Raw genomic sequence first — 72089 nt, 5'->3', positions numbered from 1 at the left:
TTATTTTGCTCAAAACAAAGACAAAATAATGTTAGTATGGGTTAAATCTGCTTGTTTCCACACAGCCTGACAACATGACATGCTCATAGCCAATGCATCTTATATGTGCCTCTCTTCTTTCTCACTGAGAACTGTTACTTGGCTTGTGCGTACATGCAACTTTTCCTATCTGTTGTGTTCAGAACCTGTTTTTTTGAGTGGAACCAATACCATTCCTTTATACATTTAAAGAGAATCTCCTGCCTCTGGCTAACAGTTTTCCTTGACTGAAAACATTACATTTTATCTAGCAAATACTCATGGGATTCACATTTCCAGATATATTTGATTAATAACCAAGAGCATAAGTCTCATATTTGATCCTTGTTCACAGGAACTTTGCACAGGGGCAGACAGTGTCAGTCTTACATGAAAGAGTTGACAGCTATTGCTAGGGGGCTGGATTTAGTCATGACTGTCTTTGACCCAGTGCCTCACATTGTAGTTCAAACAATGCACTAGGAGTGCAGCAGCCTAACCAACTGTGCATGTAAACTAGCCAATTTCATATCCTTGCCTTAGAAGAGGCATGCTACTTGCTTTTGGATCTGTTATCTGCTAGGCTGGGGTGGGGGGGGGGAGGGGGGGAGCAGTTCAGTCAAAAATAACTGTAGGGATATTAAAATGCTATGTTGCTTTGCCAGCAACTTCTATTATTACATCTAATTATCGTGAGAACCTTTCTCGGTTCTCAACAGTAAATTTTTTTTTTCACTTAAATACATTGTCATAATAGCTGCCATCAACACTCTTCTTTGATTCAACTACAGTTATTTTAAATTTCCCAAATGACACTTGGAACTTTCTTGAGGCAAATTTTACAGTGATATATCCATTGCACTGCTCTGTCAAAGTTAGAGCAAAACCTGACTCCCTTTATCTGACTCTTTTTTTTTTTTTTTTTTTTTTCCTGAAACTGATTGTATGGAAATGCTTTGTGCTTTTGTTAGGGTAGGAAATTCACATTTTTACACTAGACTTAAATATGAAATCAGCATAGGAAATGCATGTCTTAACACATAATTATTTAATTGCTAGTGCTCTATATTAATTATTGCATATTACCCTGTCTATTTGAGTTCCTTGTATAGTAAAATGAAAGTTATGAAATAATGGAGAATTATGTCACAGAAAATGTAGGTATAAATTATGGGTGCTCTGTGCTGTTTTAATAAAATATTTTCTTTTACCTATTGAGTTCTGTTAATTAGGCAGTACCCTTCACAGAAATTATAAATATTTTCCTTAAGTGCCCCAATGAATCATAAGATTAAACTTTTTCTTTTTATATATAAGCATGAATCTCACTTTATGCATAACAAATCACTATGTTGTTTTCTTTTGTTCTATTAATAATTCATTTGATATGTTCATTTCTAAATATAAAGCTACATGAATTGTCACATATATAGTTAAAAGTTATCCTGAAATCCCAGTGCTAAACAATAGGAAACATTAAATGAGGAGAAATGTGTGGATGTTAGCTAGCTAAATCTGAGTCTTGGTAAGCCGTTTCATATGCATGTATATACCTGTTTTACTGTAATATAGAATCTTTTTACTTGGTCACCTGAATAGCAAATGCTTGTAATCAGTCAATAGCAATAGCACAGCTGGAGTAAGTTTTGGTTGAGGCTAAGTAGATGTCAAATGAAGGCTTTAAGAGTTCAAAAGTCAGATAAATACATTAGATTTCATTCCTGAGCTAATCTTAGCTAAAAGAAGAACCTGACTGTATAAACAATATTAATCAACTACTCCTATACTGGTAAAAGAGAAGTATCTCAACACCTCATGTATGAGCAGACTTTTAGAAATACTCAGATGATTTCTAGTTAGTTTTGGATGATCTACATTGTTTTTTACTGTAGCCTCAGTGAACAGGATCTTTGAAAATCTATGTTCCAGAAAGAAGCAGAAGAAAATTTCAGAAAATTTTAATTTGTATTTTGACTCTCCTATGCACCCTGACACTCAAGGAAAAAAGGAAACTGCCTTAGACTTATGGAAGAAAGACATAGTTGAGCCAGGGATGTCAGCCTAGATGAAAAAAAAAATAAAACAAAACAAACAAACAAACAGGGACATTGCCCTCCGAGATACAAAATCTGTGGGCACTATTGCAGACCTCCTCCCTCCTTCACCACTGAAAGTACTGAAATGACACATGAAATACAGTATACCAATTCAAGTCAAACAACATGATAGAAAATGCATTATTTTGATATTTATTATGAAGAAAAAAAAAAAGTCAGAAAAAATCAGTCTTTCTGAAGACATTTTCAATGTTGTGCTCTCTAGGTCCTCTTAAGAATTATTACATAGAACTGCTCAACTTTATTTTAAATGAACAGGAGTTAGATTTTGATTTACATTGTTTATGTACCTGATTGAACAGGAATGTATACATACGTACTTAGCCTGTCAGAGGTGACAATGAAATCACCATTAGCTGACCTAAGCCAAATGAGCCTCTCTTGTCAAAGGTAATTCCCTTTCAATAACCAGTCTGTGGGTGACTCATTTTTATTTCTGAGTCGTGTATTCTTAGAATAGTCAGAAGAAGGGATCAGGAACAGAAACATGGCAAGTTGAGAGTGCTGCTGAATTTTATGTGAATATTTTAAAAATTCCTGTGTTTAAGTAAACTCTTAACAGGTAAATTTTAAAATACTTGGTGAAAATGAAAATCGTTGACTTGATACCAGAAAAGAAGCTAGTTTTCTGGGGTCACTGTGAAGAAGTCATTACAACATTAATAATTGCTGAATGTGGATTTGAGGATTCTTAAGGTCAGCCATATCTGTTAGTATAAGTAAAGATAAAAAAGTAACTGGGCCTGGGGTCTTCTGACACAAGACAGATGTTGACAAAAAAGTTAAGAATAAGCCCCAAGTATTGCCCTTGTATTACAACCCTAAGTTGCCCCCTAACCTGGATAGCAGCAGGTTCTGGATTCCTTTCCCAGCTATACCTGTCCACCTGTATTTTATTGTTGATGGTACGAGCAAATTACATTAATCATAGAAGTCCTATTTCTTAGTGCCAACACAGTGTTCATTAACAATATTCCCAGAAGATCTGCCAATATATCTTTTTTTTTTTTTTCCATTTCTGTCCCTCAAGTCTGCTAAGCAATTAGTCAATGTGATTAAAGACTGCAAATCATAGGAGAAATGTTTGGAAAGTATATCATTAATTAAATTCAAATTATTTGAACACATTGCCACTAATGTGCTACAGTGTTTCTTTCACAGTTTTTTTAGTAATCTACAGCAAATTTTCTATTAATCTATTAAGTAACATAGCTTGTCTCAGATCTGTAGTGTGTGCATTCCACTTAAGCTGGGAGGTACTCCATAGCTGTTCTCAGGCTTTGTCAGGAGTTCCTGTGTGGGCACAGGAACACACCTGGGGACACTAAAATGTTCAAAATATGCATACATTATGCATGGAAATGAGTAAATGCACTCGTTTCTCTACCAGGTCACATTAGTTTTTTTAAAACAATAAAAATAAAAATCATTGTGTGGGTAAATTCTTTCTTGTAATCTCCTAAAATTTAGGGGAATTGTTGAAGTTAAAAAAAAAAAAAAAAAAAAGTCTTAAGCTCACTGGTATTTTTAGATATTTGTCACACTGTATGAAGGATTTCAAAAGTTTGACCCTTCAGAGCCCCTTCCATCTACGCAAACATGCAACCCAGTTTTTCAGTTCACAGAAAACAACATTTTTCTCCTCTGTTTTACTTGGCTTGAATTTTAATTAGAACTTCTCTTTCCCACGGTGTACTTTGAAATGACAGAGAAAAAGATCAAGAGTTTTCTCAATGGATGACGGAGTTAGCAGTAAAGGTCTGTGACTTGCTAATTTTCAGTCAGTAACCTCTTCAATAGTGAATATGCTAATTCCTTATTTTGCTCTTCACTTTTGAAAATGCATTTGTAACATGCCCTCGGGAAGTATGGCCTGGCCTATCTGCTCACCATGCATTTAAGGAGGCGCAAGCACAGCCACCTAAGCTTTAGTGCAGCACATCCAGTCAGCCCCTGCAGAAGAGGACAGAGGCACACACTGTATCACAGCAACTTGCAAAATCTGTTTGTCAACAGCTACATGGATTTCAAAAGAAAACAGTAAAATGTTCTAAACACATAATGAAAAAGCAAACTTTGCACAGTTACTAGAATGTCTTATATGTGAAGCTATGATTAGTTTATAAAATAAACTATTCTGATTAAAAGTAGTGACATAGTTCATGTTTAAAGCTTGCAGTAGGAGTAGTAAGTTAACAAGACAGCATGAAAGACCTCATGTTTAGTTTAACTAGTCTGGGTTTGATGCAAAGTGGAGCATCTCTTAAGGGGAATTAAAAAAAAAAAAAAAAAAAAAGGAAAAAGAACTTTCAAAGAAGAATCTAACTGCATCTTCACTGAACAGTGCTCCCCACTCTTCAACGTCGAGAAAGGCTTCAACCACAATTTCTGTTTTCTAGCACTGCTCTGGATATCATGTACTTCTAGCACTGTAGCTGCAGCACAATTAAAATACTCTATCCTTCTTATCATAACTAAATGGACTTGGATTATCATCTAGCTATTATCCTACAGGAAATGTTCTCTGATTTGATCATTGTTGAATGAATCTACAATGCAGATAATTGATTATGCCTGTACATCAGTATCAATTGTGGTTATTACCATTTTAATTGACTTAGCAAACAGTAATATAAAATCTTGGCAGGTACTATAATTTGTATTTTCCAAGCTGCTGTCAGACAGTCTGATAAGAGTAACACTATGGTTTGGTAGAGTTAGCAGCCAAGTTGATACTTATGCACATAAGATAGAAAGCCAGTCCTGTAGGAATATATGTGCTGTAAGCAGAGAAGCATTTTAGTATGTGTTTATCTTTGAATACAAGAGCAACCTCATTACTTCTATGAGCTGACTCAGATGTTTAATAACAAGTACATGTTGAACAAGCTGGCAGAACTGAAATCATAATGCTTTGCACTCCGCAAGGCTGATCCCAAAGGGCCTTTCATTTCAGAAAAACTGATCACTGATCATACTGCAAGCTCAGCCACTCACTAATGTCACATATTCAATACCAATCAGCTGTACAGAATATATCAAAAAGTCCTTAGCATAAAGCTTTGCATTTAGATTATTGAATAATTTGTTGAAACAGACTAGACAGAACTACTATAAACTTTGAGCCAAATTGTACCATTACAAGTTTACATACAGCTTCCAATGACTTCATATCTGCTGACTGCAGGGTAGCCACATGCTTCTGTCTGAAAACAGAATTTGGCTCTATGACAACTTAGAAACAGAAAGAAGCCTTTCAAACCAGTTGGTAGATAAATACTTTGTACCAAAGGCCTTTGTATTTCAACCAAAATGAATCACCACTCTCTCTTTTTAGACAATACCTTTTCAAATCAAGTCAGAATTAGGAAAAACACAAAATCACACATTTGGTTTTCTTTTTTTTTTTTTTTTTTTTTTTTCCCAAAATGAGACCAATTCTGTGACCTACAAATCTATTTTCAGCTCAATTGGAGTTAATTATATTTATAGGGCACATAGCTAATTCATTCCTACATTCTGGTAGCAGAAGGGCTGTCGATGGAATTGAGACATTATAGCAACTGTTTAAATGTTTCATATCTTACAGATGGGATGAGTTCATTTAGAATATCACATCTGATTATTAACTACACTATTTACACTAATTAGTATGGTTATACACAAACTACTAACTAAAGAAGGGGCCAGTCAGAATTTCCCTTCTTGCAGTTTGTGTCTGTTATCTCACCTCCTTTGGTGATAGATTGAATAGCATGCTGTGAAGATTCTGGTTCCATATTCTCTATAGCCTTCCATAAGATACTAAAACACCAGCAAACCTCCCTTGATCATCTCATTCACCAGCTGCACATCAACATACTTTTAAAATGTCCTGGACAGTTTGCACCCTGCTATGTTTCCCTTCCATCACACATTGCGGTTGCTGAGAAACAGAGCCTGCAGCCATTATGCTTCTTTCAGTAGCTTAAAGAAGGCCTTTGCCACATTTTTGCTTGGGTAGTCTGTAGCAGAAGCCTACCATGGCACGCACAAGTTGGAGACCTCACTGATCCTGACAGGTAAACTCTCAGCTCTCCCCTTGCTCAGTCCATTGCAGAGCTCTTGCATGCACAAATTGCTCCCGTGTGCAGCAGGCGCCCTCTTCCTGCTCCCCCAGCTTGGCTTTCCTAAGGACACTATCATTTCCTGCAGTACTGCTGTGATGTGAGCTATCCCACCACTGTGACTTCAACGGCACACATCAGCAAAAGTGCGTGAATCTCTAACTTGTCATGTTTGCTTCCCATGAAGCATGGGCTTGCATACAGGCACTTGAGATGGGACATTGTCATAAAAGCCAAAGCCCTGCATTTGACACCTGCCATGAAAGTATGTCCAATCTTATTCAACTTTCTTCTTTCTAGTGGCAGGACAAAAAACACCAGTGGGACTCCAAAGCCCCACAGTCACTCCCGATATGTCTGTTATCTTCCTTAGCAGACTGTTGGTGATTACATGGGTGAGCAGCAAAAGGTAATTGTCCCCGTAAGATGGCCTTGGCAATTTCTGTGCAACATCCTCACTCTGGGCCTGTGGCAAGCAACAGACTTCTTGAGATTACTAGCATAGGGGTAAATTGACTCACATAAATGGAGCAGCATGTATTCAAGATAAGGGTCTATGTTAGTTTTATCTACAAATTCTGGTTTAGGATATCCTAGCTCTTTTATACAACGTCACACTGGCACTAGATTAGATACCAGCAGCAATAGTAGCAGCATTTGCACTGAGGCTAACCCAATTGGCTTTTAATGCACAAATCCTATGATGAAAAGCAGTATGTATGAATCCCAGCAGAATTCTTCTCTAATATGGTTTTATTACTCCCAGTATTCAATCTTCTCCATTTATTCATAACTCTGGTAATTCTGCATTGTACTGCAATGTGCAGTATAGACATAACCATAAGCTAAGCCAACTGCATTCCTTGTGACTAGAACCTGAAGAGTTTCCTTCTGCTACCAGATGGCATAGTTTCTGTCTCATGACACAAAAGTGAACTTACAGTGTTTAATGCTAAGGAAAAAAAGCATGCTACTTCCATTTTGAAAGCTGTTTGCTATCTGTTTTCTTAGCACAGATAGTACTTCTGACAGCCCATTTTATAATTAATCCTGACATCTTTGACGGTCTGTCTCCACATGGGGAAATGGTGTTTTCTTGCTATACTGACATTTCACATCCCACTGAGTTCAGAACAAAGGTGGTTCTGCTGCGTTGCTTGAATGCTAAGCTTTGAGTAAGAGATGACAAGGTGAATGTGTCTTTGATTAGGTGGATCCATTTTTAAGACATGATTGATATATAATATTTGCATCAGATTCATAGAGTCCTATCCCATTAAAATGTGCAGTATTTCTCGGAGAGATACATTTAAAGGTAAGTATGCTCTGCCATTGGTAAGGTAACATTATGTTCTAGGTAACAGTGTTAGCTTTCTTATAAACAGTACAAGACAAATAGAATTTTTTCTACTTTACCCATATCCAGAGCATGTTATTTTGCTTCGAACAATCAAAAATCAATCTCAGAACCTTTACCACAGGTGAGGCTGTAAATACCTGAAAACTGAAGGCTTTATTTGTGCCCTCTTCTACTTCTGCATGCTTCCTCTACATGAAGGTATCAGAAGAGTGTAGCGTATGGCTACCTGTACTTGTTTGGGACAGAAGACCAAGTAAGATGCAGAACCACTTCCTTGGCTCTAATCCAGCCAGGAGCAATTCAGCACAAGCTGACATGAAGCTTTAAGGTTTCTGTGCTTTATCATATAATACAAAATGAAAGTTATATTGTCTGTACCACAACATAGATAACTAAATTAATTTATAATCCTTTTTCCATGGTTCTGCTGGAATAGTCAAAGGGTTTTGGTAGATGATAGAGGTTTAATTTTATTCCTTTGAAGCCATGCTTATTTGTTGACGTACAGTAATCAGCTAGAGTAGGTGTTTGGAATTCAGCTTTACTTATATATATATTTTTTCATTTAAATGGTACTGCAGCAGACATTGTATAGCTCGTAGGATCAGCTTAATTACAGAAACTCTGTACCTTTTTTAAAGCTAGAAAATCTAATAAGTTAATACGAAACACAATATGTTCCTCAGTTATATTAAGGGTCATGCTCCATATACATGTATTTTACTTTTCAGGGCAATATTTGCACATGTGCAAAACCTGCACCACAGTAATAACAAACACCAGTGTATCTGCCTTGAAAACTATAATCAGACTTTTTGATATATTTACTTAATGTTATGTCACTGCATAAATACCAAGTGGGATCATCAAGTTGTAAAGGGGCAATCTTAATTTTAAGCCATTGATAATCAAAGAATCCTGCATATGCTGATTCATGTCACTTATGGGTAAAGCATAACAGTGTACGGCACTATTAAGCAGATCTACTGAAAGTATCTGTAAGCAAAAACAGATTGGACATGTCCATTTGCAGTGTTGTATAAATTTAGTTTTGTATATAGTTTTTTTTTAGATTTTCAAGAGATTTTTCTCATATTGCAGCACTATATCAACTAGCCAACTGAAAGAGCTATGTAAAGATAGAGACTCCAGAAAAAGACCTTGATGCAAATATTTTTGTAACTTTTTGAGATGCATGTCTCATACTGGTGGTCCAAAAATATATGGCAAGAGTGCACCACCCACACTGCAGCACTTCTCATGTGCCAGGGAGTGGAAAAGAGAAGCATTACTTTTCTTCATTCTGCCCATTTTGAGTAACTGGCATCTTGTTTGTGCAATTGTAAAGATCCTGCTATGAGATATTGAATTCTTTCATTTGGTAATACAGGGTTTATTTATAACCTGGAATACATCGATTAGATGATTTTCCACACACAAGTGCATATTCACACACATTCATAAATTACTTATTGTATACATAAATAAGAAAAATAGGTAAACTTTATGAGTTAACTGACTGACTGTATTGCTCCTGTAGTACAGTACAAAGCAAGAACAGCAGCTGCTAGACTTCCATGTTTGTTTTGATTTACTTTTGTAAAGTAAAGACAGTAAAGAAAGTTTTGCTTTATGAGTTCTCTCATAAACGAATAGTCTGGTTGCCATACAAAGGTAAGATTCAATTTTGGGAGTAAGGACCTCTGCAAATCACGTGTCAAATAGATCTATGTACATAGTGAGTCACACTATGAATGATCAACACTGAAACTGCATGTTGTCACTGCAAGAGATCCCTTCAGTACTGTTTAGTGAATAACAATTTGAATGCACTACAGCATGAAAAAGAATAGTATAGGTGTCCTCCTGCTGTAACCATGAAGGGATACAAAAACTCACCTTTAATATGGTAAAGACAGGAAGCTACAATCAAGCAGTTTTCCATTCATATTACTCTGATTGTCATTTTCCAACCTGCCATTTTCCAACCTGTCATTTTCCAACCCTGTTAAAAACTTTGCTTGAAAGAGTAGAATTTCCATTTAGAAACAAGATGCCCAGAACCCCACAACCTCTGTTTCTGTGAAAAATACACACCATTCCAAAGAGCCTGGCCTAATGCTTCCCATATTCTCTAAAAGCTGAAGAAAAGTGAAGCAACATGCTTTCTGTTCTCCAGTTTTGCTGGTTTATCTTGCTTTCTATTATTGTCTGAGAGATACAAAACAATCTAGCCTTACTAAACTAGTTGCTTTAAAAATATAGCATATATAAAACCTACACATAAGTCTCTCTCTCTCTCTCTATATATATATAGTAAGTATACCTACTATAATGATACACTTTTGCTGAACACTTAAATTTATTTTTTATTGGAAACAGACTTACATACATGTATGTATTTCTGAAGTGTGAAGGGCTAGAAACCTTAATTATATTTAGCAGCTATCATGTGAAAAAAAAAAAAAAAAAAAAAAAAAAGAAATCCAAACAGTGTATTCATGGAGATTTTGATCATCCTATGCACTGATAGTAGCCCAATCATAGGTTACTTATCTTCCACATGTTTTATGAAAATGAGTAAGTACATTAAAATTCTGAAGTGCTCAAACATGGTAAAAGAAACTGCAGAGAACCAAAGGGAGGAAAGAAAGAAAAGCACAAAAGGATACCAGGAGAAACAGAGAGAGCAAAAGAGAGAGAGAAAATTATCAAATACAGCTAGCAATAGATTAATTCCACCTGTCAATGGTAGGAAATGATCAGAAATAAGAATTTACCTGAGAGGGTCAATAAATGAGAACTGTAGATAAAGGTTTCTTCCAATGTGCTACAACCCAGAAACTTACCCTAATCTTTCCCTTACACAGGGAAGTCTAACCTATTAAATACATTTTTCAGTATATTTTTCACAATAAATCTAGGTACTTGGTCTAAATGGCATAGAGAATCTTTTCTAAGGCAGACAGCTCTTTAGCTGAGATTTAACACACTTCAGTAATTTTGTGAAATTCCACAGACTGTGCTGTCTACTTCTGTGAACCCTGATAAAAATCAAATGCTTACATGTAGAATTTTTCATAAACTCCTGTATTTCAGTTTTTATTATAAGCTTGCTGTTCTGCAGTTTCTACCACCCTTCTTCTCTGTTATCCAGCTTTAATCAGCAAGGCTCTGTTTGTAGATATATCACATTTTGTTACAATGATTGTTTCCTAAATTATGGCAAATGGTTTCTGCAACATCTTCCAAATCTGTACCAAGCTGCTGAAGATTCATGTGTTAATCCATAACAGGAAAGCATGAACATTCATGACAGGTTTTCAGACTGAAGCAAATATTACCAAAATAAACAAAACACAATGTGCTCACAATTAATGAGTTAAACCAGTGCACTTTTGTTTCTCATAAACATAAATTTGAATGAATACAAAGAAAAATAAATTAATTATAAATATACTCGTAGTTGAACATAACGCTGCCATCAATTTTTTAGCAGGCTCCACATTACAGTCCATGGGGGATCTGTTAAAATATTGATAGCAGGATATGGCCCATTATGAGGACACACAATGTGTTCTATTTTAAACAGAAAATTAATGAAGATTTGTTTGAGGAGGATGTAAGAAGTATAACTGTAAGCTTTATTTCAATATATTGCTGGAGCATATAAGGATATCTGAACTATTGTCTTTCTTTTTTTCCTCATACATACACATTATTTATAGGAAAAAAAAAAAAAAAAGGAAGGAAGGAAGGAAGGAAGGAAGGAAGGAAGGAAGGAAGGAAGGAAGGAAGGAAGGAAGGAAGGAAGGAAGGAAGGAAGGAAGGAAGGAAGGAAGGAAGGAAAGAGAAAGAAGGAAAGAAAGAAGGAAAGAAGGAAAGAAGGAAGGAAGGAAGGAAGGAAGGAAGGAAGGAAGGAAGGAAGGAAGGAAGGAAGGAAGGAAGGAAGGAAGGAAGGAAGGAAGGAAGGAAGGAAAGAGAAAGAAGGAAAGAAAGAAGGAAAGAAGGAAAGAAGGAAGGAAGGAAGGAAGGAAGGAAGGAAGGAAGGAAGGAAGGAAGGAAGGAAGGAAGGAAGGAAGGAAGGAAGGAAGGAAGGAAGGAAAGGAAGGAAGGAAGGAAGGAAGGAAGGAAGGAAGGAAGGAAGGAAGGAAGGAAGGAAGGAAGGAAGGAAGGAAGGAAAGAAAGAAAGAAAGAAAGAAAGAAAGAAAGAAAGAAAGAAAGAAAGAAAGAAAGAAAGAAAGAAAGAAAGAAAGAACAGTGTGAGCTAGAATATTTCTATTGTATAACATATATTATCCTTTTCTTATATAATAAAAATGAGACTCCCTAAATTAGTCAGAGTACTCAAAGGTGTGGAATATTTTCTTAATTTTCTGCTGTCATCTCATCCAGGTTTACCACAGGCACAGCCACTAATATAATACTTCATATCATAAGCTATTTCAATATTTCAAATATATTTGTTCTTCTCTTCCTGCTTTCTTAGGAATAATTGTGGTACCTTTTATGAATGTTTTCTAGCTAATGCTTTCCAAATGCTCAAAAGAGGAGGACAATATTACACTGGTGGCATCTCAGTCTTTGGGATTTTTTATGTGATAATCTTCTTTCATTTTACAATTTGTTCCCACACAAAAAAAATAAAATCATTTCTCCCCTATTTTTTTCTTCTGCTGGGGTAAAGAGAAAGAAGCACAAGTGTAAAGAGGAACAGGAGGGTAGTGAAACCTGTTAAGCCAGCACATTCCTCCGGATGTAATAGTGCAGATTGACGATCTCCAACTCTGTTTCCTGTACACCATATTTTGGAAACAAGGGGAATTTATCACCACCTAGACAGGGATCTTGAAAACTGATGATCAAATCCTTTGTCTTCAGGTTTCACAGATTAAATAAAGAGTTAGAGTATGTAACTTATTGTTACTTATTTTAGCTAACACAACAATCTATGAAGATAAGACAGCTAGCTGATAATGACAATATTTTGGCTGAAGTAGGCTTTTGGCTTTCCCAGTTGGTGAGGCTGGAATATCTCTCAGAGAAGCGATTAGGAGTTCATAGCTCTCCTGCCCCCCCGAAGGGATAGAAATCTGGCATGTCTGTCACAGCTGCCAAGCCTGATTTGATGCTGGGAATAATTTACATCTGGTCCACTGTGCATATACAATTAGAATTGATAGACCTTGGAAACACATGTGGCACCTGTACAAATGCCAAACCAGCTCATTAAAATTGGTGAGATAATGCTTAAGTAATCATTAAACTAATCAGATCTGACTGAACTATCAAACAAATAGGAATTACATGTTCCTGAATCCCTAAAATCTAAAGTTATCTCTGCTTCTTGTGTCTCCTTTTTCTCCATCTTTTACCTGTGTTGTCTAAGTCTAGGTAGTATGTAGAAGTTTGATCCTGGTCTGATCCCCAGCAAGGTTGTAACCTTGAATCACACAGGTGGAAAATGAATAAGCTCCAGTTGAATGTAAATTTGTACCAAACTGAAACCAGCAAACTCAAACAGACAGTGTCATCCAGTGGGGCCAACAGTCATGCACACTGATGGCATTATATTAGCATCTGGTGCTGGCAGGATGTCCCTTCCTTTTATAAAACAGGTCAAGAAGTCAAGCATTAGATCCTGAGGGGTTTTGTTTCAGCAGCTCCATCAAAGTTTGCAGTTTTCTAAATCTATACTTCTGTGTCTTTTTTTACTTTTCTTTTTTAAAGCCTTACTACAATTTCTTAGTCCTTGTTTGTATGGAATGTTACACATAGAAGCTTCTTGAAAACTGAAACAAAGACCAAGCTTCTGTGAGGGAAAACGTCATACCTGCTGTGGTGTGGCCACATAAATAAATGGGCAGAGAAAGCATCTTTTTGATTGTCTGAGATCCTATGACTGCATCTAAAATGCGGGTAGAATCACCCCGAAGCGTGCCTTTTTCCCCGTCATGTAGATCAGGGATGTGTTGGAGCACACTACAACCTCCCTTGCCAACAGTGAAAGCATCAGGTGATGAAGGAAATAGTGAATCCTAAGTCTCAGCTTGGAGTGTTTTCATGACATAAGAAGGATGCTTCTTTGATGTGGGAGTTCATAGATGTGCCATTTCTCACCTGTCAGACTGAGAGCAAGTTTGTCAGTACAGATGAGCCTAACCTACAGGACAGAGTGCATAACTAGGGAATGTATGTATAGATGTGCCAAATACTCAAATGAAAATAATAACCATGATATATGAAAGAAACGGATGACAGCATTTTGGCTGCAGAAAACTCTCTCCATTCTTTGACAACAAGGCTAGAGGTTGCTAAGTTTTCTCCAGGTCCAGATAGCTTCACTGATGAAGTGGATTTCCACCAGTGTAACAGCTGTCACACAAATACTAGCCAGACAAGTCATATTTTACTTACTCACTACAGTGAGTCCATTGACATGGAATCTTAGAATCACAGAATGGCTTGGGTTGGGAGGAACCTCAAAGATTATCTAGTTCCAACCCCCCTGCCATAGGCAGGGATGCCACCCACCAGCCCAGGTTGCTCAGGGCCTCATCTAACCTGTCTTGAACACCTCCAGGGATGAGGCATCTGTGGAACCTGTTCCATTGCCTCACTACCCTCTCAGTGAAGAATTTACTCCTAACCAAATCTCTCCTCTTTTAGTTTAAAAACATTCACCATCACAGAATAATAGAATATCTTGAGTTGGAAAGGACCCACAAGGATCATCAAAGCCAACTCCTGGCTCCACACACCACCACCCCAAAATCAAAGCATACTTCTAAGAGCTTTGTCCAAATGCTTCTTGAACTCCATCAGGATTGGTGCCATGACCAGTTCCCTGGGGAGCCCGTTCCAGTTACTGACCACTCTCTGGGTGCAGAACCTTTTCCTAGCACCCAGCCTGACCCTCCCCTGTCCCCACTCCATGCCATTTCCTCTGGTCCTGTCTCTGTCCCCAGAGAGCAGAGCTCAGCACCTGCCCCTCTGCTCCCCTCATGCAGGCTGCCATGAGGGGAGGCCTCAGCCTCCCCTCAGGCATCCACAGGCCTCAGCCTCCTCTTGTTCAGCCTTTGGGCTAAACAAACCAAGTGACCTCAGCCCCTCATACACCTTCCCCTCTAGACTCTCTGCCATCCTTGTAGCCCTGACCAAAGCATTGTTAATCTCTTGAACTCTGAGCATACACACAGCTTTGCTCATGCACTAAGCAAGAAAAGCAATAAAGGTATTGCAACCTGTGGCATGCAGAGAGCCAGAACAAGAATTGCAACTAGCTTAAAGAAGAGCTTATTATTGTAGTGCAGTTTAATGCCAGGATGTTTTCGGTACAAGTGTTTTAACCCTCTGAATCAGAATGTAAATTCACTATCAGTAAATCACTAGTGAATTTGTTATCCAGGTAAATCTCAAAAACCTACAGGATAGAAACTACACAGCTTCCCTGGACAACCCTGATGATCACACTTATGGTGAAACTGTTCCTTTGTCATTGCTCTGCTTACAAAGTTGTCTTCTCATACTTAGGGAGAAAGTACTAACTAGCACATTAGCCATTCCTTGTGAAGGTTCTTTGGCTTCAGAAAATACACATTGCCACATCTTATACTTAAGGAGATGGTATAAAGACTGTATTTCCCCTTAGATTTTCTGTGAGCAATTTTATCCTTAAATTGAATATAATCAAGAAGACGTGAACTAGCTACATTTTAGCTACAATAGAACTATGTGTTTTATATTTGTTTAGAAACGTGTATTTTAGCTACAGTGGAATCAGTTAGTATCTGTAAGTTGTGAATGCTTTAAAGAAGTGCCCATCTTTAGTTGAAGAGGCATACAAACATAATCACACTGTGTGTTAAAAACAGGCCTCTTGCAGCTCTGCATCGGGCAATGTGATGAGGATATTCTGTATATGTCACGTCCTGTTTTGTGTTGAAGCAGCATGAAAGGGTGATTTTATGAATTCTGAGGGAATTCAGGGAGGGAAGAACAAACAAAGACCAGAAGAAGGAGGAAAGGTAAATTTCATAAAGCCTTGTCTTCGACACCTAATCAGATCTACAGGATTTATAGGCTCATGTTTCTGTACTCCTCAACATTCCTACAATCACCAAAATGCAAATTAAATACTTTAACAATAAATCAGAAAAGATAAAATGAATATAATAAAGTTTTGATTGCACAAATATAATTAATTGCACAAGTCAGCGTAACAGAACATATCAAACAGACAAAATCACTCATTTTCAATTGCGCTGTATAAGAAAGCTAATTTCTCTACCATTTGCAGACTTTTATTTTTATTTTCTCTTAAACTACATTAAAGGCAAAAGGCTAGAAAGAGCTATTGCATAAACACATATGCACTGTTTAAAATTAAAATGCCAAGGGTTTGCTATGAAATTAGATACTGGCTGGGTTTTAGAAAGAAAGGCTTTCTTTTTACTAAGGCTTGCCATGTTAGACTGGCAGTTCCTTCCTGTTAGCACACAGTCTAGATGTTTTATTAGAATTGCTGTAACAACTGTGAAAATACTGTTCTGATGAAGTGAAGTTAGAAAAAAAATTGAAAACTGCAATTGTTAAAGAAAGGTACCGGGATCAAAGGGAGATAAAGTATCAAGCTTTTTTTTTTTTTTTTTTTTTTTTTTTTAACAAGTTGTCTTTTTAAGGAAAGCATATGATAGAAAAGCTGTGATGCTAATAGATACACAGAAAAAAATAAATAATTCTAATTTGTCTTACAACTTTAATTCCTGCCAGCAACAGAACTACGTAGAAATGCAATAAAGTGTTTTTGGTAGGATGCTCTCTAATTAGGGTGAGCTATATTGAAGTACAGAGGTTCCCAAATTGCATATCCAGAGGCATTCTTTCCTTTTCAGGAAAAAGCAGTTTATGAGCCCCATCCCTGCAGAACTTGATGCATGCCTAACAGGATGTTACAAGTTAGTCTTGTCTGCAAGAACAGGTACAGAGATCATGGGCCTTTGACAGTCTGTGCTTCTCATTTCAGTAGTTAAATTTTAAAAACATAAAACCAGTGAATGAATCTTTTATGTATGCCATCCGTCATAGGAGTAGTGCTGCTGAAGTCAGTGAAGAATAGCATTCATTAGGGATAAAACAACAATAGCAAATATTGAATTTACAGGTTGATATCTTTGCTTTATCTGTACATGTCATGACTGGTCTTTAACCTAATATTTCAGTACCATAAAGATAACTTTTTACTTTAATTTCTTAGGGTAATCTCTTTTAGACATTAGGTGAGCTGTGGAACTAGTCCATGAGCATTATCCCTTTCTATCTACCAGAAATTTCTCTTTTTTCCAAAAGTCTGATGAATAGTGCTCAGATGTCCTCCCTGGTATGAGAACTAACTGGTAGGAAAGCAGCCTGAACATTTCTGAACTGGAGCTTTATTGTCTTCCATGACATAAAACTAACCAGGCAAGGTTAGCATTTAGTTATGACATGTTATGACTCAGCAAGTGCTATAGCTGTAAATACCCACAAATGCACCTCAGGAATATCAAAGTACTTCATATATACAATCCACGTAACAAAATATTAAGCAATCCAAGCACAAGTACTTAAAATACAGCTCAGATAATTACCACTGTACATGATAAACTCAGTGGTTTGTTGTATAAACATTAGGGACTGCGGAAGTAAAAATATTTCCTTCAAGAAAATAATTGCAATATTTCCTTCAAGAAAACAAATAAATTCATTGTTCTGTTATCATTGAGGGAAAGGAAAGTTAATTAGCTTTAGATGGTACCAGTTAAACCCTTGTGTAAAGAAAGATATGTTCAATCCTGTGAAATACTCCTGTAAATAAATACATAAATAAAAACAGCTCACTCATTATGAACATTACAGTTTGCATATTCATTCTCATCCAGAAAAGAAATGCAAACATTGCTCCAGGTCTATGCATATCAGACTAGGGCACAGTGAATCACCTTTCAGAATACAGAAATATTATGGAAACAATTGTTTAATTCAAAACCTGAGGTACAGTATGCTGTATTGTGGTGCAATACCATATAATGCCGTCATGTTGTATCTTACTTCTTCAGGGGAAACAACAGAGAAGAGCAATAGTCTTTCACTCAAATAAAACAATGAAGCAATCATATCAAGAAATGGCAGGACCCTTCAGTGTCTTTCTTATACTTACAGTTTACTTTTGGCACAATCTTAATCAATGATTCCTCTAATCATCACAGTAAGGAACAGCTTCTTCCAGAACAAAGGTAGACTTCCCATTTAATGTAATCAAATATTCCCCAATTTTTCCCTTGTGTGCAGACCACAAGATTTTGCATGGATCAGAATATGACAAACTATAACGTAGGAACAACTGTGGCTCCACAGAGTGCTTGCTGTTTGGAGAAATTCAGCTGACTTAATGATGTTACCTGCATCTTTTTTTCTAATGGCCGTGTTGCATTACAAGACATGTGAAAATGCACAGAGTGTTTTCCTAAAGCTGATCTACTATGGAGACAATTGCTGTTTCTGCCACATGATTCTAAAGTGGCTGCAATAGGGAAAAAAAAAGAGAGAAAAAAAAAAAAAAAAAAGATATCTGTTGGAGGAGCAGCATGTGGAATTTAAAAGTAAGGACTGGTTCATTCATATGAAAGGCCAATAGTGAACATCTGGTGACTTTTCCTCTGCTAGGTGGAAGCCTTGAGAGGTCGAAAGCATGGGAGGGACTAGTCATGAATAAGGTATTAAGATCAAACTGATCTGCTGCAAAGATAGGATTTGCCCCAGATTCACAACTGCATTTCCTAAACTTTCATAACACCATTGAGTGTATTTCCCTGATTGTGTTTAAAAAGTAGCTTAACCATGCTCTCTGTTCAGAAGGTTACAGCTAGAGCTGTTTGAATGAACAAGAAGTTCAGTGGCCATAAAACTGTATTGATAACCCATTTTTCAAAACCATTTCAAAAAAGATGTCTACCTATGTGTTTAACTACACCAGAAAGTACAAATAGGAAAAATTCCCTCTGCACATTGCTTTTATTTTTAACCTATGTTTGCTTTCCTCTTTCTGTGAAATTTTGTACATGACTTTTCTGCTAGTAATATTTTACAGGGTCATTGGAGGAGACCAAAGAACAGAACTAAAAATATTCATACATACTTCTTATTTCCCCTCCCATTCACATTCTCCATTTTCTGTCTGTTTGATTTCTCCTGCTGCTGCTTTTAATAAGTCTTTGTCCTTTTAACTTCAGTCAAGGCTCTGACACTGTATTTAACTGGTATACTACTAATAATAAACATTATACAGGTCAAAAAATTCTATTATTTGCACAAACATAAGTCATGACATTAGGTGATCAGTAATTTCAATAAAACTTAGTGTTCCTTATAAGCAACACACAGAAATTATCTTAAATTTCAGACATTGGCAGGCACATGCCCTTTAAACCATAACTTGTTACACTTTCAGTGTGTTTTGATGATTGTTTTTCTTTTAGCCTGCAGTTCTGGATTCAAAGGTTACATCTAATAAAATTACTTTTTATTTGAAAACCAAAAAGCAATTTGAGTAATTTAAGAAAATTTCACATGCTATTTAAAATATTTTTCTTGCTAAGCTAACATAATAATTATTTGAAGTTTAAATCCCATGTATTAATGCATGTGGTCAGAAATACTAAAAGATAATAATGTACATGATGGTTACAGGAATTAGCCCTTCTAATTCTTTAGGAACTTCAAAGAAGAGCGCAAAATTTGGACTTTACTGAAGTCTTCATTGGTGATAATCTCATGTTGAATACCTTTACCAACACATTTTTTAAACAGTGCATTAAATTCCATATTTGTGAATAGACCTTGTAATTCAGTGGCTAAATGTTCAGGGCCACAAATCATAAAACAGTTCAACACCGAATACATATCACTTAACGAAGTTGCAGAGGGTTCCTCCCAGTTGTGTGCTCTGTTCATCTTGATGTGCCTTTTGTTAATATTCCTTCTTCATTGTGAAAAATCCTTATTCATTGTGCTAAGCTGAATATTTTGTGCAGTGCTCTCCTAAACACAGATGTGAATATGAGACACAAAAGAGTACTGCCACCCTAGATGCTAAAGAAAAAAAAAAAATATATTTTTTTGTTCATGACTAAAAGCATTTATCTCTCTTTCAATAGTCTTTTTGAAATTGCATAACAAGCTTTCGAATAGGCCCCATCAATGCTTCAATTCAATTAGTATATTAAATTGTCTATCTCAAAAAGTCCTATATTTCCCATAGAAGAGGAAAATTACGTGTTTAAAATGTACTTTTCTGCTGGATTTATTTTTTTAAAGTAGGAAAAATAATCCAATCCCAACTGTAAAATTTATGCTAACAGAGCATGGAAAAATATATTCGCTGAACCACAACCAAAGTTAATAAACTAATTCATCATTCCAAGACTCAGGTGAGAGATTTTTTAGACAAGAGGCATGTGAACAGAGTAAGTCAGCAAGCCTTGTGGATGATGACCTCATCTGCCTTTTGCCCTGAAATACATTTTTATGTAGTTTCAAAGATATCTGTAGAAATTGATATATTCCTACTAAAATATGCTATACGCCCTTGAGAATTTAATTTCATGTTGTCCCCTTTTTGCTTGAAAGCAAGTTGAAAGTATACTATTTGTATAAGTATATATGTCGTATTATATATGTTTCAATTTTATACTTTGAGAAATTTATTTGCATTTATTTTAGTCCCTCTCTCACTGGCTACAGTGAACTGATTCAAGTTCTGTCCTTGCTTTGATCTTATCAGATCAAAGACAACAAAATACTACTCTTCTAAATTTCTGATGGGGTTCATTGAGAGCATAAATAAAGCTGACTGCTTCATTTAAAACATAAAAAACATTTTACAAACAATCAAAATGTCCATACAACACATACATACTAATATTGTGTTTATGCTGAATATCAGTTTCTGACACATCCTGTAGTAATCACTGCAAAAATAGTGTTGGCAATCTTGTTTAGTATCTAAAGCAGTACAAGATAACATAGAAAACTGTTCTTACAAAGAAAGTCTGCACAGACAGGGATGAACAGGTTTTTACTTTTTACTGTTGAGAACTGGTTGGTTTCTTCATTTGCTATTTGTTTGCGAAGTCTCCCCTGTAATATGGGTCAATCATTAAAAAACATTTCTCATACACAGGGTTATCCATTTTCCCTTCCCCTTGTTTAGGAGCTCTCCTGATATTTTATAAAATTGGGAATAAGTAGACCGAGGAAAATTTTTAAGTCTTCTGTGAGCTAGGATTTTTAGTGTTCTTTAGTGTTTAGTGTTTTTCCTTTTTTTTTCCATTGGACCTTAGAATTTTTTTTTTTTAATTCTTTTTGAATTTAAAGTAACAAGTAAACGAGCAAGCAGTAAGGAAGTCCATAATATAAAGTTTGCTTATTTGGTGTCCTCTGACTAATACTCCTCAGGTATAGCAAGAAGAACAATAGAAAACATAACAGTCTGTTGTATCTTGCTGCATACCTATACATCACTTAGGAAACTATTATTGATAAGAATCCTTACATACTCTATAAACACAGAAATTTCATAGTGATGGACAAAGATCCTCTTGTATGCTCCTAATATATGGTATCTTACTGAACATAGGATCCTACACTGAGTCACTCTTAAAGTTGACAAAATGCCCTGGGTAAAAAACAACCAAACCAAACCAAACCAAACCAAACCAAACCAAACCAAACCAAACCAAACCAAACCAAACCAAACCAAACCAACAAAAATGTTAATAATACAACTGTCAGTTTAACAGAAACATGGAGACTGGAAATATTATTATTATTATTATTATTATTATTATTATTATTATTATTATTATTATCCCCCAATTGGCCTTTCCCAGAATGATGCAGTTTAAAAGTAAGTAAATAAAAATAGAACTTTTATATTTTGACTCAAACACAGCACACTGTTTCATCCAGTTTAGTTCATTACCAATGGATATTGACTTTTTCATTTCAATGTCTAGTAATAGAATAATTAAGTCCAGAAGTCATAGGATAATTCAGAATATATATATTTTTTCTCCTCATATTTATTAAAATCTAAATCTAGAATATAGGTAGTTTTTTATTTCCTTGCACTGTTTTTATTTTTATTTTTATTTATTTTTTTTTTTCCTGGGCATCTACCATCTTTTGCACCTTTACCTCAAACTCATTCACCTGTGACTTTTTTTCTTTCAACTATGCTCTTATGTGACTACCACCTGGTATTCGGTGCATGAATGTGTCACTTGGACCCAAGGCAGGAAGTCCATTTGTGTGCTTTCAGATTCCTGCTGAAGACAATCATTCCAGCTGCTGCTTCCCATACCCTCACAGAGAGGTAGATAAGAAACTGCACACCATAGTCTCATCAAGTCATCTATTTCAGAAGTTTGCCTTATAAGGATTTTTGTAATAGAATACCATCAGCTCTTATCTAGAACTGTCAGAGAGATATTAAAAAGAGAATGTTCTGCATAGTAAATGTCAAAACCACCTGGGACAGCAGCAGGTTATACACTGAGGTGATAAATGTAACTAAAATAGAATTAAAGCAGATGGATAAAACTTGAACCTTGCTTGGAATGTCTTAAGCACATCAGTTGTCTCATCTTGAGGTCTCTATATCACTATGAGCTCCATGATAACAATTTGATTTAAAGAAAGGAATAAATGGAATAACATCTCAATTTTGACAAATATAAAATTGTGGCTACTAAGAAAAAAAAAAAAGTTTATGGTAAATTTTCTGGGTTTTAGATCATTCCTGAAAGCAGCATGCAGACAATTTTTAACCCATGAACATTTCTAAACAGTTACATGATCCATTCACTGTAGACTTGCTCAAAAATTGTATTGACTATCTGTACAGGTGAGCAAAGGAACAAAACAAACAGACTACTGGAATTTTACACAATATGAAAGGGAGAGCAGACTTTGTCAGGCTTTTTCTTAAGAGTAGGAAAGGATTGGAAATGTATTATTTAAATGATAATCTGACTCTAGACGTGTTTCCACCACAGACAAGTAAGTACCATCTAGTATGCTGGTTTATAAGATTACCAAGTTCAATCTTACAGTAAGTAGGAAAACTCAGATAGCAATTACAACGAACTTAAAAATGCAAGCTAATAGTACAAACAAAGCATAGACGGGTATCTATGGTCTGGTATCTATCACTACAATGGTATTTACACAGTGCCTTGCTAGCTGAAAAATCCATAGCTTTGTAAACAACTTAGTCTATGGTGATGCTGCATACAATAGCTATATGGTGGGCTCATTTCCTTAGTAGGAAGATCAGCAATCTTGCCAGCTTCGGCCACCTACTCAGACTTCTAAACCCACCGTAAACATAACAAACTCTTACTTAAGACCTGAAAGAAAGTCTTTTAATTCTCCACACTTTCAATTAAAAAATAAAAATAAACATAAACATAAACATAAAAGTTAAAATATTTTTTTAAATTCAGCTTTGAGGTAAAAGACCTGCAGTTCTATTACAAGAACTGTCACAAGGTGATCCTGTTAGCAACATTTGGGTGTACAAGAGGAAAGTGAACTTCGGTGCACATGCATTTGTAAGACTATTTATGTGCTTTGGATTCTCCTGCTTGCTACTGTGAAGTATATAACTTGAAAATATTACAAATATAATAAAATGTACTTTTCACCCTGCTTCATAAATATTTTAACCTGAAGACCTATTTCAAGAAAACCAAGTTAAACCTAACGATACCAAATCAGGACAAGGGAGGTAATAAGGCTAAGCACAGGCGTATAAGATCTTTACTATTTGAAGAATACTGTTCAGTCTGCTGGCTGAAGATTTTCTGTTTGTTTGTTTGTTTGTTTTTCTTTTACTTCAGTTCTAAGGATGCATCGTGGATTCGGTTGTGCAAAACTGATCTAACGTACAGCTCTAACTTTCAGGATTTTTTCTATATCAAGCCAGTTATCATAAGACTTACAATACCAAAATTCACTTTTGAAGCTTTATCATGTGGAATTACCTTGCTCAGCTATGTATCTGCTTGACTTGATTAGAAGCAAACATCTTTGTTCACTCAGCCCTTCACTATGAGGATTTCAAAAGTGCTTGAGATGTAGTTTAAACCGAGCTATTTGTTTCATCTTTATTTACCTGAGTTTTAATATCAAATTAAATTATGCTTATATAGTACTACTTTACTGCTCTATTTTCTCTTTCTGGGCATTACAGAAATGTTATTACTATGTGAAGAGTATGATTTTTACTAGTTTCTTCACTCTAGCACATCACTGCACTCACCAATACACCATGGCCCATATTTCTCCCACAAAATTTCTTAAAGTTGACCAGCTACTCCTACTGTCCATACCCTTGTCTTTTCTGTTGGAAACCATTGAAACTTCTGAAAAAGACTTTTTGCCTGAAGAAATTTCAGTCTTGAACCTATTCAGATAACAAAAAGCTGAACAAGAAAATTGGTTGTAAAATCTATCATATCTTTGAAAAACTAGCATGCACCCTTCTCCTAAGCCTTATCTTAGAGCAGTGCCTATACTGCAGATCTCATCTTCACCCTGCATGTTTTGGAGATAATCATACTGCAAAACTGTTTAGTCTCTTCAAATGATGAAATATTCTGCCATCAAAATCCAAGATCAGTCAAGGAAATTAGAAATATTATCTGAGTTTGATGAAAATGACACGTATGAGAGATACATGCTATCTGCATACTGATGTGTGGGTCACATAAAATGTGTGGGTCTTTCAGATCGTGTCTTTTATTTTCTTCTTACTGGAATTTCTCTACATTGCCTTTGTAAGCAGCACTTTGGAAAACGTGCACTTAGGCAGGGCAGGGACATGTTTTTGCTGCTCACCGTCTTGTAGCAAGTGCACTGGTACCTGGTGTAAAGTAGAAGTGGAAATTTTTATGTAACAGCTAATGTGTATTGAATTTGAATTCAGAGGCAAAAGTATGAAATCATTCAAGTGATTCTGCTCTTTTGTTACTATTCACATTACTTTATTCTTCTTACCTGTTCTTTTATCTGTTACCAGGTAGTTCTGGCTTTTCAGATTTTTTTTTTTTTTTTCTCTTCCTTATTCTGGTTTTAGTCATTATATTAAGTCGATTTCAGATTTCCTTCTTTTGTTGTCTTATTATCATATTTAATTATTCAAAACCGAGAGCATAAGTGTTACTTTGTACTGATTTTACACAAAGAATCTACTCATAGACTTATTCCATGGAAAGGTCTGAAGAACAAAAGGAGTGTCAGGCTCATTATAGGACAATGTGCACTGCAAAAAAATAATTCTTTTGATGAATACAACTGTGAGGTGAAGGGAAAATGACAAATTTTCATGCCTAACATAAAAAGGAAGGTTCTGCAGAGATGTGGGACATGTTAAAAATGATTTTAAGATGTTTTAGAATGAAGGAAAGAATCACATTTGGAAAAAAAAAAAAAGTTCATTTTATTTTGTAGAAAATCAAAACTCAGTGTGCTTAATGTGTTAAATTCAGGTGATAATATACTTTCATCCGTAGTCAGTCTTGAAGTAATTAGTATGTGCTTGTCGGAAAAGCAGCCTTGTTCTTACACTTTCAATGCTCAGCCACATTGGGCTTCAGAAAGAATATTGGAACACCTTTTTCCTGGTGCCATTTCATAGGAAGTGCTCTGCTGCTGCGTTAGCAGGAGGCAGTTTCTTCATCAGCTCTCTTAGCCACTCTAAAACTAAACCACTCTGTTTAACTGGGCAGGTGGGAACTTTTCTTGATGAATTAGAAAGATAAATGCAATCAGTTCCTTGCAGTACAATAAGCCTATTAAAACATTTCCAGCATTCAGTATCAAGTGCTGAGAGGTGGATTCTGTTGATGATAAAACCTTTGTTCTATAAGTAGTCCATTCATTTTAACTCCTTGTGAACCAAGCTAAGAGGATTCAAACTAAAACGAGGAAATTAAGGAGCAATATCAGAAAACAAGGAACACTGCCTTTTTTACGGTGGGTCAGTAGGAGTTTTGCCATGATACATGACTGGAATAAGAAAGAAATCTTTACCTATGCAAACAAGTGTTTGCAAAACTGAGATCAAGCAAATTTTATCCCTTTTTCAATGAAGATTATTCAGTACTGCGTTCCATTTTCTTTTGACACAAAAGGATCTTTGGAATGAAATCTCTGTAACTACTCATGATAGTTTGCTACAAAAGCAAAAGTGGATCCAGATGTTTGCAAAACAATATCCAGAACAGAAGCTTCATGAATTTGCTTGAGAATGTTTTCATGAGTGATTTCAGTTGTAGAAAAATGAGATATTGTGTGTGTAGAAAGTTGGATCTTAGCATATATTTGTAATGTCACAGCAGCCAAACATATAAAAAATGACTGGAACCCATTGTACTTGGCACAATGCAAACAGACTCTCCTTAAAAAAGAGTGAGTAAGTTTTATAACAATGTAATTATGCAACTTTATCTAATTTAGAGGATTAGAGATTGAAATACTGAATGAGAACTACTGATGTGCACAAGAATAATACTTGATCTGTTTTTCAATGATGCTAAGACAGCAGATAAAGCAAGCACCTCAGATGTGATTGCCAACTTGTGCACAGGATTTTCTTCTTACATCAGTTCAACAGCTGAATTAAATTGATATTCAGAATTCCTGTACCTACAAGAATCAATTCACTAACCTGAAGATAACATGTAAAACAGGCTAAAACTTATTGCAGCATAAATGCAATTTATGGCATTTGATCTCTGCAGTCCTAACTCCTGGAGCTCTGTGCTCCCTATGGGAGCACTCTGCAGCTCCTTTCCTTCCTGCCTGCCTGCCTAAGTTTTCTTTTAATGCAAATCAAGGCACAACAGAAAAAAAACAAATGCATCTGCAGATCTCATCCAAGAAAAAGTCGGGGTGTCATCGGGGCATGCACCTGGAACTAGGAGCTGAAGAATGATTTTGGATCACACAGCATAGGCATAGCCACTGTTTAGTACAATGCATGACAAAGATTTAATAACAAGTCACTTGGGACAGGAAGGATTCAATAACAATTTAAATTAGAGGAGGATGCAAAAAGTTTGTAAATACCCAAGCTGGAATGTGTATTTTAAGTTGAAATCTTCTTAAGTATGACTTCAGAAGTGAAAGAAACTTATCCTCTGGCCAAGTGTCACAGCTTCCCTGACTAAAGGGAGATATTAATAATTGATTAGTACAAAGCATTACATTCATCTTCTGAATGAAAATAAGAATATTGGATAAGAAAGCAAATCTGTCTGGCAGAGTAACTTCCAATGAAGAAGGCTGGGAATCCTATTTCTCTGTTGCTACTGTTAGAGCCATAGTAGTATTTCTGGGACTCTTTGTGGTAAGTCATCTTAAGAATGTCACAAAATTGTATTTCTACACAGTATACAGGCATATTGTCAGAGGACATGCAGTAAGTCTAGCCAGTCCTTCAGGCAACAGTTTACCAAGAAAACTTGTGACAGCAACAAAAAATCCTTTCTGTCCTGGAAATCATATGTTCCAGGACAGCTTGCTTTAACGTGTACAAAGTCTATGAAAGAATGTGGAACCCATGCTTTTATTTGTTCATTGACACAACACCTTTCTTCACGGAAGACTTGAAGCTTTCTTTGCAACAAACTTCCTTTGGTGAAAAAGTAGACATTACTCCTCATAAATACTCAGATCTGACCGACCAAAGCTGTGTAACAGTAAGAATATGAGACGTAGTCTTTAAAAAGAACAAAAATAACTGGGAGTATTTCAGGGGAAAAGGGTGAATGAAAAGACATTTTAACATTGGTGCCCTTTTGGAATGCAGTGTACATACGAACAGCAAGACACATGTTCCTGATAAAGGTATTTATGAGCTTAAGGATAAGTAATTTCTAACTGAGATGAATTAACATTGTCCAGAAAGGGATAAATTGAACTACATTTGTATAAATCGCTGGACTCTCCTCTGAATTTGATACAATTTCAGTAAAAGGTCTGGTACACCCCTTCAGGTCCATCACGGGTTCCCACAGTGTTTTCAACTCCCTATAGCAAGAACTAGGAAGGAATAAAAGAATCCTAACCAGCTGGAAGAGGTGTCCAACACCAATAGTTAATCTGAGCTTGGATGTATTTTAGGTAGTGCAAAACTATAACTCTCCAATTTACAGCACACTTTTTGGGACTTGGATTGATTTTAGAAGGGTCTTAAAAAGATAGAGCGTATGACACTTTTTCTCTCTCTCTCTCTTTTTTTTTTTTTTTTTTTTTTTTTGAAGATTCTTATACTCTCATCTGCCTTGAGGAATAATTGTTATTTCTTGATCTGTAAAACAATGTGATTACAAGTGCCATGGATCAAGTGACTGTCACCTTTCTGTGTCATGTGAACCTCCTCTGCACTAGAGTGAAAAGCTATTGTGTTCCTTGTGTGAGTCTCCAATATTTGTCACTGAATGCAATGCTGAAAATGTATCATTAATGGGTGGAGTATAAATTGCAGTTACAAACTAGAAACACTTTGGGGAAAAAAAAAAAAAAGTTACAAAGGTAAATGCTATAGTTTAGGAACAGTTAAGTTTGCCCATGCCTTGAAAAAATACACAGAGTATAACCGTATCACTCTCAAGTTCAGTAATTTAGAAAGTAGAGCTGAACTGAGCCAGGGAGCCCATGAAGAACCTGATCAACCAATTTGGGTTCAAAAGCTGAAAACCAAAGTGTTCTTAGTAGTGTATCCACATTAATAAAATTTTTGGATAAATAATGGACCACTGACTGAAATGGACGTCTGAAATATAATTTGGGCTGCAATAAGCTTTGTATGGGCTGCATTAGGAAGAGCATTGCCATCAGCTGGGGGGAGGTGATGCTTCCTCTCTACTCAGCACTGGTAAAACACATCTGGAGCACTGATCTACTCCAGAGGTGCCTTCCGACCCAAGTCTTTCTGCAGTTCTGTGATCCGCCAGTACCTCCAGTCCCACAGGGCTGCTGCCTGAAGCCATCAAGGCTGAGCCATCAGTTGCTCAGCACCCAGCTCTGGGCTGCAGCTTTCTATATTTTCGCTCAATCAGTGTCAGAAATTGCAGTTGCCATGGGGGAGATGATAAATTTGAGAGGCACTTCTTCGAAGACGTATGATTTTGAGAACTTGATTTAAATACAGCAGATGCCAGTAAATGGCAGTTCAGGAGTGCTAATTATGCTCTGAATTATGATTCCCTTATATTTGATTTTACATACATCTTAGCATCATTACAGCAAATCTTGACATTTTATTGGTTGAAAATAGACCTTTAATTTAAAGAAACTGAAGAAAATGCAGCCATTTTAAAGTATAACATAAACGTTTCTTGATGGATTTTTTTTTTTTTGAGATCTTATGAAATAAATTTATCTAATCTAATTTTGCTTGAGGAACTAACTTTTCAATGGTTAAAGAAAAAAAGAATACTGCCTGTAGATTAATATTTCAATTAATGTAATTTGAAATACCATTTTCTTCTTCCAAATCCTCACTGCAAAGGTTTTACTCCTAAGCCTTCTCTTTGCCTTTTAGTGCAAGTTTGTAAGTCATTACTAGTGCACATATAGTGACTGATGTGGCAGGGATGAGCAGCATCATTTCAAGAGCTCTGGAAGACCTCTGGATGCTGATGATCCAGTTATTCACCCAATGTCCAAATCCACCCTTGTCACCTAGCATTAGTCTGTTACATTGGGCACAACAGGTTCACACTGCAGTGATCATCAGCTCTAAATTTGTGTCGCACGTCGTGGAATAGGCATTCTCTGTGCAACAGAAGCTCTTACTCCTTTTTGGTAGAGAATCCTGACAACAGAAGCAATCATATCAGGTGCTTACAGAAAAAGCTGGTTCAGAAAATGGGACTGAACAGGAAGAGTGAGGGTAGTTTCTAGACGCAGGTAAACATTGGCAAGACCACACCTTGCCGTGAGATTAGTTTTTGTTTCTAGAGGCAAGAGACTCTATCAATGCACTATTTATTAATTCAGTAATTTTATCAGGTACAGTATGTCCCAGTCTATTTAGCACTCAATTAAGCTTCACATTGTCCATCAATAACTGCAGATATGGCAACAAAATGGGCTTTGGCAGATTATTTTCAGCTGACTGACTGGTGGTTGGAGGAATTCATCAGTTACTTTAGCTGTCAGGTTTGTCTTCTGTCAACACAGCAGGGAGGGAGGAATGGTGTGAAGCAGACATTTATGAAACCATTTTTCAATTCTGATAGTCAAGAAGGCAACAAATCAGAAATCACTCACACTCTGGGATTTGATATCTCTCTCATGCAAAGTTGATCTGTTCAAAACCACTTTGTTCAAAACCACTTTGTTCAAAACCACTTTCAAAACTCAGAGATATGCTGGTTTTCTTTTGGTTGATTTCAACTCTGTCTTCAGTACTAGCTTGTTAAGTTCCAAGACATTATATCCTTTCTTTTCATATCATGTATTCAACCGCTATATGGTGTATGGTGCTCCTAAAACTCATCCTTGAGCACACAACAGCTGTATTTCTTGGTGAGATCTGTTTGATTCCATGCGACTTCGTAGGGCAATTAATCCTACTGTGAGGTCTGTCAGTGTTAATTACCCAAGTCCAGGAAAATAACTATTTCTGACCTAGGGCTTCCAAAAGCAAGCCGGTGTTTTCACAGAGAAAATACTCCATTTATGAAGATTTAAAAATTGTAGAGATGTCATTCTGTTTCGTTGCTGATATTCGAGAGTTAAGAATGGTCAAAAACGGTCTTAATGACTTGGGTAGCTCTATAAAAAGTATTTTCTGAATTTGAAGTGCATCTCGAGATTAACTTGGCACTCCAGTGTTGTGAAATCGTTTGAATTCTTCTTCTTTCCTGTGCTTATTTTTGTTTGGAAAGGTATTGTTTCCCTTCCGTCATTGCTGAGCTACTGGCTGCAGTATTCAGATAGCTACAGTAAAGACGTGTGTATCACGGAACGCATAAAGATATAGGGTATCCCCAGCGCCGAGTAAACGAAGGCGGTGGTGGCAAAAGTGCAAAGGGAACAAATACGGTAGCACCCCAGTGCCACGCATAGGGCGCGTTCAGAAACCTTCTGGTCTGGGAAAGGCACCCACAGCCCAGGCGGGACCGGCAGCCGGGAGCCGCTGCCCGGAGCAAGCCGCGCTGCTGCAGCCGGGCTGCTCGGGGCGGCGGGGGCCGCGCACCCCCTCCCCGCTCCCCCCGCCGCGCCTCGCCGCGCCGCGGGGCCCGGGGCTCGGGGCCGCCCGTGCGGGCTCTGATTGGGTCTGCGGGGAGGCCCCTCCCGCCCGGCCTCCGCCCGCCCGCCCGGGCGGCCCCGCCGCCGCGCCGCGCCCGCTCCCCAAATACACCTTGGCGGCGCCGGGGAGCGGCAGCGGCCCCGCGGCATGGTGAGTGAGGGAGAGAGGGAGGGAGCGGGGAGTGCCCGCGGGGACCCTGGACAGCGCTGGGACGGGGCGAGCAGCGGGGAGCGGGGAGCTGGGGCAGCGGGGGCTGAGCGCCGGGAGCCAGGGGGCGCGGGGAGCCCCCGCTCAGCCCCCGCTCAGCATCCCCGGACCGCGGTGGGGCGGTGCTGGCGGCTTTGGGAGCGGTGCGGGGCCGTGCGGGGCCGTGCGGGGCCGTGCGGGGCTGGGGGCTTGCCGAGGGCTGAAGCCGCCAGGGGCACTCGGGCGGCCTTTGTGCGTGGTGAGGCTCTCCAAGAATTTGCCAGCTGATAGTGCCCGTCGAGCTAATTGAAACCATTCAGGCTACTTGCGCTGCCTTACAATTAGGCAAGGTTTCTTATCTCGTTTTCGGAGTAATTCATGTCATTGCACTTCATGCATTAGCCACAAGCCTCATACTTAATCACATGCTTAATGCTCTAACAATAACTTCACTTTTGCATTTATTTCATTTTCTGGCTTTGCACTGCTTATGATTGGCAATTCATTTTTGCAGTCAATTTTCACAGCTTATCTTTTTTTTTTTTTCTTTCTTTCTTTTTTTCTTTTCTTTTTTTTTCTTCTTTCCTTTTCTAAACTGTAGGCTCATAATTCCTTTTCTGCATGGCTAGAGCTAGCTGTTTCTGTGGCTTAAATCCAGGGAACATCATTAGCCTAGGCCTGGTAGAGTTCCTTTATAAAATCATCTCTGTGTATAAACATTTGAGACACTTGAAAAGTTTTTGTTTCTAATGTAAAGGAGCACTTTTATACATCTTATGTAGTCTACCAAGCTTGATCCAATGCTACTCCTAAAATGGCTGTATTTTTAGAGCTGGTCGCTTACTCTGTGTATGTAGTGAGATGGCTTATTTATGCATGAAGGATGAATTAAGAGGAAAAGGAAAAAGTCCTAAGCAAAGATGTAGCCTTGTTAAATGAGTACTGCAGTGCAATGAAGTCATTTGTAATGCTGTATTGAGCCCATCCAGTTTCACTGGGCTGCAGTTTACAATATGCTGCACATGAGATGGTCTAAAAAGAAATGGTAAGACTTTTGATAGTTGAGATACTAGTAGGGGAAAATAAATTTTTATTCATTTATATTTTTCCATGGTGAAGTCTCTAGTCAGACTCTAGTAACAGAAAAAATGTGGTGGAGCATTTTCTCATAAAAGTGAATTGTAACAAAACAAGTGCAAATGTTCAACTATCTTTGTTAGTAGAATAAAGTGTTTTACTTATTTGGATGTGGCCTAATTGTATAGCTTTTCCTAAAGCAAAAATCCCTGTAGAGCCACTCCCTTTTCTTGTAGTTATGCTAAGATGATTTGTTTCCAAATTACAGAAAGTAGGAGCAAGGAAGCATGCACTTTAAATCACATAAAATAGGTCTACTGCTTTTCTAGCGTTAAGAACAAAAGGTGATGACAGTCCATGCTAGAGAGAGATTCCAGTAACAGACTATTTTATGTAATTAATCAGAGAACAGAGGTGATTGAGGCAATCAGAGAATGTGTGCAAATGTGTTAGAAACGCATGCGATGTTCTCTTCATTGTAGGGAAGTTTCTTGCTTGGATTGCCTTGCTCTGGAGCCATACATTCATAGCTCTTACAACTTTTCTCTTCAGTTTGCCAACAGCAAGACCCTTAAATGAACTAGATGATTTTAAGGAAGCATGAGGAATACGGTAACAGTGACTTTACACTCCACATTCTCAGAAGAGAAAAGTAATTGCTGATATCATGCTGACCCAAAGCATCCAGGAAAAGTAAGGAAGGAGAAAGGAAGTCACATCTTGAGATCTCTTGTTTTTGTTTGTTTTGTGGAATTATGTAGCCTACAGCTACTGTGAGTCATGACAGTGCAAGATCATGAGGCAAACGTTGCAGGAGAAACAAAGGAATGTAGTTCTACAGTGTTTTTTTATCCTTTTTTTTTTTTTTTTGATTTAATCAATAAAATGGCTCACCATCTTTCTTTCTCCCACTGGTTCAGTTGCTGTCTGACTATTCACATAGATTATTCAATTGAGGTTTTGATGAAAAAAAAAAAACAACTTTAAAAATGAGAAGTCAATGTTAGTATTTGTATTGTGTCCACGGAAATGAGTACTTGTATATTTATCTTATTCTGATTGATGTTTATTTAAAAGTGTCTTTAATCGTTATATGGCAGTCTGTTTCAAAACAGATCCCATAGTGAAATCAAAACATAAATAAGAGTTTATAATAAAATACACTACTCAAAATATCAGTAACAGTCAAAACCTGGCTATGCCATGTAATAAAATGTAAAGTATCACAACCATTATGAAGATGAATGCTGTGTTTGAAATAATGATGAGAAGCAAAGCAAGCAATCCAAGAACTCAAGGTAGATTTTGTATCAAATACAGCTATTTTCCTTTCAACTGAAATGAGTTGTTACACCAAGAGATGTTGTAAATTATATCTTGTTTTAAAAAACAATATCAAACTCCTCTGTAATCCAAGGAAACAGATACAAAATTCTAAGTTTTAAGAAAGGAAACATGTAGTGGAAGGTATTTAGTCATATTTTCTTTCTACTCTGTAGACAAGCATCAAGCTTGCATTTTTTATAAAAGCATATTTATTGAAGAAAACTTCTGTGTAGGTTTTTAAAGAGTGTTTTAAAATAGCTATTGGAAATGACAGGATATGTTTTAAGGATTTATTTAATGATATCTAGAAATCATTATATTGCACCTTGCCTGTTGTATTAGCAAATGGAAATTAAACCATTCAGAACTTTCATTAGAGTTTCTTTGCTGGAGTTCTTTGTGCATTCTGTAGTATTTCATTTTTTAAGATCTTTATTGTTTATGTGTTTATTGCAATTCATTGCATTTACTTAGAGGTCATGGTCTTCCATGACCAATGGTACCAGTGGTAGAGAATCAAGTCTATCATTGGATAGGGATGATATTTTAAAATCAGTATTCAAGTATAAGCCTTTGTTCAAGAAAGCAACCCTGTTCAGGACAGGGTAGTAGTATATATTCAGTTTTAAAATTCCAACAGTACTTATGTGCATGCATCAATGAGCTAAGGCTAGGACTTCCAGTTAGGGCTTAAACCACTGTTTTTTTTTATTTTTTAATAAAAACAAGAAAACTTGCTAAGGACATCAGGGTTTTTTAATTATTATTGGGGTTTTGCTTATTGATTACTATAAACAAAATGAAAAGACCATGTTAATTTCCCCAATGAAGCCTTTTACTTGTAACACAAGTATAGATTACTACTCATTTGGTAACATGTTGTTCTTCTAGTTTTTAGGTTGTCTTACTCAGGTGATGCCACTCTTAGATCAGTGCTAGTGTTTCCTAGTTATTTTAACTCATCATTTATGCCTTAGGATATATACTATATCCTTTATTTTTGTAGATGTGGAGTTTAGATCTATCTGATGTCTACTATCTTAGCTTAGTTTAATGTAGTTTGTTAAGGAGGGCAAGTTCCACTGCTGTCAGTTGTTATGCTGCTTCATGACACTAAATCAGAGCACAGATATACTGTAGGGATTAATTTTACTTCACTATAGAGATTTCATCAGGTCCTGCTCATTGTGACAGACCCCAAGTAAATTTGAGGTTTAGGGCTTCCACAGACAGACCTTTGACCTTTAGAATAATCTCACCCTACCAGAGAACAGTGTTTTGTGACATTCACTTGCATTTATTTTTCATTCATATTTCTTATGATATGATAGTTTTGTTAGGTGGAATTAATGCCTCTGCTAAGATTACAGCTTTCACATCTAACTGCAGAGTAGTCTAACTAACATTCTTATTTTATTGAAATGTCCCCTTCCATAGTTCAGAGTCTGTTAGGCACCTTCCCTGCTTCTTGAACCTGGCAGTATTACCATTATTTTTGATTTCATGATTCTTAATTTCACTGCTCAAACTAAATTAGTTCAGTTGTGTTACTTAGAGCTAAGCTGTGAATTGATTTTCTTCTTGCATATTCATTACAGAAGTAGCTCTTTTAAGAGAAGGGTGCCCTTCTCTCTTTTAAGAGCTCTTTTAAGAGAAGGGTGCATATTCAGACAAGCCAGCACCTGATGCAAGCCAGCACCAGTAGGGTAACTTCCCACAGCCAACACGCAGAGCCTAGATGATAAGCAAGTAGTGACCTTATCTATTATTTCTGAGGGGGCACTTCTTTCATGGGACCCCCTATGACTGTATCTTGCACTTGTGTGTTTCTGCCTGAACGTGTAGCAAATGCTGCAAATGCTACAAATGCTGTCCCTGCTTGAGTGCCAAAGATACTCCTTTCTCTGCCATAAGACAAGGAGAAAAATGCCTGAAGAATTGCACCCCAGCATGGGCCTATGGTGCACAGAGCTCTCTGAAACTCTCTTTAGGGACTGTTTGCCTATGACTTGCACTTTACGCATGGCTATGCCCATTGATTGTTTCAGCTAAGTCCATATAGAAAATAGGTCAGCCATGCAGTGGCTCAGGAAGAGAGCTTTAATTGTGTGGCTTGTAATCTAGAAAGCTGGGTGTGTGCATCATCATGGAAGAGGCTGGAGGCAGTTTCAAAGATTTTATCAAGCATTGTGGAATCTAGCCCTTAGACAGCTATTTGTATTACAGTTACAGGGAATATCCAATGCAAGTCATCTAACTGTTTCAGTGTGAGTAAAATTTTCTTGCTATAAGGCAATGTGCTCAAATCATTTATTTTTTTTTCACAAATGGAAATTGAAACAAACATACATTAATGAATCTCTTCCTTGGCCCCATTCTAAGGTATTCAGAATGAAAATAAAACATTCTTTTTGGAAACTGTCTTTTGTGGGAATCCTCCTGGTAGTCTTAGTGCAGCATAATCCTAGAATGTCACAGATTCCAGAGAATGCGATATAACATGGTTTCTGCAATGACACACACAGGGGTTGCTGCTAAACTCTCCACTTTTAATCAACAACAGCATGGCTGTTTTTGAGATCCCAAGAACGTTTTTTTCTGTATTAAATGGGAATATGTGGCAACTGCCTTTCTAATGCTCACCAAAGTAAACGTGTTTAATTTCATTTTAACCTTGCATTTCACTTGGCACTTGATACAGATGGAAACTGACAAAAGCTGTTCAGGGAGAGCTGATTTCCCTCTTCGGCAAATGCAGAAACCCTTCACACACGAAAGAGCATTAGTAAAAGGCAATTGCAGAACACCTCAGCAAGATTTCCAGTTTGTTGCTTAGAAAAATTGGGTTTTTGCATTTCTTTGTAATTACTTGTATGATTTGAAGATGGAAGACAATACACCCAGTTGCTTTCTTGTTGGTAGGGAGGGGTGTCTGCTTATACTAATAGCTGTGTGGCTTTGTAGTCTTGACTGCAGGCATTCTGGAGCCTAAAATACTTACTACAGTTGCTGTTTTAAATAGCACTTCTAAAAATGGCAAAATTTCCGTGTCTTTGGAGAAAGCATGCATCAATCTAACTTTTAATTCCCCCCCCCCCTTTTTTTTTTCTTTTTGCCTAAATTGTCTTCATAGTTATCCATTTGCACTAGTAAGCTGAGAGTACGAAATCATTGGCCTCTTGTGGAGGAAAAAATATTCAGTGAATTGAAAATGTGTTCAGATTTTGGTGCAAATAACCATTAATCCACAAAGCATGTTTAAAGGTAGGATTTTAGACTTTCACATGGGAAGAATGGTATGAAGGGAAGGATAGTCTTGGAGCTTAAGAAACTTAACAAGGCTTTTGGTGAATATGGTACCAATTTTTCTTCTCGAAATGTCCAGGAAATCAAGACAGGAATAATTGCAATTAATTGTAGATTGAATTAAATGCTTATTTTGATGCAGTTGAAGTTAAAGCTTCCCAAATGTGTTACATGATATTAATAAAAACCAGCCAAGAGGAAATGCCTTTCTTATAAGCAATTGCAGGGCCTTCCGAAATGAGAAAATGAAGTTAACCCTGGTGTGTGTTAGGCACAAAGTTATATGATGAGGATACCTTCCTCGTTCTGCTTTTATATATAGCACCTGCATACTTTTATGAATCTATCTGCAAAAAGTATTTGAATTTCACTTGTAGGAATGTGCAAGTGTTTCTTTCCCATATTAATTCTAAAATCTGTATGCAAATAGAAGTAAGGTCAAATCTTACAAATGATTTTTGCAAATCACTCAGATCTAATGAACTTATATCACAAAAAACTTGTGCAACTCTGTTCAAGAGATCTGGATTTACTTCTTAATTATCTGGATTTATTTCTTAGTTATTAAAAGAGGCATAGTAACATTTCCTTTCATACCCATTTTTCTCTCTTAGCTATTCAGAGGGCAAGTCCTTCAAGTGAAATAGTATCTTTTACTATATATCTGTGTATGGTCCTGATCTTAATTTGGGCCTTCTGGGAAGTTAAAATAAACAAATAATACACCTAGCAACAGCGATAGAGAAAAAACAGCTACTCCAGCAGAATGCAAGATGACAATGGCATAATTTCTCAGTTGAGAAACCTGTCCAAAGATAAACTCATCAGACAGAAGGTTAAGTAACAGTATTTCAGTGTAAGCAAAGGCTCCATAAGAATTTTCATATGTTGACCAATCATCAGTGTCACTAACTGAATGGTATTCTACTTGATAGCTAAAATGTAATTCATTAGTTCCTTTCCCAGACAAAAAAAAAAAAAAAAGGTTTGGTTGTGTGGTGGAAATGAAATACTATAGAGTAGAGCATCTTTCAGTCATGGGTTAGGCATGGCTTTCAAAATGTTTTAATAGGCTCATGAGGCAGAGACTACGTACATAGTTTGACACTGAAAATCTACAGCTGATCTGAAAATTAGCATCAGCTTAGATCAGCTCTGCACTTACTCTGCATGTCGTGTGCTCTAGATCTGCGAGAGATGCAGCATGATAGTCAAGTATATGTGGAAAAAGTCATTGACCATATCAATGGTAAATTTTGGAACCAATGTGACAGATTAGTCAGAGTTCAAAATATGCAAGTATACCACGCTTGAGATAATGGTGGGCATCATGACAGAAAAAATATTATTCTCATAGAAGAATTGAGTCTGGCACTAGGAATCAAGAGTAAAAACTGTGTTTTATCTATTGACTAATATAGTATGTGAAATATGATTTAATGATATCTTCCTTCCAGTTTCTCTTTGGAAATAATTTCCAGTCCTAAACAATAATAAGTTTTAAGCAAAAATATATTTAAAGAGGATTTAAAAGATAGAACTATATTTTCAAGTAGGATTTGAATTGGTGAAGAGGGAGGAGTACTGAAGGAATATGGGACTATGATCTACATATAGCAAAAGCCAGAAAAGAACATCCGTCTTTGCCCATGCTGTGGGCACGTTTTGGTTAGCAAAAATTGGAATAGGGAAAAAATGAGATAAACTGAAATGAGAACAGTACTGCCAGAAAAGCACCAAAAGGGCTTGATATATTTTTAAAAAATTCATTTATGTTTTATTGCAGTTGCTGCAATGTACTGTATTGTAAATGGCCGGTCTATCTAACAATGGAATACATATGCAAGAATTTTTATGCTCACTGGTTTGTCTCCCTGCTGTCACTCTAAAACCATGGAAAACACTGATAATGTTTAGTCAAATATTAATATATTAATTCAGATATTTATTCCTAACTTAGATTTTGTAATCCAGCTTTTAGCAAAGAAGCTACATTACTTAGCAATGTGCTTCTTTTGTCAGTTTGAAATATAATGGGCAGTACAGTATTTAGATGCTAGTTATAAACAGAGTTGAAAGCTCAGAGCAAAGGTTTACAACATAAAGGAATGAATTTCTTGCAGCATATTTATTGTCACTGGATACTTGGAAAGTTAGTGCTTTTGTCTCATTGGAAACTACCTGGTACAAATATTTAAAACATGTATTTCAAATTTTCAGTATCACCTAAGTTGTAAAGAGAAATATCAAAAGCTTCTGACTTCATGCAAAGGAAGACTATATATACAATGGAGAAAACTTTCTTTCCTCCCCATTTTCTAACTGCTGAGAACACAAACTCTGCAAGATTCATAGTCTTTCCAGGTGCTCCAAAATACCAAGATAGTTAATCTTGGCAGGAAATTTTCATGAATTCTTCATGAAAGGTATACGACCTCTCTTCATCCTTAATTTTAGGTCTCTGGTTATGTCCTCTAGAAATCCATGCCTATCATTCCCTCCCTTTTCCCCAACTATACAGATGATCTCTCTCTTCGTTGCGACATGTCATATCTCTAGAAAAATAGGGAACTTCCTGTGTAGCATCATCTTTCTGTACACATAAACAAACACCTAGGTGGAAATTATTACTTGTTACGGGGTTTTGGTTATGAAGAACTCAATTAACAATAAATTTAACCTTCCAGTCAAAGAAGCATTTATTTTCAAATAAATTTTGAATTATTATTATATTGAAGTACTAATCTGAGTACATATGGACTTGCTAGGGCCAAAATTTGATTTTGGTTTATTTTTATGGTTTTACCCCACAGTTCACTGCCACCTCTCCCTGTCCTTACGCATCTGAAACAACTGAATTGTTTTCTGTGCTGTCTTAGAGCTAGTATTCAGAGTACCAATATGCAACATTGCAAGTTGGAGACGTCCTATTATCTGGCCCCTTTATAACCCTCATAATAGTTTATTTTAAAATTGTTTTTGCCTCGAACTTCAGCTTACACCTGACCTTGTGTAAAAACATAGTCTGTGACAGCTTGCTGAACCACTTAAGCAGATCTTTAAATAGAGACGTGCTTATTATTCCAATCTCCACCGTGGTAAGATTTTTGAAATTAATATGGTTCCTTAATATAATGAAAAAGCAGGTGTTTGGGGGTGGCATGTCTATTTTAAAGGTTTAAAAAATAGTAAATACTGAGTGGGTGTTCTTTAACATTTCAGTGAGAAATAGTACTCGAAAGACTTTTGATGTGGGACTTCAAGTGTTTCTTACAATATCTGTGTAGTTTATCTATCATTGCAGAAGCTGAAGTGCTGAGACAAAGGTGTTTAACAATTTCATTTGATATAAGTATTAGTTCACAGTTAAATAAATCTGAGATGACCCTGTTACCTCAGTAAAGGCAATACAGTCCAGATTCTCTATAGTCCTTGCCTATTACTTCAGGGTTCAGATTTAAGCCTTCAAGAATGACTGGCACATTGTATCTGTTGGTCAGTTGTCATTTCCACATACCTATGTGGTGCTACTTCTCTTTACCTGATGCTCTCATTTGGAGCATTAGCCTCTAAAGCAAGACTGTGTTTGTTCCTTCTTCGTTTTGCCTGAGGACTGAAACCCAAAGACTCCCAGCACCAAAGCGTAAATTACCATACTTTGAACTATGAACTGTCCTACCTTCTGTGGTGCCAAAGTGCAAGCCATACCTTCCTTCCAATTACTGGTAATTGCTAACAGTAGCACAGTCTCATGCTGCCTCACTAGGTTGGAGGTCTCAGCCTTTAAGGAAGCCAGGTAAGTAGTATTTCCATCTTGGTATCTCAGATGCGTATGCAGCACTAAATGGTGTTTCAGAAGGCCTGATGGAGAAAAGAAAGATTCCTCACAGACATATAAAAGAAAAGTGAAATACCTCTACAAAATAAAATGTAGAACTATGAAATCTTAAATCAGCTAAAATGTGTATCTTTCCTTTAACTTACAAATCAATGCAATTTAAAACAAAATGCTAGAAAATAACGTATGAAATGTCAGGTCTAGAAAATTCTTCTTTCTGTTATAACACCAGGTTACCACATTAAGCAGTGCAAGAAAACAAGGTATGTCACTCCCTGCCTACCATTAGATGCTAGTGAGACAAAACAGTGAAACTAGAACTTCAATCTTGGAAGCCAGATCAGGGTGATAAACTTGTATCCTTCTGTATATAATCTGCAACTGAGAATAATACACAACCAATAAAGTTGGTTGAAACACAAGCTGTAGTAACTACATCAACAAAAAATCTTCTAAAATCTAAAATATTGCTGAAAAAGTTCATTGCTATTATCATGTCAACATTTTCTATTGGCTTTACTGAAGACTACAGACAAATGATTTGCATAAGTACCCAGTGTACTTCAGTGAAGTGCACTTGTAGTGCAGAAAAAGCTATATATCAGTAAGAGAACCATCTATGCCTTTGCAAATTGGCATAGGCTCTGTTGCCTGTTTTCCTTCTTTTTTACAGATTTTTAATCATTATGTCTTCCTATAGGCTCCCTTCTCTACTACCTCGTGTTTTTTTTTTGTTGTTTTTTGTTTTTCCCTCCTTGTTCCTTTTTCTATGTTTATATCCCTTCTCTCCTTTTTCTCCTTCACATAATAAAGAACGGCAGATATTGTAAAATAATGTTATGATAAATGAAAAAGACTATGCTATCTGAGAAATGGAGCAGAGCTTTGATCTTTCAGACTTCAGTAAGTATACAGTGAAGTTAATATTGCAGATAATGCAGTTAAACAGGTTGTGAGATCAGGAACCATGGTCAGTTGTAGGTCCTCTTCATAGAATAACCCTAGGAAACTTACGCTGTGGTTCCTACTGTGCACAATGTTATGCATCACAGAAGCTGTTTTGTTTGGATAACAAACATATTGTTTGGTAAGAGTGTTAGGTGTTTGGTGTTAGGTCAGAGGTTGGACTCGATGATCTTGAGGTCTCTTCCAACCTAGAAATTCTGTGAAGAGTTCTTCATATGATTCTTGCATTTGAAAAATCTATGTCCTCTGGTGATATCATCTCCCTTGATTTATGGAAAAATTATCTGCATTTTCCAAATGGGAGAAAGACCTAAGAACCTTGCCCAGAAGGTCATAGGAGTTTGTGGGAAAAGTAGCAGGAGAATCCTTATGGTTAAAATACGTTTAATTTATTTCCAAAATTAAATGTTGAATTTGTGTATGAATTTAAAAGCCAGTGATTGGTACATCCTGACCAGAGATTCTCCACTGTATTCTTTGTTAACCCTTTCTTGGATTTCCATTCTTCCAAATCTCTTAATCTGCTTTGTTTCCCTTGGCAGCACCCTTTTCTCTATATTTCTCCAGGCCCAGTTCAGGGAAACATACTTGCTCAGGACAGAGCTTTGCCACAGAAATCAGACAGTTTCAATGGAACTTAAAAGCATTTTAAGCCAAGCATATTTTTTCTTTGCTATTTCAGAAATGCTGGAAGATAGATACTATTTGTATTTCTGTGGGATTAAATACTCAAATTTGATATTGCCACAAGAAGCTGCATTTCAATGGCTAATGTACTTGAGTTGGTATATTGTGTGGTTTAGAACATGCTAAATGTTTCTAAATGCATCTGTTATAACTGGGAGAGCAACACTGAATGAGGTTTCTCCAATTTGACAGCACTTTAGATATAAGGACAGAACTTTTCTCTGTTCTTTAGGGCTACTGAACATTTGGAAATTAACATACCATGTGTGGAAGCCCAGTATTTCACAAAACATCTAACTTTCACTTTGTTTTATTATTTTAATGAAAAAAAGCTGTTTTATATAAATTCACGTTTATCACATATATATATCACATATATATTTATATATATCTATATCATGTATTTATATATTCACATATCTATCTTTCCCTGCTTTAAATGTGTGTCTGCTGCATTTTCCAAAGGAGTATTAGAAACCAACTAAGAAAGCAACTCAACAGTGAAATTGGTATTGTAATGTATTCCTAGAGGATTCAGTTGCACAAGATGTGCTGATATCCTTTGGAATTGTACTTTACAAAGGTAAGATTCACTGCATTTGTGCACTCAAATATTTTCTAAAAATAGCACATTGTCTGAAAAGTGACAGACCAATCAGTGAAATAAAAAATGAAGGTACTCATCTACAGTGTGCATGGCCAAATCAGCTCTTTAAAATATTTTAATCGCATTTTGTAGCAGAAAACATCTGTAACCGTTTAATTGAAAAGGAAGGTGCCTTCTGGTCCAGCCCTGCAGATACCAAGAAGGAGAACAATTAGGGAAGTGGCTGATTTTTCCTCTTCTTCAGAGCTGCTTTCTTTGCCTTGGGCTCTAGATAAAGCAGCGTCAGTAGTTGCGTGATAGCTGTGAAAAAACATCTTCAACTATCTGTTCTGGTTGAATACAGTTCTTCAATCGAAGAGCTATATTTTATTTTATTTTGGTTTCCTATCTGAAGAAATTACAAGGCCATGACTTTGCCGTTGCAGGACAAACCATCTTCACTAATTAGAAGTTTCCGCTGTTAGCTTCCCATGCATAGCATTTAACTTTTCCAGAATTTTAAATGAGATCAGTTCTGTGTTTACTATTACATCCACACATCTACATGCAAATCAGTATTTTTGTGACAATAGTGGCAGATCTGGTAGGGTCTAATGCTATTCCTACTATATACAGAAACTTGTTATTGACCTCAGTGCAAGTTGGCATGAGTGCTTAACTATGAATAAGTATGAAAGGCATTTGTCAGTGATTTTCAGTGTGAAAATGATCTTGTAGATGTTGTAAGCACAAGTTGCAGGTGGCAAATGTTAAGTTTAAAAACTCTGTGGTTGAAATCTACTGATGCAGCACTTTGCTTTCCACAGATCTAATTTTCAAACAATTTTCCAAGATCTATAGTAAAGAAAAGAGTAACAATAATGGTGTTAGATATGCCAGTTGTGTAAACAGTTATGCATCTTCAACTTCAATCGGATGAATACAAGCATGTAAAGTCTTGGCAATATAAGTGTCTCTGAAGAAGCAGTAGAATTATTTTGTCATCTCTGGAGATGCTTTACAGTTAATACAGACCATGGTTCTCAAAGGAGAAGTAACTTCATGCATTAGAAATTTTGCACTTTTAATAAGTTTGTTTCATTTATTACAGAAGATGTAGCAATCCTGGATAAATCATGAATACTAGCTAAAGATTTCAGTGAAAAATACTCTGAAATTTATTAGATTTCATTTTTATTGCAGATGATTAAAATTGTTTCTTTTTATTTATTTTCTTTGCTCCTAAAAAGTGTTTCCAATCTATGAGCTAAACAAAAACAGCATTTGGAGACACTCAAAGTTATAGGTCTACTAAAATGAGTAAACCTATATGTACTGGTAAGTTTGAGAGATTCGTCTCTAAGTATGTGTTTTGAAAGAATTTGTAGCCACAACAATTGCCAACTACTTCATGTTCTAGAGGCACGGTGTTCACCTTTTGTAAATTCTAATTTACATTCTACTGACTATGGGCAAGACTCTGATCTTTGCATTTAATTTAACTCCTCCTAATTACCATGAACCCTGTATGTCTGCAGGACAAGCTTTAATTCCTGAAGTGACAGAAAGAATTCTGAAGACACAAATTTTATTTATTTGCTTTCTTAAGACACTCATTAAAATATTGTACTTTCATGGAATGCAAATGAAGATTAAAGGGAAATGCCATATTTAAAATATACTCCTTTAGAAGTGTGAGAACAGTTTTTGGAAATTTGGATAATTTTAGGTATTGTTTGTCCTCACTGCAGCACCTCTGTTTCATTTGCTTCTCTCTTCGCATACTTCTGGTGTCATCAATTATGTCAGACCAATATCAGGAGTACTCAAAAAAATAATCTGTTGTGGATACACACAACAGGTTTTACTGTTTGTGAGTTATCTCCAGCTCTGCCTCAGAACTAAGGTGTGACTAACATGAGCCGTCAAAGTTAGGAGTACCCACAAAGTAAGGTGGCTGGGGTTTTCATGGGTAGTATCTCCAAGTCACTTAGCTGGTGGTACTAGCCGTGCCTCAGACCAGCAATGAGGTTGAGAGGACATGCTATAACCAGAAACTGCTGTTTCTGCCTGAGAGCATGATGGGGGAGCTGAGAATCAGGTGCACAGAGACTGCCTGCTGGGCTTGCTGTGGAGTGTTTTCACGGATAGGCTTTGACTAACAGGAAGAGAATATTTTTCCCACGCTATCTTCTCAGCATGCCTCCCTGTAATTTGGTCCTAGCATAGGAAAAATATTTATGAATGAATGTGCATGTGATACTTAAAATGACAAATATACATTTTATAAGCAACATTTGGGAATTAGTCCTTCCTTTAGTTACATGCCAAAACATGGAGGCAGTAATTAGGGTCCCCCCTGTGCCTTTAATTGAAACCAGAGATGTAGCTGCAACATAACTTTCACATCTGGAGTCTGGGCCTCTCCCAGGACTATATTTGGATCCAGGGATTTGCTGCAGACCACTGGAGGGAAATGAGTCAGTCTCAAAATCAGTATCAGAAATCCAGTGATACTTTAAAACTAGGGGTTTTGCCTGTCTCCCGGAATACTGGTTTCTATGCTATGGTACAGAGCTTGATGTTCTTCTACAAATGTTAATATTTTAAAGTAGAATAAATGTATGTCTCATGATGACCTTAACATGAGATGCATTAAAAGTTTTGAGGTTTACTTTTGTATTTCCTGAGACTTATTTTCTGCTGATTAAAGTGGGGACAAAGAAAGGGATAATTCAACATTCTTACTTCATTTAGTTTTGCAACAGATCACACTCTATAAGACGTAGCACAAAGAAAACACTTGATTACATTTTTCTGTTTCTTAAAACATTCCATGAAGAAAAAAGGTAGAAAGATGAATAAATTCCACACGACACGGGGAGAAAGTCTTCCTTGTAAACAAGGTCTAAGTTTTTTAGTTTGTCCTAAGCAGTTATACAGGACAGAGACTATGATAAGTTACCACACTGAATTTGGATTTAGCAAAATATTTGGGTTGTTAAACCAACAGTTGATTAGTATAACTGGTCTAATCTTATCATAACTGCATTACTACTTTGTGCATAGCTTAGTAATCACTGGAATTCCACTAGATAGTTTGGTATATGCAGTGATATCTCCTTCCTATCAAAATCAAGCATTCTATGATTTATAGAAGAGTTGTGAGTTTATGTCTCTTAAAAATAGCCCCAAAGAGAGCTAAATCTGGCAGTCGGGCTACTGGAACTAGGCTTGCATAGCGCACAAAGGCAATTTTTTCACTTTGGAGTGAAAAATAACACTTCTCTAAAGAGTTCTGTGGTACAGACAGATCAGAAGTGGGATGACTTGTCAGAAAGAAGAGTGAATGTTTGAGGGAATAAGAAGAAAAGTTAATGACTGACAAAGCATCTTTCTTGCTACAGATAGAACAGAATTTGAGATCACTGGTATCCAAGAAATTACTAGATTCAGCAAAGTATTGTAAAGTCCAGTTTCAAATACCATGTCTCATCTCACCTGATCTACACAGAGGAAAACAATCTTGTCATCAGTTATTGCCTTTGTTCAAGTAGCCAAACTGCGCCTAGGACAAGCCTAGAATTTTGCTGAATACAAAGGTACTACTTCGTAGTCCAAGTGAAGCCTGGTCAATAGTAGCTAAACAAGGGTGTTACTGATTCAGGACTGAATAATCACCTACATTTGGAGTTTCCTAGAGTTTTGCACTTCACCTATATGCACACGTGATACTTTTTTATTATTATTATTCTTGCATAACGTCACAGTTGTCCTCAGGTAGGTTAGCAAATGTGAGCAAGACCCTGTTAAAGGACCAAGTTACTGGAAAGAAGTAAATGAGGCATCCTCAAATTTCAGTGGAAGGGTTTGTCTCTTACTGGGGAGATACAGGAAAACATCTCATTTCTCTTTATGAGGACAAACCTCTTCCAAGATGTCCTCTACCTAAGTCACCAACTGGCAATTTTCTATTTGTTATGACTTACTACTGCTCAGAAAGTTGAAAACAGATTTGCCTGTCTCCTCTGGTTCCTTGCATATTATGCTCTCTAAAGCAGCAATACTGAAACAAATTAATGATTTGAAGGTGTGTGCTCTCTGAATGTGTTCAAGTTTAGTGAAGCAGCCAGAGTAAGCTAGCTTATTTACTTGTACAGGATTTAACAAGATTAATAAATACTTACTTTGACTTTTAAAAATATTAACTTATATTTTGATGCACGCTTGATCAATTTTCTAGGAAGATTTTAGAAGCCTCCTTAAAATCTTTGGAAATGGACGAATCACTTTGATTCTGCAGCTACACACACCACTTTAGATAGAAAAAGTAAAGTGCAGATATTGCATTTCAGATTTGTAAGACTAAATGACAGCATTCAGTTTTTTTCCCCTGAGTTTGTTTGCTGACAAGAGCTGAATCCACAATGAGGTATTTCTGATAGGGTAGTGGGTACTACTAACCTGTCTTGCTAGGAGCTGACTGTGTTTTGCCTGTGCATAAAGTAACAGATCCTGCCTTGCTCTGTGCAGAGTCCTACTGGCAAGGCGTAAAAGGCAGTGATTTCTGAATCCCACAGGAATTAGAGCTCAGTAGGAATTGCAACTCTAGATTTTACATAAAAGCAAGATAGAAGTTAACAACTACTTCTGTTGAGGCGATAACTTCCAGACCACACTAAGCTCCTTCAAGCGCTGCAATCACTCTTGTGCTGCAGAAAGTTAGATCCAGTCAGCAATATATTTTGACTGATGCAAAGCAAACTATATATATATATATATATTTTTTAATTGTTGCTTAACATATAGCAGTTCACCTTATGTATGTCTGATTAAAAAAAGTAACACAGTAGCACATAACAGATTCTGCCCTTCTCTAAGCAAAGGGCTCAGTTTACATGAAGAAAAAAGTATGTAATGTTGCTTCTAATTTTTCACCCACATCTGCAAGTTAAGATTATAAAACAACTTTAGCTACTGTTAGCAAGTGGCATTGCTTAATTCGTATAAATGGCTATGTTAATATTAAAGAGTTTTACTGTATGATTGATTCACTGCACTTTATTTCATGCTATTGTCAAGGAAATGTTTTAGCAGAGGAAAATATTCAGAAGCAACTAGTACAAACAAGCATACAGGAAGGCATTTTGGCTGTAAGACAAGTACAGATGTAAATATACAATGAAATGTTTGCACAGAGCGTTTTGAGCACTGTTAAATTATTCTACTGCTATGACTATACTATGTAAAGTCATTTTAGTTTTTCTGAGTGGCACAATGCCATGTTCTATTCAGTCAGACATCAAATAAATTAATTGCTTGTAGTTTAATCTCACCACAGATTATTTAATTTTAATTTTCAGTTTGTTTCCAAAGGTAAATAAGACAGCAATTAATACAGCAGAGATGGAGAATTCACATTAAACACTGCAGCTTCCCTGGGATAAGCTCTCAGAAAGCATGTTTGGAGAGAAATCAAAACCAGAAACTTTTTTTCACGTTTCCTCAAGTTGTTTTTTTTTTGTTTTTTTTGTTTTTTTTTTTGTTTTTTTTTTTTACAGTTATGGTCAGAAAGTGTCTTTAAATATTATCAACAATGGAAAGGCTGGAGTTCATTATTCTTGAAACACATCTGCAAATGTTTGATTTAACCTGTGATATGTGCCACATCTCATCTTTCTCATACCTTTTAGTCCATTATACTGCTGGAATTCCTTCTTTAAATTCTACAGTAGTGATTCACTGTCCTTCTCCTTTCAGACACTTAAAACCCCTGTCTAATTACTGTTTGAGTGAGGCAGGTTTTCCTAGAACTTAACGGACTTTTATTTTCTGAATTTTAGTTATATTAAGTGCATGATACTCTTAAGATACCAAATGGAAACTCGATGTTTCAATTAAGAAAGACCTAGTATATGTATGGTTTTTATTTTCAGTATTTGAATCCTCTGAAGTTGTGATGTAATCAGGTTTCCACTCTGTGTCTTTAAAGATGTGATTTAGGGGGTCTTGTCATTGCAGGAACAGAATCTTAACGTGATCACTGCTTTAAACTTGCTATGCCTAATAAGGTGATACTGGTTTGAACTGGAGTACATGCTATCAAAGGTTCATCCCCTTTGTTCCTAGGAAAAAAAGGATAGTTACAAAGTATTTCTGCAAAAGCATTCTTTAGGAACTGTGTCATAATTATTTGGAATTTAAAGATCTGCACATGAAAAATATTATTTTTGTACAACAGTGTTATTACTAGAAATGTCACAGATCTCATTTTACATTCTTGCAAATGCATGATAGCTTTTATGTAAACAGCAGTTGGCAGGAACACAACATCACATTCAGAGGAAGGGCACAGATTCTAGCGCCCACTGGGGAAGAGGAGGCTAAGAGTGTGGGTGTCCTACAGCACCGAGGACGGTAGACTGCATCCCAGAAAGAAGCTGTGAATACAGCAGATGCATGCCCAGCAGCTCTGCCAACTCAGGGATTTTCGTGCCACTGCCCACTTTGCCCCTGAGTTAAGTCCTGGCCTGCGATGATCTTAGGGTGGGACCTGATTCCCACCATGCAGCTTCTGGCCGCTCCAGGTTTTCCTGGTGTAAAATAATGGCAATAAGTTCCCTCACTGAGCTGATTCTGCCTGCCCGGATATTTTTTATACTGCATTGAATGAAACTTTATTAAAATACAATATCCTACAATGGAATTGAACCTCCATGTGATTCCAGATTACTGTCTTCTAGAAAGAAATAATTCTGCCAACTGGGGGAGGGGAAGGGTTGGACACAACTAAAAACTACTAATCATTGCTGAAGGTCAGTCACTACCTTTGTTCGTAATTTAGTGCAAATGCGCTGAAATTTGTTGGTACCTAATTTAACCATTAACTCAGTCTCACATTCTTCACAGACAGAGAACCTTTTGTGTTTTTTTAATTTATTTATTTTTAATAGCAACACATAAATGAAGTATGGCATTAACTGGGAGATGCTCTAGTGTTTTATTACACTTAAACATATTTCAACAAAAAAATATTTCAGATTTTTTTTCCAAAATTTTACTGCTCTTGATTTAAAAAAAGTTTTAGTACTGTTACTTTGTAAATTCAAGATTTATCTTGACATTTAAGGCCCAAATTGAGCAAAGCATGTATGTATATATGTATGATCCATCACAGACATAAATCTATTTTTGGCAATGCTTCACATATATACTTACATTACTGTTTTTCTTAACAGTTTTAGTACACAGATTCAGTACACTGTCCAATTAAGTACAAAAAAGATGCATTTTTTTCTGCTTTCCTTTTTTACTAAAGCAATATGAGGTTATATAATGGTTCCTGAAGGAAAATATTTACATATATATGTAAATACTTATAAAGAAAACTAATATATATTCATGCATACAGAATGTGTGATTCTTGCTTAGAATTTTTCAGTGCCTCATCTGCTACACAAGAGTGTGCAGCAATAAAAAATAAGCATTACTGATACCCATGCAGTAGAAACAAATAATTTTCTATATAAAAACTGAAATCAGAAATACAGAATCTTAAACAGTCTTTAGCCTCTTATTCTTAGCATTGTGTTTACCGATTCTTAAACTAATAGTATATTAATTTTGATAGATGTCCCCTAGAAGCTGACCTGATACCATCAGTATTAAAGCATACTTTAAAAGGCCTTTTCTGCCAATGCTTTTTTTTTTTTTTTTTTTTTTTTTTTCCCCCTTCCAGCAGGAGGTCCAGCCAAAGTGGCTTCTGCCTGTTTCTCCTCTTATCCATGCCACTTGTGCTGGCTCTGCGGCATACCCCTGCTGTGCCATTCATACAGCTGTTTCAAAAGAAGCAGTTGATAACCTGTATCAGAGAATTAGTTATTTTTAAACTCTGGTGCAATTGCTATGTGACCCTAAAAGCCCTTTGGGTGTCTCAGAGGGAGGAAAAAGCAATGTGGTGCACAGGCTGATTAAAGCCACAGTGCCTCTGAAAGAAAGTGTTATTGTACTACATCTCTAGAGAGAGAAATGTAACACGTTAGCTGCTTCAAGAGTTGCCTGAAGGTCTCAAGGATTACCTTGTTAGAGTATTACATGAAGATGAGGGGATCTGATTCAAAGAGCTACGGTCAATAGAAAATGTAGCCCTTAAGGGAAGAGCCTTTTCAGATTAAGTCTTACTAAAATATATGTAACAAAAAGGGAATAATTACTAAAATCAACTGTTCAACTCTGTTCTGAATGTGTTGTTTGAAAGACATCACCTGTAAAAGCATAAAATCCCTTGGTGTTTTCCAAGCAACTATATCAGTTATGTGGTCTAGCTGTCACTAGTCAGTGGCTTTTACAAGAGGCATTAACCTGTGGTCTTGGATGGTCTGCAGTTCCAGCAGTGAAAGTGTCAACTTTATTCACGCAGTTCTCTGTTACAAAAAGGATACCTTGAGCATCAATTAAACTGAGATTTAAGTGTCCATTACAAATCAGTTTAATTGTGCCACATCGGGTAGTTTTAATAGCTGCTTGTGAAGAATTAAGAAGGTTTCTCATTGAAATTCAGGTCTTTACTCTATCAGGAGCCTCATCCATCACTATGACCAAAGATGTATCATATAAAACATTTCCTCTGCCTTAATCACCGGAGCCCCAGTTCAGCTAAGCACTTAACCACACACACCACTTGAAGCATTACCTGAAGCATTCAAATCAGTATGGATTACATGTTTAAAATATCTCATGAGCAAAGCTTAAGTGCTCTCCTGAGCAAGGCCCTAGAAAAGCCATTATTTTAATGTACATATGGTAAAAATGGAACATCATGGGAATTTAAAGGAGAAAATAAAATAACGTTTTGTTGTGTGCTTTTATTTTTCTTGTTTTGTAGGGGTGCATATTTGTTCCCGTGATGACTTTTAACTACCAATAATCTTCCACAGTGGTTGCCTCATCTAATATTCTGGCATCTTCTTCTCTTGTTAGTAAACAAAAGAGAACTATTAAACACAAAGCCAAGTACTCTTAATCTCCAGAGAGAGACTTTGTACAGTATGTTCTGTACAAAACTGAAAGACTTGAAGATCACAGGGGAATGTCCTTTCTCCTTACTGACTCAAACTCACATTACTGATGAACGTGAGAAGGACTGCACAGAAAACAGCTCTAGCGCAGCTCTGCCCATCTGCAAAGAGGTCCATGAAAAAGATGCTCAAGGAGATCTTCCACAGAGGAAAACAAGCAGAAGTAGAGTGTACCTGCACACATTAACTGAAAGCATCTGCAAGCTAATCTTTCCTGAGGTAAACAGATAATGTGTATTAATACTACCATTTCATTATACATATTAAAAATGCATTGATGTAAGCATTTTGAAAGCTGTTTTGACTTCAGAGTTTGTATTCTTATTTAGCTCAGTGTAGCTTAAACCCTCATTTCATCCTTTTCCATTCCTTTTGTATACAATTTTGCCATAATGACTTTTGTCCACTCTTACAATATCTCTTCCATTGTACTTCCCTGTATTTTTAGCCTTCCATTTGCAACCTTCCACTGATCATTTCTCCTTAAAAACATGCATTTCCATAGCATTTTAATAGTGTTACAGTTGGAGAAACTCTGCCATGTCACCTAATTACATGAATTATATGAATTATAGGAATTACATGGTTACCTTGTCAATTCACCTAATTGAATCCATACTAAGTACATTATTCATTACCACAAAAAAAAATAAAAAAATCACTGTTTTCATCTGCTATGATACTGACCTCTGCTATGTTATTTTTAAAAATATTACTGTCTGTGTTTCATCCAAAGGAAAATCCTTAAGCATGTATTCAAGCAAATAATTCAAACAAAGCAAACAGAACTTGTCTTAAGTGGTCTGTACCATAGCTAACTGATTTAAATGTGTGAAGACTACAGAACTTGACACCTAGTTCCAGTGTCCCCACAGCAGAAACCATGTCTTACGCCCTGCCCTGGAGAGACTGAACAGAATAGCTGTGCAACTGGGAAATGCAATGATCATATTGAAACACTGAACTAATTAATGTCTATTAGTTAAAATGAAGAAAATCCTGTAGCAGTTCACAGAGGGATTCTTACATCTCTGCTCAACTCTGCTGAAAACAGGCACAATACATTCACAGCAGTTTCCTTGAGTGAAGATGAATACCAGGGCTTATTTCTGCATAAAGAATCACAACTTTAAAGTGCAGCTGTGTAACATTCTGTACTTGGGCTTGCCTCAAATTTGGAGGAAGGCGTGAATGAACTGACTGATATATATTGGGATTATACAGTGAATGGTCTTCTCTGGATGTTCATTAATTACAATTCAGTTAGGGACAATCAGTGTACCTTAATAAATGTGCTGGAGTTTTTTGAATCTATTTGCACATATATTTTTGCAACGTATCCATCTCATTCTTTTGCTAAAACTCTACATTATCCATTTTTTATAGATGACTTTTTACTTTTGCTGCACTTACATAGAAGAAATTCATCCCTTTAAACTGATCTTTACTTTAAATGTTTAAAGGAAAGACTTCCAAGGCAAAAATGAACTGAAAAGTACCCTTTGTATAGTGTCATGATTGCTGTTTTAAGTCAGATTGGCTGTAGTCTTCTATTTCATCTAATTTTATTTTTAGTATATAGTTGTTGATGGTATTTTTAATGAAATACTTTTTTTTTTTTTTCCTTTAAAGAGTGGTATGCACCTGCCTATTATATAAATATGATAGGCTAGTTCCTCAGCTATGACAAAAGGCTAGCAAAGTTCAGTTTAGATTTTTGATTGGAAACAGTCCCCAGAAGATACTGCCACTCTTTCATGGGATATTTTATTCTGGAGTGAAAACTTTCCTTTTAAAAAACAAACAAACAAAAAAAGTAAAAGATACAGTGGAAAAAATAATTTTGCTAGGGAATGAAAACCAAAGAAAAGCCAGACCAAATCAAGCATAACACACAAATTCTAACATGGAAGTGCAATGCTATTCTATGACCCTGTCTCTGTTGAAGTTTGGGTTTCAAATGATTGGAGACTACATACAGAAGACAGCTCTTCAGGTCACAAAGCAGTTGTAATACACATTTGGGAAGTATTGTATCTGCTCCAATTAGAAACTACAGAAAGAATACGGAAGGAGAGGATTGATGGAAAATGAGGTAAATCTTCATGGTACTCTAAAGGTTCTTTATTATGAAAAATATTTACAAAGGTTATCTACAGTGGATAGATTTTCATCTGGAGGATACTTGGGTTTGCAGAATACCTAGCTGAAATCCTTCTTTTTCTACAAGTATATATCATATAACATCATCTTGAAATGTTATAGTCTTGAAAACAGAAAAGGAGGTAATCTGAAACACAGAATGTTATATTGATCTTTAATGTCTGCTTTTGAGACTGTTACCTTTAGCAATTTTGATGTTGACACTTTTGAAAATTGCCCTGAAAAAAAATCTACTATTCGAAGAAAAGTTAATATTTAGAAGAACCACTTTTTAATATCTTTTGCTGGGGATAGAATGCAGAATGTAGTATTTTTGTTTGTTTGTTTGTTTTTGTTTGTTTGTTTGTTTTGTCATGAGAATAAATTTTATATTTACTAAAGTAGTTCTGAACTGAGGGGTAATTCTCTTTTGGGTGTGGCGGGTTATGATAGAAAGTTGAGTTAGTTATTTCTCAGTAGCACTGTCTTTATTATCCTCTGACAACTTGGAGGTAAAGTACATCACTATTTTAAATGCCTAACTACAGGTACACATCAGCTAAGGGGGCTTAATTACAGTGGTAGTGGAATTGAAGACATCAACATAAACGAAACCCCAAACACAAAAATAGCATGTTCCTTTAATGATGCCACCTTGAAAAAAGATGTTAGTCCCAAGGACAGCAAAGTATTTCTCCTTATAAAAATGTTATTCTTCTGATTAAATTTTCAGCAATGATATTTTAATCAATGTAGATTTTTTTTCTTCCCCAGTTTGAAAGGCTAAATCTTGCACTTCAAAGAACACTAGCAAAACACAGAATAAAAGAAACCAGGTATGTATGTGTAATGGATTTGCAACTGCATTGTGCACCAAAAATGTTTTGCTGAGAGTTATTAAAAACTGGGCTGGTGACTGGGAATCAGGAATTCTGGAATCTATGTTCTATTACCTTGTTAAATTGGTGTGTGACATTTCATGCAATGTAAGTTGGCTTGATGGGCAAAATAAGCCATTTGTGCGGGGAAATGTTGCTTAAAATAAGCAGGTGTTTTGGAGGAACTTGGAGATACTCAGACATAGATGGAAAGGTGAATATGGTTGCCTTATTTCACAATTGTATGGCCTTTTAATAGTAAATAAAACACTGATATTTCTATGACCCTGGGGAAAGAATTTTAAATGCAAATGATTAGTATTACACAAAAAAATGTTGGCTTTGGATATGGTGAATGATCATAGATAGTCTAGATAGCTGAGCAGATGTGTGTTGCAAATGCGGACTGAAATGAATACTTTAATTACGTATTGTTTCATGCAGTATTAGTTTGAAACAAAAACATAGTATTCTATTCTGAATGGTGTATTAAGGCAAATCTAAACATCTGTAATGCAGCTTTTGCATATGTATTTATTTAAAATATTTCAATTAAGGAAATTCAGAAAATCTCTATCAATGGCTAACTGTTTATATAGAAGTTCATCTAAGCTACATCTTCTCATCATTTTGCATCTGACATTCAAGGTGATATTTTTTGACCTCACAGAACTCAGAGAGCTGCCATTCTGTATCACAGACATCTGGATTACTACCTATGAATAAGTAATTTTAAAGTAATGAATTATTCTATAAAAACAGAAATACCTTCTCAAATCTTTTTTATTTAATGGAATGTAAAATGCTTGAATGTATATTCCAGTTATATTATACATGAATATGAAATATAATTACAACTTCAAGTAACAAAATATAATCCAAACTAAAAATAGGGTTGTTGCAACGTAAGAGATTTTAATCAATGACAGCCTGCAGCATTCGGCCTCAATCCATAATCTGAGCTCAGACTAAAATTTTAATTTATCTCAAATGCACAGGATAATCTAAGATCCCACCAAAACCCTGTTTTGCATGAAAGAAAAACTGCCTATTTGATCAGCAGAACTTGGTCTTTACTGAGTAAAGACAGGCTAGATATAACTTCTGTTGCATATTATTTTTACCATGTTTATCTTGATTTTTTCTGGGGTTTTATTTATATTTTTATGATCTTTACAGAAAAACTGGGGATAGAGAAGATTTTGAAAAAATAATCAGTGATCATGCTGATGCAGCAGGTAATGTAAGCTTGTTTAATAACACATCGATATTGCACATACATAGATTATATAAAGCTGATATAACTATAAAGTAATGCATGCATGTATAAAATAGTCTTGTTATTAAGAAATAATTTCCTCATCATGATGGCTTGAGTGATGCTGACATCACAGACAGTAAACTACATCTGTGCAACTAACAGCTCAGAGAGTCAAGACTTGAGTTAGAGTTTCTCAACTCTGAGATGTCATAATTCATACACTGCAAAGATAACAACATATAGGGAGTTGTAAGATACATTCAGTAATACATGACAGTGTTATACTGAAAAAATGTTTGATCCTTTACATCTTCTGGAGGATTCTAGTCTGTGGGAAGAGAACTGCTTTAATTTGCAATAGGAGAACTCTCTGGCTACATCTATAGTAGTAAATTAACATTTCCAGAAACTGAAACTTGGTCTTCTGTATACTTAAGCTGTTAAGCTGGTCCTGGCACACAGTTGGCCTGTGACAGATAACAGTTTTCCAAATGATTCCCAGTAACAGTTGGGGAGTTGGGACATACTCAACAATCAGTTTGCGTGCAGCTATCCCATTAAAATGAATTTGCTACAAAGATGTGAGCCGTTCTGTGCCAGTTGGTCTCAGTGCCCTGGAATATTCCTAGGGTCATTTAATTTATTGGATCAAGCATAATATTTATATCTGCATGTGTGCACAAAGACGATTTAATTTTGACTCTTATTTAGTTTTATAAAATTATTTTATTTCTTTATGTCAGGCTAAGGGAACTGGGTTAGGTCCTGTGCCAAAATGTGCATTCATTCTGTCTACACCCCCTACTGCACAACACTGAGTCTTGGATCATTCCAAACTACAGCCTATTGCCTCCATGTTTTCCAGGCACCAGGTAGTACAACTTTAATTGGTCATAACAGGACACATAAGAGCGAAACTCCTCAGCTGTCTGTGATGGGTCAAGGAAGGAAATTGCTAATTTGGTTTGATGTAGGATGAAAAAAGTGGAGATTAGCCTGAGATTCAGCATGATGTGTGCAGTTCTGACTAAAATATGATTCCATGCAGGTGTGCCTGTGGAGTCTCTACGGGAATCTCTTGGTGAAGAGCTATTCAAAATATGCTATGAAGAGGATGAACACATACTAGGAGTTATTGGAGGAACCCTTAAGGACTTCTTGAACAGTTTCACTACTCTGCTGAAGCAAAGTGGCCACAACCAAGAAGCAGGAAAAAAGGACAGACTTGAAGAAGCCTCCATATTATGCCTGGAGAAAGATCAGGACTTCTTAAATGTGTATTACTTCTTTCCCAAGAAAGTCACGAGTCTTATTTTATCTGGCATTATTAAGGCAGCAGCTCATATTTTGTATGAAACTGAGGTGGAAGTCATGCTCATGCCTCCTTGTTTCCATAATGACTGCACTGAGTTTGTTAATCAGCCTTATTTACTTTACTCTATACAAGTCAAAAGCGCAAAACCTTCTTTATCTCCATGTAAACCACAGTCTTCACTTGTGATTCCTGCCTCTGTATTCTGTAAGATTTTCCCATTTCATTTTATGTTTGACAAGGACATGTCTGTTCTACAAGTTGGAAATGGGATAAGAAGACTTTTGACCAGGAGAGAATTTCAAGCTAAGCCTAATTTTGAAGAGTATTTTGAAATTCTTACCCCTAAAATAAGCTGCACTTTTAGTGGAATAATGACAATGCTAAATATGCAGTTTACTGTACGAGTGAGAAGATGGGATAATACTGATATGAAATCATCCATGGTAAGAGAATTTTTAAAACTATGGCTTCAGTGAGGAATTTATTTTCTTCTTTTGGAAATGCGAGACAGTTAAAATAGCCACCAAACAAAATTATGTTGTATTTTTCATTGTCTGCCTTTCAACATCTAATACAAATAAATAATAATGATCTATGGTGAGGGCACTGTAAGGTAATTCAGATTCTGGAACCAATATTTAGTCAAAATTCTCCATTAGAACTTCTTTTTTTTACATGAGTAAAATCTGATTGTTAACATGATTTTATTAAAAAATGAGTAATTTGAAATATGGAGATAAACTCAGTGAATTGAGATAAAGTCAGTGGCATGTCATGCTGCTGAGAATAAGAGCATCACCACTACAGAGACGGTGGCAGGGGAAGCTTAACCTAAGTGCAATTGAGTCACCTAAAAACAACAGTTCTAAGATTTGGGGAAAGGAATAGACATTTCCTGTGCTCATTGAGCCTTTGCTTTCTTCAGGATTTTGTATCTTTGATATTCAGATACCTGAACTGATGCAATCACTATCATGAAATATCCTTTTTTTTTTTTTTTTTCTCAAAAAAAAAAAATAGTGATTCAAAGCAATGTTAAGGAGAGCTCTGCAGCATCTTGCACATTACACAACTGAGTATGGAAGAGACATAAAAACAGCACTTCACACAAAATACCGTGCCTTTTCAGGTCATTAAAGTGGGATATTTCTGGCATTTTTGCTTTTTAATTTTAAATTGCAGTGAGTACTGAACATCCTCTAATAAAACTGAAACAGTTGTTTTTACTTTATCTTACAGAGAAAGAAGTGCATGAACCAAACATGATTTTGCTAACCAGTTGTTAGCAGAAATTCATTGACCACTGTAATCAATACAATCTTAAACAGTAGATAAAAATGTACAAAATTCTTCTTTTGATTTTCTTTTCTCTCTAAGATAAAATTGATACTTACTAATACCCAAACATAATTAGGGGTTTGTCCTTAAGCTGTGGTTTAACTTTTGCACCAGAAGGCTCATGTAAAATAAGCTGAACTTACGATTTAGCTGTATGATTTTGTATTCCATGTTTTCTCTTTAGCAACTGAATGAAGATGTGAGGACTATGGGCCACTCTGATTCACCTGTGGTTCAGCAAAATGTGTGTCTTGTTTCTAAGCACTTGCCATGCAAGTTGTGCATGAATCCTTGTTTCTTTAACTGTTTCAGGTAATGGATCTTAAAGGCCAAATGATCTATATTCTTGAATCCAGTGCCATCCTATTCTTGGGATCCCCGTGTGTGGATAGGCTAGAAGATTTTACAGGACGTGGATTATACCTCTCAGATATTCCTATTCACAATGCACTGAGAGATGTTGTTCTGATCGGAGAACAAGCCAGAGCTCAGGATGGACTGAAAAAGAGGTTAGGAAAGCTGAAAGCAACCCTTGAGCAGGCCCATCAAGCACTTGAAGAGGAAAAGAAGAAGACCGTAGATCTTCTGTTTTCTATTTTTCCCGGAGAGGTTGCTCAGCAGCTGTGGCAGGGACAAGTTGTGCAAGCCAAGAAATTTAATAATGTCACAATGCTTTTCTCTGACATTGTTGGATTCACTGCCATCTGTTCTCAGTGCTCACCTATGCAGGTTATCACCATGCTTAATGAGCTTTATACTCGCTTTGATTACCAATGTGGAGAGCTAGATGTCTATAAGGTACACAATTTATTGTTCTTCTGTGGGGTTCTGTGGCAGGAAAAGAAATTATGAGTAAATGGGACAGAGGATAATAGAAGTCCAAAAAATATTTTGTCCTACACCTTCATTTTATGAAAGATTTAAAATCAATCACAAAACAATGAAAAGTATATCAACAGCATCGGCCATGCTTGCAGCCAAGTGAGAAACCCATCAAAACCTAAGAGGTCATTTTAAAAATTAATTTCAGCTACAGTGCTGTGAATCTGGGGTAAATAGGTGTTTAATGTAGCAACAGGTGCCTGACAACAGGTGAGTAAGGAAAGGTATTCTAGCATTGTGCGTAGCAATAAATACAAGTTGTATATTTATTTCCTTTTGAATGACACTGCAGGGTTTGCCCAGGACCATTTAGCAGGACAAATAAATCTCAGTCAAACAGTTAGGTAAAATTCCTGCTGAGACCACAGACTATTCTTTTATATGTCAAGCAGTATAACACTAAGGAACAAATATACCTGTTTCAGGTTGAGACTATTGGAGATGCCTACTGTGTTGCTGGAGGTTTACACAAAGAAAGTGAAACCCATGCTGTTCAAATAGCATTGATGGCCCTGAAGATGATGGAGCTATCAGATGAGGTGGTGTCTCCCCATGGAGAGCCTATCAAGGTCATATATTTTTTTGTATTTTATATGGTAAAAATGGAAATTTTTGGTTGTCTAGTTGGTTTCAGGGTTTTTGTGTCAAGGAGATTTCACATTAATTCAAACAAGGTGTGGGATCAACGGCGTATGGCTGGAGAAACTGATCGTTTTAGTTCTATGAATGAGAGTTTTGTAGAGAGGTAAAGATGAAACAGAAATCTGAAAATTAACCCCAAAAGCTTAAATGTGAAATCAGTAGGTGCACATTGATAAGCTGCTGGTTTTGTCTCCGTAGCAATACATTTGTAAGTGGCGTGAAATATTCTGTTACCATTTTATAATTAGGAGACTAATCCCTTAGAATTGGAACTAATGAGAACATCAAAGTCTTTTGAGGCAACAGGTATAAACATGAATAATCAAATACATGTTCTAAATACAGCAATCCACATATCTTTAATGGATTCTGTTGCTGTTCATGTTTTACAGTCAGATACTGAACCAATACCATAAGAATGGCAAGACAACTGCCTGATTCAGAGGTAGTTACATTTATGGCCTCCTTTCAGTGAGGACTTAAGCATGTACTGAACTTACCACATAGGTTCACCTCTCACTGGGAAAAAAAAAAAAAAAGAGAGAAAGATTGGTGTGCATGACAAATGATGTGGGCCTTCCATTAAGTTCAAATGTCCTGGAATGTGGTCTATTTTTTTAAATACTGGTGTCTCGATTCATTATGTCTTTCATTTGCTCATTTTTAACTTTCATCTATTCATTCATTCCTTTAGAAAACTTCAAACTTCTTTGATTATAGATAATGAATGTTTGTATTGCAAAAACAAGAAAGTGATTATTAAGAGGATAACATGTTCCACATTTATCATACATTTATATAACAGCAGTGTTATAAATACCATTCTTTTTGTATTTCACAATATCAAATTAAACTAGGGTTAAAAATATAGAAACATCTTGTCATTATTATTATTATTATTATTATTATTATTAACATGTTTATAATTTCCACACAATTGCTACTTCTATAGTTTTGAATGAGCAATGTCATTACATTCAAAAAGTAATTTTAAAATAGAAATAAAAAAAAAATGTATAAACAACTTCGAGAACCTTCTTAGAAGAAAACAGAATCTTTTTATTTCTAATGAAAGCACACATCTATTTTAATGAAACGCTTCATGATTGTTTTGCAAAGCAACAAGTATGTCGTGGTATACTGTCATTTTCTATATAAATTGTCAAAGAAAAGGCGTGACTGCAAACTGCTTATTTTAAATCAGACTTCTGTGTCAATGTACGTATATGAGCCATCTTTGCTGTGTGGGTGGATTTTGCTTTTGTTGCTTTTTTTGCTTTCTCACTCAAAACTAGAAATTGTAACTTCTTCATAAATGATATGGTATTCTGTGTGTATATAAAGAATAGCACAGACAGTAGATATGCATGTTTCCCAACATCAGCCATTGTAGTGTCAGAGTGCTATGCTGAAGAAAACATGTCTACATATGTATAATGAGCATAAAATACAATAAAAAAAAAAAAAACATAAAAACCAGTACCAGCTAAGCAAAACTCAAAAATCTGAGTACAAGTTTTAAAGAAGAGGTACCAAAATGTATCAACTGCTGTATAATTTCATTAATTAGCCAAATTATGTACTCTGATATTGGGATTTACTCTTAAGTGGTACATTGTAAATACAATTCAACTGAAACTACAGCATATACATATTTTCTTCACTGTTCCCTAAGTCTTCTGACCATAACAGAAAAGTGTGTGATTCAGTAACTGTCACCAGTCTAACATTGTGCCATGCAGTTCCTCCCAGGAAAATATTCTTCACGTCTTCACGTCTCCTGATGATGTTTATACATCGAGGTAAACTTGGGCTAGCGCAGGCAGTAACGAACAGAATACAGACATTTTAAGGAGGCTATACCAACTGAATTTGTATTACTAGCTCATAATCTATTTATTTTAAAGGAAAAATGCATAAAACTGACTTTAACCATTTCATTATTTTTATTTAATGCTTTTGTCTATCTTTTTATTTGAAGATGCGTATTGGCCTTCATTCTGGATCTGTCTTTGCTGGAGTTGTGGGGGTTAAAATGCCTCGTTATTGTCTCTTTGGAAATAATGTAACTCTTGCCAACAAGTTTGAGTCTTGCAGTGTACCTAGAAAAATAAATGTCAGCCCAACAACTTACAGGTACAGTGCTTTACAATGTACGTCTGTAAAATGTCCACCTGAAGTAGTTAATGTGAAATTTATTCATTATCTTGCTGATCTTTTTTCTTCCCTCTGAAGTGCTACTGTTTATTTTTCTTTTTTTTCTCTTTTTATCTGATTGCCCATGATCGTACCGTGGTTATTTTTATTCAGAATGCAACCAGCAGCAATTATAAGGGTGAAACAGAACAGCTGATATTTATTTTTCAGATGTTGTGTTTAAAATAAATGGAGGATCAGGGCCAATTTTGCTTCTTGCCCTGAAGCCAAAGAAAAATCTCTTGAATTTTTACTTCTCTCAAATAGTTGTCTCCTCTTTGAGCTAAGTATCTTTCAGTGTAAACTGATGCCAAGTTTATGCAGGTGCCCTTGAAAATAACCACTTAACTGCACAATTATTAAGCATCACCTTATGCATCTCCATTCTCTTTTGATTAGGGTAGTTGAATGAATAGATTGCAATGAATCAACCAAGCCAGTGTTTAGTTTATACCTGTCTTGATCACAGCTAAGTTTGAACCTTAGTATGTAATCTAGTCTGTACTATTTATTATCCATTCAAATCAGACATTTTTAGGGTATTTGTTGTCATGCAGTTAGCAAGCTCTCCCATGGAAAATACAGCATCTTTCTTTTGTACCCTTCATACTCCCAACCTCTCTTTGTATTGCTGTTTGTAATACTCTTTGTATTATCTATTTAATTGTATTTTAAAATTACCTTGCAAATATGTTTGTGGCCAAGTAATAGTGTTTTATAAGTTTGAATTTGGTGGTAGTAACAGTTCAGACTGTTACTCCAGGTCCAGGTCTGAATTTTATGCCACTTAAACTGATACAGATTATTGTTTCTTCCAGAGTGGCCAAAAAAAGTGAACTACACAAAGTGAATTCAGTAATAGGAAGCAATATTGCTGGATGGGTAAAATAACCAGAAATATGGATATAGTTTTTTTTTTCCTTTTAAGGAAGCACTACTGCCTTCACTGCAGCCTGGACAGTCACCTATTCCTATTCAGTTTGTACCCACTGCTGCATATCTGATCTTGTGGCAAGGTCCTGTGGCCACTGTTAGAGAATTTGGCATGGGATCCTCTGACATTCCGTGCAGCACATGCTATGTGACTTACAGGGTGCCAAACTATAGATTATCTTGTATAGGTGATTTTTACACACGTGTTAGAGGTATCAGAGTACACAGCAAGTAACCTGCTTTTGGATCATGTACTCTAAAGAGCTACAGTGTATGTTAGAAGTACAGTGGTGGCCAACAGTGATTTCTTCCATGTGCATATGGCATAACATTTTGAATCAGATTGGCTATACCCTTCTCTTAAATCAATAGACAGTTTTTCCACACAAGATTTTTTTATATTCTGAGGCATACTCTGCATGGCTGTGTATTCATTTCAAGAGAATATCTGAAATGAGTACACTGTTGAAAAAAATAATTGTTTGGATGCCTAGAAAACAGGCAATTTAGTTAAAGGATAAACTATTGTTATTATTCTCATGGTATGTTTTTTTTTTCCCCTGCATGAATGATGTGTTAACACACTTTGTGTTTAGTGTTTTTACTTTCTGATTTGTACACGAATTATAAACAGATATTGATAACATTATGGCACCTGGCACATCTCCTATATGTAAAAGTATTTGTCTGGAACATTAGTAACAGGTTTACATTATTTATCTCTAAAGAGTACTGATCTGTATTTCAGATATAAAAGACCACTAGGTTTAGTGGACCTATGTGTGAAAAAGCAAAATTCTTAGAAGTAGTAAGAGGATCTGAATAGTTCAGTTAATAAGCTTTTCAGTATTTCATTAACACTAATCATGCTACCAGTCTCATGCTAAGCTGAGCTAGCTGTCAGTACTAGACCAGTTTTGCAAATACTTAGAACAAATATATCACCTACATTAAAAGCACAGACAAAAAAAAAAAAAAAAAAAAAAAAAAAGGGCAATGTTCCTGTTTGCACTGGTGCATTAATTAACTGGTTATCAAAATTACTAAACAAACAGTTTTTTTAATATTTTCATGAAATAATGTATAACTATAAAATCAAATTCTGCCCTGCTTTATAAAGAATACACAAATAATTATTGAATGTCTATGCATGTAGTAACAATTAGTGACTGATTCATTTTTAACCAAGATGATTAATTTTTGTTATAGGTTGTTAAAAGAATATCCAGGTTTTGTGTTCACACCTCGCTCAAGAGAAGAACTTCCTCCAAATTTTCCCAGTGATATTCCTGGAATTTGCTATTTTCTGGATGCTTATATTCAAGGAACAAGCTCACTGACTTGGTTTCAAAAGAGAGATTTGGGAGATGGCAATGCCAACTTTTTGGGTGAGGAAACAGGAATAGACTAAATTGTCTAGCACATTCACAAGTGTATAGAATAAATTTATAAATATTCTGTGTTTTTTTTTTGTATAAATTGAAATTTTTTTTTTAAATGTATGAAACATGAAAGCACTTTAGGTTGTTAACACCTGAAAGCCAGTATTAAAATTTCAGGAAGTATGTCACTGAGTACTTTCTACTTTTCCTTTGGATAGGAAACATAGTCACTAAAATAATATTGCAACTTTACTGTTTAAAATGCTACTAAAAATACATTTTCCTTGTGGTGATTTGTAAGTGCTACATAACAAACCTCTCAGTTCTATCTGTGCTGAGAATTCTAGACGTATTGTATGTGCAGTGTGTCAGGAAACATAATGTGCAAGTCATGCAGCCACATGCCGTGTTGTGAGCTGGTGCTTACCAATGACTATTAGAAATACATTTTCTTGGTGATTCCATAAGAAAAATATCCATAAAAATGCTGTCACTGCTATCACATACTCCTTCCAGTGCATCCTTTGGGCCCCATCCTTGTAGCTGCTGACCATCTTCTAACACTTGCTGGAGTGTGCTCAGCATCTTCTGGATCAGGCTGTTAATTGTAGCTAATACACATGTAAATAGCAAAGTTCGCTGCTTACTGTTTCCTGAACTTTATTTTGTGTATAAAATGAACATAGATTAAAACACTGTATAATCACATACTAAAGTCTCTGTAATCATCAAACAGTATTTTATTTCTTGGGGTTTTTAAAATACCTTATAAAAAATATCAACTTGCTATTATGTATTACAGCAATAAATGTTTTCTTTTTGTTGTCATTTAAATTTGAAAAGTTTTAAAAGGAGTGTAATAAAATGTGCTCTGGACTGTTTACTTAGAAAGGAAATTTCCCATCGGACTGTATAACATGGAACAGAAACACACTGTTTTAAAGCCATGATCCTTGTTCAAGGAGAGCAGTATATACATGACATATTACCTGGAATGCCTATGCTACACTCACTTTGTAGTTGTCAGGGGGATCTACAGATGAACAGAAGTGCTTTAAAACATATCAACACATGTATTAGTATTTCTATGGTAAAAGCTTTTCTATAGTGGATGGTGGAACATGAGTGGAGAACTCACAAGGGTCTGCCTCTGCAACTGGCAGAATAGAGTTAGTTACTGAGTCCTGAGTTTGGGATTGTGCCTTTGTAACTATCAGATTCATCTGCACAGAAATTTCTCTGTGTTGTACAGGTTGGTCCCAACTGCAGGCTGGAGAACTGCATTGTTTACACACATAAAAGTATTTCCAGTAGTACCAAATACTAATTGTTATTACTCTAACCTCTTAAACTCTTGGGTTTTGGCATATCAAACCATAAAAGCCTATCTCCAAGATACGTGCTGCTGAATCAAGATTTTGCTCTCTGAATATTTATTTACAGGTCACAATTTTATTAGACAAAGGTGCCATTCTGTTTTTTGTTTTGTTTTGTTTTGTTTTGTTTTCCTGAATTTGACTGCTTCATTCTGAAGCTATTGTTCTTATCCTACTCCTTTGCAGTAGAAACTTGTACAGAACAGGTACCATCAGAACTTTGAGAAAAGTCATTATAAGAGACTAGCTTTATGAACATTTAAAAAGTGCATTTTAATTCATGTTTCTTGTGAGCATCATTTGAACAAAACTTGAAATAGGGAACAAGGAATCCTGCTATTCCTTGAGATATCCTATATCCATCCAAGATGTTTAGAAACTGACTCAAAAAAGGAACCTGAAAGGCTATATGTGCACGATACACACATACACACACACATATATATGCACATTTGTAATATTTTTAACAGCAGTGTTTCAAGAAAACAAGAATTTTGCAAGTCTAGGTGACTGATCTTTGCAATATTATTTTCTTAGGAAAATTCTATTCTATTGACAGAAATACCCCAAGACTAGTAGCAGTCCCACAAGGACACTCCTAGATATAAAAATGATAAGAATTATACTACTGACTCATGGTATTGACCCAGTAATAACCAAAGTCAGTAAAAATCTATCCATCTCTATGTCATTTATTGAAGATTAAAAAACACATAGGCTTTTAAACAAAAAGGATTTCTTTCTCTATATCTACAGAATGGGAGGGGAATGTAGGATATTCATCCTGGCAGTTCTTGACTCCTTCCTATGCATCTCTCTATAAAATAAAATGTGCCCTAGGCCAACATTTTTACTACAGATTAAATTCACCCTCCAGTGTTACTTTTTATAACTCTCTCTTTTTTTAACACACAGTAGGCTACGTTATCAGCTAAGATAAAATTTCTGTAGAACTCCTTTTTATTTCACTGACTTTTTTTTTTGCTGAGGAAGTCAAAACATTCTTTTGTCTACTTCAGCCCTAATTCAGACAAGTATCCTGATAAGTTGCTTAAGCATACATATAAAGCTATATGCTTTCATGTCAGTGAGATAAATAGGATTTATGCACATATTTAAGAAAATGATCTGGAAAGGTACTTTAATATGTACTTGTGTCCATACCTGCTCTGAAAAACAACAACAACAACAAACAACACAAGTCTATATTTATTTTTAAGTGTAACTGTTAAGAATTTAGGCCTCACTGAAGCTGTTCTCCTGTTTAAGTTTTTTGTCGAATGAATACATTTTTAATAAGGGACAGTTATTTTCAGCTAATCTTTTCACTTAAATTAAAGCCAATGGAAATAAAAGAATCAGAAAATTGATAAGCAAATTGTTGAGATAATTAAAAAGAAGGCAATTTAATTGATACAATACTGGGAGATTTTGCAAGGAAATCAAACAATTGTTTTTAAGCTGATGTCTTTTATACTATTATGTTGTCTGAAATTGTGAAGTCTTCAGAGACTATACAATGCTTTTGATATAGACATGCACAATTTAGTATTATGTACACAAACTGATGTGATGTGATTCTGATGTGATTTTTTATTTTACTAGTACATCAGCTGTGGGACTGATTCCTGTTCACATTTACTCAGTGAGATGGAAGATATGGTTTTGTCACACAGTAATTCCTTAGGCAAAAAGTTGTAAATAGTCCTTGGAATAAATAAGAAATAGTTCCTCTGAAGATATATATATATATATTCCAAGTGGATATAAATCCACTACTTTTATTTCATTCAGGCAAAACCTGATCTGATTTCAGGGAAATGTTGGGATTTTTTTTCTCATTGCTGGTGTCAGAGGAAGTGCAATTAGCGTAGAGTGGTGTTTTCTTTCTCTGTGAACTGCTGTACAAAAACAAACCAAATGAATTCACAGAAACTGACAAAACATTGCAGTACACAGATAACTGAGCCCCAGGCCAGATCTACTTCTTCCTGTGAAGGAAAAATTCAGACCTCCCCAAACCCAGTTTACTTCTCCCATCACTTTCTTTTGCATTCTCTGCAGAAACAGAGCATTTCCAGCTGTAAGCTGAAAGCCATCAGAATTAAGGGAAATTTCTCTTGAATCTTGGCAAAGGGACCTTCTTTCAAACCCCACCCATCCTATAACCCAGCAGCTACTCTAACTGCTACCATTTTTTTGTGTGTCTGGTCATTGTTCTGAAAAACCAGTGGAAGGGCTGTTTTTGTTTCCTGGAATAGCAATAATTTTTGTGGCTATTTGCCATACAGCATACAAGGGACTATGTTGCTTTCAAAGCCATGCTTCAGTTCATCTGAATTCAGTTCAGCATGAACCAAAATGAACTTCTCTGAAATGAAAGCTAGGACTTTCTTTTCTACTTCTGAAGTCTGCAAGATATGTGCTACAACAGACTTTAGAGGCCTCTTAAACCATGTCTGGTGGCATGGCTGCTCACAACTACATAGGAAGGAAATGAATCAGATATAAACCTTTCCTTTTTTTTTTTTTTTCCTTAAATTATTTTCCCAGTCCAATTTGCTTGAGTTCACTGACAGTCCTTTTCTGTAAAGGGAGAAAGTAAAACCCACAGCCCTACATTACTCAGCAGCACTCTGATACTGAAGCACCAATAAAAGGCAGGAGAAAATCAGTGGTTCTGAAACCTCTGCTTCATCCAGATGCAATTGTTTAAAGATAAGTTTTTTCCTGAGCATGAACAGTAGGATCTGAATGTTAAATATGCAGCTAGGCTGGAATATGAACCTGGAGAGCCAGTCAAAAAAATAATAAACTGGAAGAATCTAAAACCAAGTAAACAACCTTATAAAGTTGCATGTCTTGAGCTTCAGTGGATTTTTGATGCTGACAGTAAAGTCAAGTTGAGCCAGCTGTTTCCTAATCTAAATGGAAATGAAGACATACATTTAGTAATGTCCCAAGTATGCGCAAAGGAGCAGATCAAGTAATAGACCGTTCCACTCTTCTATATTTTTAACCCAAAACAAAACCTGCAAAGAAATATCAAGGACCATAACTTCCCAGGAACTTCGGACTACAAGTCTATGAAAATCAGCTGGAGTCTTTCCACTGTTTGTAGGAGGTGTTAGGAAAGAATTGGTTAGGTATAATTACTTTGCTTTGCAATTGCTAACATGATATTCCTCTTACAGGAGGATGCAACAGAGCCTGCAACGTTTCTCAAATCTACATAGATTATTGTATTGACTTATTGAGGGTTGTTTCATTTATAGCTTGTAAATACCAGAATTAGAAAACAAACCAAATGGTATATTGCTACATTAAAAATAACTAGTCTTGCTGAAGGGATCTTAAAAAAACGCATGCCTGTTTCTGCACCTTAAAAGCATATTATGATAATCTGAAATTTCAAGTCTCAGACCATTTGAAATAGCAAAATAAAAAATACCCATAATTCAGTTTGATGTTAATAAAATAGCTTCATTAAATGAAATCCAACAATACCATATAAAGCACCATTTTTATTAGGGTTTACAGTAACAATATAAACTTTAAGAGCAAAGTCCAAAGTGAAAAAATGTAACTTATTAAAATGCTTTGTTTTATAGTGGTTGTGTATTAACACAAACCACACTGAACTGAGTGTAAAAGTTCTTGGCCAGCTAGTAGTTATCCCAAAATTATTGTCTCAGCTATTGTCCTTTCATACAGCATAAAAGGATCTTATGTTACTTTTGCTTTCACAGACCTCAACAATTCCCAGATGAAGTTAGCATTGCACATCAGGAAAAACCCCGTGTATCAACACTTAAAAAGTACAACAGTTGTTTTTCTCCCGTAATCCGAGACTGCAACTCTTTTAGTTTTCTGATGGCCAATGCAGGAAACTCCTGAGAAGTATGCAAGGGTTCTGGGGGACACAAAGGGGAGAAGTTGCCTTGTGGGATTTCAGTTATAGAAAACTTTCTAAAAGGCTTTTCAGACCATAATTCCACCCCACACACATCCCCGCTGTGCCTAGTTCCACAGCTACTCTCCTGATCTTGAACACTAAAAAGCAGCTGGGCAGCAAGTCATGAACCCAGTGCATGATGTTCCCCAAATTAGAATGAGACTGCATGCTATAGAGAATGAGCTGCAGGCTTTATGGAAGTGCAGCTGATACAGCCTAAATGGTTGTGTGAAATGCGTTACTCCGGTGACCAAATGTCTAGTGACTGACAGGGCTGGGCTTTGAAACACAGCCTGGGGTTAACAGCTTAGAGTCTGACATGTATGTAGTGTGCCTTGTTGACTTAAAGCCTGTCTGTCCTTCTACCAAAACCAAATGTTGTGTAAGACCTACCAGATAATCTTGATTCAGCCGACACCTCGAAAAAATGTTGGCCCCTCTCAGCAAATCACGTGGTTGATTTCTTTAATTCAGCACTGTCCAAACCTTTAAAATGGGAACCCTGTTTTAGAAAAGGAAATTAATTACTGTGTTCTTCAACACTGCTGATGCTGTCGAGTCTACCACTTTTCAGTTTACATTTAACAAATCTACGTCACCTCTGATGCCAGAACACTTGCATATAAAGCTTAATCTCAAGAACAGCTTGCAATGCAACCTACAAGCCTGAACCAAACCAAAAGAATTGTATAGAGCAATTTTGAATTTTGGTGATATCAGCACTTTTTAAAAAAGTGTCACACTTGTATGCAAAATTGCCAGGATAATCTACATTCTGAAAACCATATTCAAAAAGAATTTGATGTAATTTCTCTAGTACCTTTTTATAAGCATAGGGGCTTACCCCATATACAGAATAAACAAGTGAATTTCTTTGAAAGTTCAAAACAATTAGGATGTTGTTACTACTAATTCTTAATCCACTCTTGTCCCTATCCTTATCCTATTCCAGTACACATCCATCCCCTGCCCAGGATGTGCTGTCAGGACTTCAGAAAAGCAAAGTTTATAAAGAGCTACAACATTAGCAGAGCAGGATATGTATTCCTATTTTCCGCAAACTTAGTTCCTACCAAACAGGAAAAGTAGATGGCAATCAGAAGTACCCAAATCCTAGTTAACTGGGAAGAAGCTGACCCCTTCTAAGCCTTTTATCCAATTACAGCAGCATGATTTATCACATGATGTCTAATGCAAAAATTAGAGATTTGCATGCCTTCAGATTTTGCTTGTTTTCTACGAAGTTATCTTCAACCAATAGTTGCTTGTGTTTTTCTAACAATTTTCTTTCCTCCTTTCAAAATTAGCATATTCTGTGTATGACTTTAACTGGTTATATTGAAACATTCATTCTTGGTCATTCTTCAAAAAAAAGGCAACTAGAAGTGGCTTTCGCAGTAGATTTGGACTGTGTTAAACTAAGTAGAATTGATTATGCCTGCTTGACGCAAATGCAGGGTGTCCCTCTACTGTTCTTGGAATGCCAACTGAAAAGAGGTTTGCCAACTTTCTGATGTCTATCCACCCATAATTTCTCTCCTCACTTACTAAGAATTTTAACAGATCTTAACACAGATTCAGAAGTTCACCAAGCACTACATGAGATTTCAGAAGATTTTCAATTTTATAATTTATTTACTTACGTGGCAATTCAAACACACACTCCATCTTAATTTTTTCATAATGTATGTCAAGAGCTTAATTAATTTTTACAGTTACTTTGCTTTATCTTACTAAGGTCTGAACTTTTACAATTTTATTTACATCTAGA

At 36.1% G+C, this 72089-nt stretch overlaps 1 protein-coding gene across 2 annotated transcripts; it reads left to right on the top strand.

The window, feature by feature from the left end:
- The first annotated feature begins 31091 nt into the window (after nucleotides 1–31091).
- GUCY1A1 (guanylate cyclase 1 soluble subunit alpha 1) lies at nucleotides 31092–65749 on the top strand. 2 transcript variants are annotated; one of them, XM_084285666.1, is made up of 9 exons: nucleotides 31092–31119; nucleotides 51826–52237; nucleotides 54935–54996; nucleotides 56218–56276; nucleotides 57348–58057; nucleotides 59265–59750; nucleotides 60260–60403; nucleotides 62458–62612; nucleotides 64815–65749. In XM_084285666.1, the coding sequence occupies exons 2-9, from the start codon at nucleotides 51989–51991 to the stop codon at nucleotides 65014–65016; spliced, it is 2067 nt and encodes a 688-aa protein (XP_084141792.1). In that variant the 5' UTR covers nucleotides 31092–31119; nucleotides 51826–51988; the 3' UTR covers nucleotides 65017–65749. The 2 variants fall into 2 exon arrangements, with proteins under 2 accessions (XP_084141792.1, XP_084141793.1); XM_084285667.1 differs by lacking the exon at nucleotides 31092–31119 and adding an exon at nucleotides 32910–32925.
- The last annotated feature ends 6340 nt before the right edge of the window (nucleotides 65750–72089 follow it).

This window comes from Netta rufina (genome assembly GCF_964035555.1).
Source record: "Netta rufina genome assembly, chromosome: 4".
Taxonomy (NCBI): domain Eukaryota; kingdom Metazoa; phylum Chordata; class Aves; order Anseriformes; family Anatidae; genus Netta; species Netta rufina.
The sequence above is the reverse complement of the archived record's forward strand: the minus strand, read 5'-3'. Positions and strand labels throughout refer to the sequence as shown.

Bases quoted from the DNA above. Each gene is read 5' to 3' on its own strand.
- GUCY1A1 (XM_084285666.1), top strand. From the start codon at position 51,989: ATGTTCTGTACAAAACTGAAAGACTTGAAGATCACAGGGGAATGTCCT. The intron at 52,238-54,934 runs GTAAACAGATAA...TTTCTTCCCCAG, and splicing joins GCAAGCTAATCTTTCCTGAG to TTTGAAAGGCTAAATCTTGC. The intron at 54,997-56,217 runs GTATGTATGTGT...TGATCTTTACAG, and splicing joins CACAGAATAAAAGAAACCAG to AAAAACTGGGGATAGAGAAG.